The 60,948-nt window shown below is 36.5% G+C and overlaps 2 protein-coding genes across 4 annotated transcripts in view; both read left to right on the forward strand.

Annotated features, from left to right (window-relative positions):
• cd2ap (CD2-associated protein) overlaps positions 1–16,190 on the forward strand; it is a 56,273-nt gene extending 40,083 nt beyond the window's left edge. For all 3 annotated transcript variants that reach the window (XM_067384142.1, XM_067384143.1, XM_067384144.1), the window contains 7 exons: positions 3,068–3,221; positions 4,138–4,244; positions 7,428–7,540; positions 8,234–8,320; positions 11,123–11,301; positions 11,792–11,855; positions 14,619–16,190. In XM_067384142.1, the coding sequence (XP_067240243.1) occupies positions 3,068–3,221; positions 4,138–4,244; positions 7,428–7,540; positions 8,234–8,320; positions 11,123–11,301; positions 11,792–11,855; positions 14,619–14,660 (746 nt within the window). In that variant the 3' untranslated portion in view covers positions 14,661–16,190. The remainder of the gene's footprint in view (positions 1–3,067; positions 3,222–4,137; positions 4,245–7,427; positions 7,541–8,233; positions 8,321–11,122; positions 11,302–11,791; positions 11,856–14,618) is intronic.
• A 20,587-nt stretch (positions 16,191–36,777) lies between these two features.
• On the forward strand, positions 36,778–48,141 carry opn5 (opsin 5). The gene is made up of 6 exons (XM_067383131.1): positions 36,778–36,901; positions 41,950–42,069; positions 44,971–45,141; positions 46,571–46,905; positions 46,985–47,211; positions 47,627–48,141. Exons 1-6 carry the CDS (start codon positions 36,778–36,780, stop codon positions 47,688–47,690), a joined length of 1,041 nt encoding a protein of 346 aa, XP_067239232.1. The 3' UTR covers positions 47,691–48,141.
• The last annotated feature ends 12,807 nt before the right edge of the window (positions 48,142–60,948 follow it).

Below are 60,948 nucleotides of genomic sequence, written 5' to 3' on the forward strand. Positions count from 1 at the left end.
TGCAGGATTCTGATTGGCGGTCAATGTTTTTATCTTTCATCAGCTGGAAAAAATCATTCTGAAGTGATTCCAACAATATCGTTTCTCTGTGCGGTTGTTGTTAGTCTTATATTTAGATTTTTTTATTTTTTTTCATTATATCAGTATCGTTATGGTTATCATCCTTGGTGTGACCGGGCCTTAAAGGGTTAGTTCACCCAATAATGACATTTCTGTCATTAAGTACTTGCCCTCATGTCATTTTACACCGTAAGACCTTCCTTCAGCTTTGGAACACAAATTAAGATATTTTTGATGAAATCCGATAGCTGTATGATCCCTCAATAGACAGCAATTTAACAGCCAATTTCAAGGTCCAGAAAGATACTAAAGACATCGTTAAAATGGTCGATGTGACTACAATGGTTCAACCTTAATTTTATGAAGCGACGAGAACACTTTTTGTGTGTAAAATATCTTCTGTTCTGCGTCATTCTGCTATGCTGTTTACGTCCAGCACTCCCAGGTTCTTTGTCTGAACACTGGCTCAGTATTGGCCATAGCTGATCACATGAGCAGCACGACGCATGCATGTGATGCTGACGCAGGAGCCGGCCAATAATTCTGACTTAGAACCTGGAAGTGCTGAATGTAATCAACAAAGCAGAATGACACAGAACAGAAGATATTGTTGAATAAAGTCATTATTTTTGTTTTGTTTTGTTGCGCAGAAAAAATATTCTCATCACTTCATAAAATTTAGGGTTGAACTACTGCAGTCACATCGACCATTTTAACAATGCCTTTAGTTCCTTTCTAGACCTTTTAAAGTGGTTGTTATATTGCTGTCTATTGAGGAGTCAGATTTCATCAAAAAATATCTTAATTTGTGTTACGAAGATGAACAAAGGTTTTGCAGGTTTGGAACGACATGAGTAAATGATGACAAAGTTTTTAATTTTGGATTAACTATACCTTTTTATTGACTTCTTTCAGAAACTTTAAAAAATCGGTTACTTATTTGTTAAGTTTAGTTAATATATTAACTAACATGAACTAACAATGAGCAATACGTTTGTTACAGTATTTATTAATATTTGTTAAAGTTAGTTTAAAATCCAGCCGTTCATCGTTTTTTCATGTTAGTTCTCGGTGCATTAAGTAATGTTAACAAATACGTTTGATTCTAGTAATATATTGGTTAATGTTGAAATGAACATTAACTAAGATTAATAAATGTATTGTTAATTGTTAGTTCATGTTAACTAATGAAACCTTATTGTAAAGTGTTACCAAAAATATCTTACCGAGCTCAGACTTTTGAATAGCAGTGTAATAATTGTTATAACAGTTGTACACATGAAATGCAAGTTAAAGTTTACTTCACTTTACTGGTATCAACAGAGCAGCTTTTGGTTGTATTGATTATTAATGTGTATTAAGAAGCAGTTGAACTACATAGTCTAGGTCCTGTTGTTAATTTTCAAAATTAATATTTACATAATGCATTCTTTCATATTAGAGCTGCACGATTCTGGATAAATTAAGAATCCCAATATTTTTTGTTGTCAGAGGTGAATATATGCAGGTTATAAAGCGTTTTAGGTTTCCTCTCATCTAAGGGCGTGTTATCACTTCGAGAAATCCATTGTAGAAAAAAAAAATTACAGATGACTACTTTATACCAAATATAATGCTGAAAATAATGCTAAATGAAACTATTGTGTTAAATATGGTCTGAAAAATCTACAGAGAGATTTGGAGATTTAAGTCTGGAAAAGTATGGAACCCTGGCTTATGAAATGGAGTAAAATTGATGCAGGAAGTCTGTATTGATGCTATCCCTATTTACATAGTTAATAATATAGCTCGAGGTAGGTGGGTGTCATCCTCTAGCGTGTGCACTCTGAATACTGTTAATTAAGTATTAAGTAAGAAAACTGTCATGCACTCTGACCATCAGGATGTCTGAGGATCTGCTGTTGTGTTTGACTCAAGGACTTCCTGCCAATTATTTTCTATTCATATGAATGTCACTCTAGTGGAACATATATCTGATAATCTCTGTGATGTTTTTCAGATAAACCTCTCTTCTTTTGAGCAAGTGTCACGTATTTAATGCTGATTGTCGGAAAATGTGATTACATGAAAAAATTCATTGATTTGAAGAGATAGAAGCAGATCATTGTGTCGAAAACATCCTGCCGAAATCTCTCTTGACCTAATTTCAGACATGTATGTCAGTGTGCGCACTCAGTTCAGTACATTATACCACTACATAAAGTTCAGTACATTTATGTGCATTATATCACTACAAAATTGGCTTCTGTTCTCATGGGTTTCTGCTGATTTTTTTTTTTTAAGAATTAACATGTTTCAAACAATTGAGAGTTATGTGAAATGCTAAAACTAATAATATTGTTGTATTCACCTTATTGCAATATCCTGCATCTAGATAATTAAAGGGACAGTTCACACAAAAATAAAAAATCTGTCAATAATTAATTATTCTCATGTCATTTCAAGACTTTGGACTCTTCGGAACACAAATGAAGGTCTTTTTGATGAAATCTGAGAGCTTTCTGTCCCTCTATAGACAGCTACGCAACTGTAACACACAAGAATGAACCACAATGGTTCACGCACGTGTCAAGCAAACATGTTTGAGCTTCTGTTTACCACAACTGATGTGTGAGTTGGTGAATGTTTATATGTGAATAGAAGCCTAAATTCATTCTGCTCAGTGTATAATGTGATCATGCCTCTTCAGAAAATACATATGGATTTGATTTACGATCCCTTTATGAATTTTTTTAAAGCGTCAAAGTGGTAGTCACGTAGATGTCTATGAAGGGACAGAAAGCTCACAGATTTCATTAAAAAGATCTGTGTTACAAAAGTATTGTGGGTTTGAAACAACACGAGGGTGAATAATTAATGAAAGAATTTTAATATTTGGGTGATCTATCCCTTTAACTCTCTTAGCTATCAGAACCTTATAAGAGACAAAATAATCAAAATTAGAACAATGTTAGGGTAGACCTTTATTGTCTCTAAACATATATTTTTGTCCTTTGTCTCTCTAAAGTTGTCAAGCCCTTGCCAGAGAAACCCGCCAAACCTGCCGGCCCCATCGTACCTCCGAAAAAACCTGTGCCTCCAAACAAGGGACTGCTGCGTCCTTCCATCCACACAAAACGACCTGACTTGCCTCTCACTCCATCACCAGCCGCCAAGCAAGTGTTAGTGTCACAAGCTTTATCTTAATGCATTTTTAGATTTTAGAAGCAAAATCAGTTTGTTGCAGAATTAAAATATTTGATTTCTAATTCAGTATTTCATGTTAATAATTTTTAATACTTGGGGGAAATGTCTGTCTGTCTGTCTGTCGAGATAGATAGATATTTTTTTCTATATACTGATAGATAGATGCATTCCCAAGTGTTAAAAAATATTAAAATGATTAAAGTACTATTTGTAGTATATCAAATATTAAAAAGCCAAATATTATATAATATTATAATATTTTATAATTATTGTTCGTATTTTTATTAATGTATTTTACATGTATGCATATATTTATATTTATATTTAAAAATAAGTATTTTCCAGTATATCAGTATATTGCTCTCTTTTCTATATTGGAGGAAATATACTGAGGTTGTTGCAATGGATTGTTTTTTTTTTTGTTTTTTTTTGTTTTTTCTGCTAAAGATACTGTATTTGTGATACCTTATGTCCTTATTGTAAAGACGGGTTTCTTATAGACCTTATGTAGCCACGTCCTTTTTCATCGCTTGCACTCGTTGTGTTCTTTCTTTCGTTTGTATTTCCACAGCACGAAGGTAAGATCTTACGAATTTATGACCTAATCACTCGTTTTAAAATCTTCCTGTTTTGTTATGTCATCCGATTAAAACATTACAACGCTCATGATAACTTTTGTTAACTTTACAATAACTAAATCCACTTCACCTGCTACTCTTTGACAGTGATGCCATAGAAATATACAGAGCAACCGCATAAACGGAAGTTCGAAATATAAAAGATAGCTGCACGTTTGTTTCTCCGGCACATAAGGTCTATAAGGCAGCATAATTTTGTCTAGAACAGCCTTTGCATTTAGAGTGTGACTGTGATGCCTTATAAATCCCACAGGCACAATGGTGAAGTTCCCCTCATACGAACAAAACCAGAGACCGAACCTGTACCCATCAAGCCAAAAACCCCTATTGTGGACAGCGGTGAGAAGAATTCAGAAGCGGGTAAGTTGTTCTTTGCTGGTTTTGGTTTACAGTGATCATAATATGGCAAGAAATCTATAACTAAGTAGGTTAGAATTGTTTAGCAGCAAAAAATAGGCTTGCATCACACTGCTTACACACACACAACAACAGAGAAAGGTTATCATTTATTTTGCTATTGTAACTTTGAAGTTCTGATCTGCGACCCTTCAGTTGAGAACTATTGGTATAGAGGCCGTAATGTTAGTATTTGGAATCGTTTTGGTTCTTGTATGCAAAATTTGCTGTGGTGTGGGTGAATCTGTTTGTGGATTAGCACCATGGATCCCTTGCTAGGAGCAGGATTATTCCTCCTGCATAGGAGATGATGGTCCAGATCTGTAGAGCAGGTGGCTCAGCCTCAGAGGAGCATGGGAAGAGCCCTTCTGTCATGTACTAAAGCCTCAGTCATCCCCACGATTCCATGGCTTACTTCAATCCATTTGTCGCTCCATCTTCTGCTTAATACCACACCAGTCACCTTTTCAAAGATGTTATAAAAAAATATATTTTTCATGTTAAAAATTCCTGTGAAAGATAATGGAAGAGACTTGTTTATTATGTATGTTCAGTTGCCTTGGGTGCCATCTTTACATTGATATTTTTTTGGGGGGGGTTTAAGGATATCTTTAGCAAGTTATTTCTCAAGGTTCACCTCGTTTTGTGCTTTGCGAAAATTGCAAATTAATGAACTCTGAATAATTTCCTTAGCTCGAGATGATTTTTTGGCTGTTTAAAGATAACTGCTGTAAAAGAATACTTCATATCATTAAATTTCTTATTTTTTGATGATATAATTTAGGAGTTATTTTGATTTACATATTTGAGACATTTGATAAACCATTTTAATCACTGCAGAGTAATACAAATTTGTTAAATTGGCTGTTTAGTGCAGCTAATCTCTCGGCTCAAGCTTATTCTGATAAGTTTCAATTAAGTCTGGCTGTGTTAAATTAGTTTTTTGACATAACTTATTAATACTGTGAATAAGACAGATAAAAAAAAATCTTTTTAAATGCAGGATCACACTGGAAGATGTTTAACTTTAAGGCACCATATTTTGCTTGTAAAAAATTGCTTCAAAGTAGGCACTTGATGATAAGGAAACAATAAGAAAGATGATTGCTTCAAAAAGAAATGATGGTTGAGAAGATTCACTGTTTTTGGACAAAAGCTGCTTCATTCTGAGAGGTTAACCAAAGACGCACCAAAGTTTATATAATCGCAATATCACGAAAGGTCATGAGCAAGGTCATGTCAATGCAGCAGGGTTCTGGGTTTTTTCGCCACCTTTAGAAAGAGAAAATCGTTAACTCAGGTTATGCCACTTCATGGAAATACTTTTTCAGTATTTACAAGAACAAGTGGTTTGTATCATCTGTCTCTGAGATATCATTAAGAGGCTGGCTGATGAGATAAAATTGTTAGGTAGGTATATTAAAATTCATCAGATGAATTTTAAGTGCCAGATTTTAAGATATCAAACTGACAGCTGTACCAAGATGATTGATTGGAATTTTTTCAAACACTGTGACACTGTATTATATACCCATCACTCAGTCATGATTGTAATTTCCTGCTCCGTTGGGTTTTGATCTAGACATGGTATAAACTCAGTTTATTACCTCATATGACTTTTAAAGTTTTAGTTCACCCAAAAATGAAAATTATGTCATTTATTACTTACCCTCATGTCATTCTACCCCTGTAAGACCTTTATCTTCAGAACACAAATTAAAGGAACACTTCACTTTTTTTGAAAATAGGCTCATTTTTAGTTCATTGAACCGATCTGATTTTTCCTATTTAAAACTTGACTCTTCTGTAGTTACATCGTGTACTAAGACCGACGGAAAATTAAAAGTTGCGATTTTCTAGGCTGATATGGCTTGGAACTATACTCTCATTCCGGCGTAATAATCAAGGAACTTTGTTGCCGTACCATGGGTGCAGCAGGCGCAATGATATTACGCAGGGCCTATGACCCCCTGCTTGCACAGGAAGCGTGCCTTGCAACCATGGAGACATTTGTGAGAGGTGGTGTGTAATATCATAGTTCCTAGCCATATCGGCCTAGAAAATCGCAACTTTTCATTTTCCGTCAGTCTTAGTACACGATGGAACTACAGAAGAGTCAAATTTTAAATAGGAAAAATATTGAAACTCTTTGGTCATTTTTAAGCGAGATGCTAACGGTCTAATCAGATTCAATAAACTATGCTAAGCTATGCTAAAAGTGGTACCGCCAGACCTGGAGATCGGCTGTATGCATTCAAAAATGGTAAAACTCAACTGTTTAACTCCAGGGGAGTTGGAAAATGATTCAATTTTCAAAAAAAGTGGAGTGTTCCTTTAAGATATTTTTGATTGAATCCGATGGCTCAATGAGGCCTCTAGTGCCAGCAAGTTAATTTACACTTTCAGTACCCAGAAAGGTACTAAAATATATTTAAATCAGTTCATGTGACTACAGTGGTTCTACCTTAATATTATAAAGTGACAAGAATACTTTTTTTAGGGCTTTTTTTTAGACTTTTATTTTGCAAACGATTAATCTCAAAATAACGACTTTTCAACAAAATCTAATTATGGCCGATTTCAAAAACATTACTTCAAATCTTTTTTTCGAATCAGTGGTTCAGAACGCTTGTTAAACTGACAAACTGCTAAAGTCACGTGACTTTGGCACTCCGAAACGCTGATTTGAAGCAAAAGATTCAAAGGAGTGTTTTGAAATCGCCCTTTCACTAGATATTGTGGAAAAGTCGTTATTTTGGGTTTTTTTTGGCGCACAAAAATTATACTCGTTGCTTTATTATATTACGGTTGAACCACTGTGCTCACATGAACTGTTTTAAATATGTTTTTAGTACCTTTCTGGGCACTGAAAGGCCTCACTGAGCCATCAGATTTCATCAAAAATATCTTAATTTGTGTTCCAAAAATGAACAAAGGTCTTACAGGTGTAGAACGACATGAGGGTGAGTAATAAATGTCATAATTTTCATTTTTGGGTGAACAAACCCTTTAAATTGGCTTGTGTAACTCCATTTGGCTCATATATAACTTCTAAATTATAATTAATCTTAGATGGATCGTGTTTGACTTTGTGACTAAAGACTGTTCCCATGTTCATTCTAAATATTTTATGTCTTATTCCCATAGTTAATCTCATGAGTTTTGACGATGTCTCCTCTACCTCGGAGAAGTTAACCCACCCTACCGCACAGCGACCAAAGATGCCTGGGAGAAGACCGCCTGGTCACAGAAGCCACTCTGTGAGTAGATGTACTTTTGCTTAGCTTGAGCTCTGATGTCTCAGTTTGATTCTAATATACTAATGCAAAGTCATGGATAATGACACAAAATGTTTGTTTTTTTGTTTTTTTTTTAAGCAAAACTTTTTTTAATTATAACATTTCATCAAGACATTATTTTATTTAGCACATTCATTAAGTGATATGCTTCCACTTGGAGATAAAATTTTAATGAAAATTGGTGTGATGTTTTATTTCATTAAGAAAATGCATTAAATGCCATTTTTAATAGAAGAAAAACATAATAATTATCTATATCAACCAATCAACATCCATAATAACAGTTATTATAATTTTCAATAAAACATTTTCACATTCTTGGTTCACAGAATTGTTGTGCTAGTTTGTGTTAGTATTTTTTTAAAGTTCCCAAAATGTCATGGGTGAAATCACAGACGTGGTTTAAACCATAGACTTGCAGGCTGAGCAAACCAGTATCTGCTAAATCTCTTTATGCTACCATAAGCACTAACTTTTGTTTTTAGATTTATACATCTAATTTGAGTGAGAAAGAATCATGCAAAAGGAATCAGGCAGTTCTCCAGTCGGGATCAAAAAAGGCTTTACCGGTGAATCCCCAGATGGGACGCGTGTCAAGTATAGTGCTATTTGCACTTCACATGTTTTTCTAACTTGCTCTGTAATGTCTCACAGCCAAGCAAGGAGATTGGCGAGAAAGCTGAGAAAATCGAGGAAGTGGATGAAGTTGACCCTGTGCCTTCTGCACAGAGTTCGTTTAAGGTAAATTAGGTTTTTACCTCAAATATAGTAGTACACAATACACAACAAAAAAATGTAAAATTTAGAATGACCTGAGAATTTTCATTTTTGGGTGAACTATCCCTTTAATGCAAGAATCTTATGTGCCTTACTGTAATATCTGAATCGAATAATTTAATAGCTTGCCAAAGATCTGTGGCTCCTTGAGAATAAATTCCATGAAATTATGTTCTCAAGGGTTTGTGAGCAAACAACAACTCTGATACGATCTCGACTGAATGTCTGGCTTTTCATTTTCAATGAGGTTTCAGCCCTGAGGACTTTGTATTTAAGTATGTAGTGTTCTTTACATTAAGCTTATGTAAAGTAGACTGGAACACTCTCTCATATTCTCATAGTTGGACTTGAACAAGGTCACGGTATCATTGGGGACGTCATTGGGTGTTTGGTAGTTTTTGGAGTGAAACAAAAAAAAAAAAAACACTTTGGACAAAAAATTATATATTATATTATATATATACCAAAAAAAAAAAATCCAATTAATTAATGAAATGTATTTAATAATCAACTCTCAAATACAAACTGAGTTATATAAACATCTAAATTGCACACCAGGTATTTTAATCACAATTACATTAATACTCCAATTTAACCATTTAAATGGTTGCTGTAATAACTTTTCATGACAGATTTTTTTAAACATTAAAGCAGAACTAAGTAACTTTTTTTACCTTCATAAATAGTTTTCTAAGTCCTTACGATCGTTAATTGATTTGTAGTGGTGTGTTTGAGGCGAGCACTAACCCCCTCTGGCACGTCTACGCCAGAATACAGTACTTGCAACTTGAGCAGCACCGACCCGAAACAATCTCGCCTCATGTTCATGTTCACGCGAGAGTGACAAAATGCTTTAAGGTAATTCAAAAACAATGTATATATTATGTCTTTATAAGACAATTTCGAAAATTACCCACCTCCATCGAGTGTACTGTATTTGCAAATTACCCACCTCCTCTTTCTTGTACTGTATTTGCAAAACTACTGCGCTGGCGAGTGTTGTAGTCGTTGTAGTCCAGAGCTGCGCTTGGAGTATTTATGACAGTGTCATTCACTGAAGAAAACTGTAGGGGGAGCTTCACGAATCTTGCTTAGTTCTGCTTTAAATACTGAAGAAAACAGGTTTTAAAACAGTCAGGTTAAATTTATTTTATAGCACACTTTATTCTAAAGCAGCTTTACAGATAATCATTATGTTTCTGTTTATAATATCTTAATATCTTCATGCCTTATATTCTGATTTACCAGATTATAGCTGGGTGATTTAAATATAATTTACATTTTGCAATGATACAAGTAATCGAGCAGTCGAGAGATGCTATATATTCACATTCACATTGTATCCAGACTTGAAAGTGGACACTTTTTTTTTATTATAATTAGTAATTATAAACTTGATATTTTTTTCGAATTCTAATAATTATTCTAAATAATAATATGAATAATGGGGTAGTTCACCCAAAAATTTACTAATTTATTTACTCACCTTCATGTCATTCCAAGCCCATAAGACTTTTGTTCATCTTCAGAATGCAAATTAAGATATTTTTAATGAAATTTTCTGTCCCTCCATTGACATTCCACGCAACTATCATTTTGACTTTTCAAAACGTTCATAAAGAGATCTTTTTGACACAAAAGAGAACTATCTGTGAATCTCCTGTCTGTGTGACACACACAACTCGTGCGCACAGAAAGCCGCTTCAGACAGCGCGCCGGTACCGCACGGTGTTCTCTTTAGTGCTTGAATGGACAAAAACACAAAAATATGCCAATTTGGTCAAGTATCCTCATAAATGAGTTAAATAAATTCTTAAATGAATGTAAAGTGTTATGAGAAAATGGGATGTTTGTCAGATCTGCGTCATGTGCGTCAGGTCTAAAAGTGACAGCAGCCTAAGAAACCTCCTGCTGTCTATATCATTAATGTTAATCATAGAACAAAAGTCAAGAGAAAAGATTTTAGCATTGAGCCCTGATATATTAGAGCTAAATGTTAAAATTGGTAGCTTTCAGTTATACTGTAATGTTGAATGGCTATAATTAATGACAAAAAAAAATAAACAACAACATTCAATTGACATAACATGGTGATACTGGCCTTCATTCATAAAAAGATATATACAAACTTTGTTGTTTCTACATTAATTTGGATATTAAATGTGAAATTACAATATAAAAATATATTAAAAATTTTAATGTTAGGTGCGATTAATCACGATAAATAACAGAAAAATATCCAATTAGTTTTTTTTTTTAATTGATTGACAACACTACTTTGAATATATTCACAGAAATCAAAAATGTTTTGATTAATGGGAATGTGAAAAAGTTCACTAAGAACATTATAAGCGAATCAGACTTTGGACAAATTAACTCAGACCACCTTCTGTGTGACCTTTTTCTTGTGGCTTTTTAAGATCTAATTTTTAGCAATGCATTTCATTACATTTAAAGTGGAGTGATTAATCTGCCAGCAATTACGAATATATGATGTCAGCCTCTCAGCTGGAAACACCTCAGCTTCAAGGTCACCTGCCATTGCATAAAATTCTCAAATCAAGTGAAATCATCCTTGTACATCAGACTAACAGGGAACTAGTTCAGAAATTTATAACAGATTGAAGATAAGGGTATAAGGGTGTAACAGTTGTATTGTTTGAAAAGGAAATGCGTGTACCGCTAAACACTTATGAGCATTAAAAAACCCAAATTGGATTATTTTGCGATTCTATAATATTGATAAAATTATTGCTTTTCTTGCAGACGCCCGTCTTATCGCCCCTACCATCTACAGCACCTAAAGCAATTTCAGCCTCTCATATCACGCCCGAGCCCAAACCAAAACCTGACAAGGAAGAGGAGAAAAGATCTGAACTGGAGGACCTGAAGGCTCAGATGAAGGAGCTAGTGCTGTCTATAGAGTTACTAAAGACACAACAGTCGTAAGTAGCAACGCTGCGTATTAGTTTTGTTTCATGCTGCTCGTTTTCTGGTATTCTCTACTGGTCTAGTTATGTCTATTATGCACAAAAGCGGTTCATTCACATTTAAAATTTCATCTACGTTTACATTTATTCATTTAGCAGATGCTTTTACCCAAAGCAACTTACAAATGAGAAATACAAAAAGTGATTCATCTTAAGGAGGCAATAATAAGTATCAAACATTGTCCAGAACAGTACCAGCAGGCAGGGATATAAGAAATAGTGAAAACAGAAGAAGATTTTTCTTTAAGTCAGCAGATAAGCTCTTACAGAAGAGATGAGTTTTTTTCAGCTGTTTGAATATTGTCAGGGATTCATCTGTACGCATAGGACTTGGAAGACCATTTCATCTCAGTGTAGATAAAGTACATAAAAATCTCCTGCGACCTTAATCTTTAGAACCTCTGCTGTCTTTTATAATTCTTTAACCTCTTTCATAACTTTGCAGGAGAGAGCTTGGTGAACTCCGAAAAGAGCTGGATGATGAACGGCTCAAACGGGTGGCCCTGCAGGTAAGCCAATCTTTTTGGCTTGTCAGAGTCTGTTAGTTTGATGTGAACGGATGTCAGATTGCTGTTTCTGAGGGCAGTGATATGCAGGCAGAATACCTTGAGTTTACTTCCACACTCAGCAGGGTGAACACAAGGGGTCTGACCCAGCTCTGAATCTCATGCTGTGCGTTTCTCCCACTTACTGACCACAGAACTATCAATACTGTTTCTAAAATCCACCTCTACTAGCCACCAAGAGGCACAGCATCAAATGAGAACAAGGTATCGAATCAATTGTGGCAAGAGGTGATTGAGATTATCTAAAATGTTATATACCTCTTGTAACGTGTTTTTTATACTTGAAATTAAATAGCTTTTGACAATAATCAGTGGTATTTTCTAAGGCACCTAATGTATCCCACACAGTTTGTGTGATTACTTTTTTTAAAGGGTTAGTTCACCCAAAAATGAAAATTCTGTCATTTATTATGTATCCTCATGCCGTTCCACACCTGTAAGACCTTTGTTAATCTTCGGAACACAAATGAAGATATTTTAGTTGAAATCCGATGGCTCCGTGAGGCCTCCATAGGGAGCAATGACACTTCCTCTCAAGATCCATTAAGGTACTAAAAACATATTTAAATCGGTTCATGTGAGTACAGCGGTTCAATATTAATATTATAAAGCGACGAGAATATTAAATGAATCAGTGTATCGAATCTGCTGTTCGGAGCGCCAAAGTCACATGATTTCAGCCGTTGGCAGTTTGACACGCGATCCAAATCATAATTTTGAAATCGGCCATCACTAAATAAGTCGTTATTTTGTTTTTTTGGCACACCAAAAATATTCTTGTCACTTTATAATATTAATATTGAACCACTGTACTCACATGAACTGATTTAAATATGTTTTTAGTACCTTAATGGATCTTGAGAGAGTAAATGTCATTGCTCCCTATGGAGGCCTCACGGAGCCATCGGATTTCAACTAAAATATTTTAATTTGTGTTCCGAAGATTAACGAAGGTCTTACGGGTGTGGAACGACATGAGGGTATGTAATACATGACAGAACTAACCCTTTAAGCAATCACACATACTTTTAATTTATTTTCAATTTTAAAAAAAATAATTTGGACGTAACCACAGAAACGGATGAGTTTTTTTATCATTTTCTTTAGAAAATGTAGTTTTTTAATTGACATTCATTGAGCTTTGAGATCATTGTAAGAGGGGCTTTGTAAAATGTTAACTTCTGTAGCAAACTGTTTGCTTAATATGCAGTGTTAGACATTTTATAAAATTACACAAATTTCTGATAAAGTTATCTTCTATAGAAGTATGACACTTTATCCAAAATACTTTCACTGAAACAGTCTTTGAACAAGCTAACAAATGAAGCCTACTTTGTTTTACACATCAGCCAACAATATGGTTCAGCAAAAGAAGGAATCTATACTTCATTTCTGCTGGTAAACTCCATTTTTTTTATAGATATTTTCGTGTTGGACTTGGTTACATTCATGTTCACCTTGCTATGAAACTTTAACTCTTTCCCCTACCATTGATGGAATTTTCCATCATTTATTACACAGCGCTTCCCCACTATTGAGGGACTTTTTTAGCAATCCATGTTTTCAGTTTTATATGGTAGGCAGCACTATAATGCATCTCCTGAAATAGTGTAAAAATTTCCAGATCAAAACACAGGCGAAAGCTAACACGATCATCAAAAATTAACAGCATTTAAATCAAAACGGCCTAATGTTATTTAATAAAATCTCCAACCCACAGAGAGATATTAGATTGTGAAACTTTGGAGGTGTTGATGGACTCGAACGACTTCATCTACGTTTTGATCATTGTTCTGAATCCGATCCAGATCAAGTCTTTAGCCACATTCACACAGCAACAGTTGTCAGTCCTGTATTTGAGTCCTTAATACAGTTAAGTTCACACACAGTACGCTTATTTATGGGAGTGACAACCGCTTTCTAACCAAACTCAAACCAGGACATTTCCAGGACTCGCAACTGCATTTTCGGAAAATGTGCGCTGTGTGAACAGAACAGGACTGGATAACTAGTTGTCTGTCACATCATCACGTCATACAGTGCGAGAGAGCCACTGTGCTAAGGGGTTTTCTGTGTGTGATTTCACTTTTGGTAACTTACAGTGAGGGAGATATGAGCTGTGTGTCATCTAAAGGTTTTAGATCCAGTCACTATTCCTCACCATCAGTTTTGTGTTCTATGCGTGAATCAAATGCCGTGTCGTGCGAGAAACTGCAAAGGACGTGAGACTCGAGTACAACGGAAAATTTCATAGATTAACTTGTGGCTCAATTGGACTCTGTCCTGTCAAAAGTGATGACTTTTTCCAGTTTAATGGATGTCGCCATCTTTGATATTACTTTGGTCGCTGTCACTATGGTTACTAGTGAGGGAATAGGGGCTTGACTCTCATTGCATGTTCATACAGACAGTTGACTTGAGAAGTTGCTGTGTGAATGGGACATTTCAAGACTCACCTGTAAGTAAATGCGGTTGTCAATCCCTAAAACTGACAGTGTGACAAAAACACAATTTTGTAAGGTTTTTTTTTTTCAAAATTCTGCATTTTTTAATGAAACTTAGCCATATTCAAGATTTGAATAAAAAAGAAAGACAAGAATACATGAAGCTAGAATAAAAGGTGCTGGTTGGCATCCTTAAAAAAACACTGGTGAAGAAAGTTAAAATGCAAACAACACTTCACCATGTTTGTGTGCTTATTTCCAGATGGAGATAGAAAAACTGAAGAAGATTGTACAATCAACATGAAATCTGGCACCTTGAACTGGACTGATGGCTCCCCTGTCACGTCAAGAGTGGAAAGCGACCTCCAGATGGAGGGACGGATATCATTCACGTCATCATTACACTCACTGACTTACTCCACAAATTCACATATTTGCACATGAGGTTTTTTCTAGGTTTAAAAAAGTGTAATTATGACATATGTATATGTTTGTTTTCCTCTTTTTTTTAATTTTTTTTTTATTTTTCTTTTTTTTTTTGCCAACAAAAAATGATTGAGGCCTTACCTTACTACTGTGCTGGATATGCATTCTGTGCACTTACTGGGAAGTGCAACAGATTATGCATTTAATACTACTGAGTCTGTATAAATGTCGGGGGATTATGTTTTTTATGACATTGGGTTAGTTTTTAAAGAAAGCTATTATGATCTCAGCAATATTCTGTCTATATTAGCCTCATTAGATGAATATCAAATGTATGGCATACTCTTGTTTCCTTAGTGATGATGTATTCTGTTGTTGTTGTTTCAAAAGGGAGAACATTTCTGTTTGTTTTTCTCTAACATTCCTATCCAGGGTAACACTATTGTGCCTGTTAAGATTTTTACAAGTGTTAATACTGGGAGCTCTCATACTATATAAATATATATATATATATATAAATATATATGTGTATACTTAGATCTACAGCATGATATATTTTTATGGTCTAATGATAGTGACATCATAAAGAAAATGTACTGGGATTATGTACCTGTGTTTTGGTTTAAGATATTCACGCCCCCATAGAAAAGTAAAATTGGCTTCAACAAGCAGTGCCATTTCACCATACGAATGGCAGAAATCCATTTTGCAATTTATTCATTTTAATAGCGTAGAGTACCGGTTGTTTTGTTCTGCGGTTACATCCCCTTGCAAAAATCACACTGAAATCTGAAAGATCCATTTGGCTTTTTTGGCATAACCCTCTCTGACTGCTGTTTCTACATGGCTGGTTGGCTAGTTAAAACAGTATGGATGTTGATCAATGAACACCTCAGGTTATAGACTGGCGGTTGGTACAGAGGGAAGCAGTGGCTCTTTGAGGAGTAATTTTAGTACCACATTGTTATCAACGGCTATGCTGTAGAAGTAAGGTCTGCTGACCAAAATGGATCTTTTAGTCAATTGGTTCTGATCCTAGAAACATACAGTGAATGAAACACTCTCAGGTACACTGAAGTGTCCCTCAGGCCTCTTAACCCTTAAGCTGAAAATCCATTTTTAAAAGCATTCCTGAGCTGGAATTGTTGGTCTGTCTCTGTGAGAGAGCGTGTATGGGAGTTGTTGATGCAGTAGGATGACGGGTTGATCCCTTAAGCAATAAACCGGCAAATCTTTTTGGTTTCCATTTCTATGTCATCTGAAATTGGGTAGAACACATTCCATTTTATTATTTTATTTCTTAAGATCTGTTGTGCACATACAACATCTATCAAAATGATCTTGTTTACATGAATTACTGAATTGCATGAGCTGAGATTTTTTTTCCAAACTAAATAAATGTTTATTTACAGAGATTGTTGTGATTATTTAGGTGTTCAATATTCGTATATTTTTTTACTTTTTTCCCCACAGAATAATCTGAATAGTTTTTTTTTTTTTAAGATTTCAAAAGAAGTCTCTTATGCTTACCAAAGCATATTTATTTGATTAAAAATAATAAAATAGTAATATCATGAAATATTATTACAATTTAAAATAACTTTTCTAATTGAATACCTTGTAAAATGTCATTTATTCATGATGGTAAAGCTGAATTTTCAATATCAATATTCCAGTCTTCAGTGTCACATGATCTTTCAGAAATCATTCTTTTATGCTGATTTGATGCTCAAGCAAACATTGCTTAATATTTTTTGTGGAAATCGTGAAAATTTCTTTTTCAGGATTCTTTCAAGAATAGAAAGTTTTTTTGTTTGTTAGTTTGTAAGAATGTAAAAATTTACCTTCACTTTTGATGAGTTTAATGCATCCTTGCTGAATTAATACACAGATGATTTTAGAAATCAACATGAAATTAAAGCATATTTCAATTTCTAGCAATAAAAGTGTAATTTTGTTCTATATAATTCTATATAGCCCTCACTGATTGTAATGGTGGTAAATAATGACATGCAAATTGGATGAGATTTCTCTTGAGAAATTGAAATGCTTCTAAATATGTCTAAAAGAAAGATTATCAAAATCTCAGTCGATGCCAATTAATCTTTCCCCTTAGTAGAGCTACAAATCCGTTTTTAATTTCTGGAAGTCATATTGACAAGTGTTAATTTGATCAGAGAATGAGCATTTTAAGATGTTTCATAATTATACACACTATCAGGTTACAAAGGGCAGGAAACTTGAAAACTCTCCAATCAGCAGAGCTGGATTCTGACAGATCCATACACAGAGCCATGCTGTGAGAGACGCACGTTGCCATCTGCTGAGCTGGTCAGAGCCAGTTTACATCTTCACTGCAGCACCATGACAGAGAGCAATGCTTGTGTCCTACCAGAAAACCAGTCTGTGTTTTCACCTCAGATCCATCCATCCATCACTGATCTTACATAAAGCCAGACAGATGTCAGGTAAGGTGTCTTTGTCAGGTCTACAATATGCCTGTGACGAGCAGGGCGGGCGAGAGCCGTGAGGGAACGGCGCGAGGCCGGTGGCGCGAGTGTTAATGAGCTTCAACTGGGAGGCACACCGGCCTTGAGTCCCTCACGGAGGAGCTCCGGGAGCATAAAAGGAGGAGCGACTACCGTGAAGGACGAGAGAGGACCAGGCCTGGACTTTATTTTATGTTATATTATGTTTGTGTGGCCGGCACACGTCCGCGAGGGTCTGCCGGCATTACTTTCGTTTTGTTTGTTTATTTTGAGATTAAAGTTTTGTTGAATGTTCGCTGGTTCTCGCCTCCTTCTTACCACGTCTACTGACCTCGTTACAATGCCCCTTTCTGAACTCTGTTGCAACCATTCAAACCCTTGTACTTGCACTAATATGAGACTAGGCTTTGCATTTACTCTATGAAAAAAGTAATAAAACTACTGCCACCTCAGTAATGCACAACATTTTAATAGAGCTCTTCATACTTTGTACTTTTAGCAACTTTAATCTAATTATTACCCTAAAGACATAACTTTATTATTTTTATTTTTATTTTTTTTTTTTGATGTAGCCCTTGGATCAGTGAAGCTACAGGAGTTGCTGTAATTTGATTGAGAAAATTAACTTAACTGATAGAACTTGAGTATTAAAATATATTAGTATATGTAGAAATTAACATAATAAATTAATAATATGATGATATAATCTGATATAAGAATATAAGCTACCAGAAGTTTGGAGTCAATAAGTGTTTCATTATTATTATTATTATTATTAATGCATATAGATGCATTAAATTGTCAAAAAAAAAAAAAAAAAAAATATAAAAAAAAATCAATTATTAAAAAAATGCTGTTTTGAATGTTCTATTCATCAAAGAATCTTGAACATGTATTAACATTTCTACAGAAATATCATATTTAACATTAATAGTAATAATAAATGTTTATTAAGCTGCAAATCCGCATATTAGAATGATTTCTGACGGAACATACAGTATGACACTGAAGACTGGAGTAATGATGCTGAAAATTAAGATTTCCTTTCTTACAGGAATAAATTACATTTTAAAATGTATTTAAATAGAAAAAAAGTTATTTTAAATTGTAACCATATTTCACAAAATTACAGTTTTTACTGATCAAATAAATGCCTTTCAAAAAACTTTTTAAAAATATTACTGACCCCAAACTTTTGAATAGTACAGTGTATGTATAAATCTTTTATAAAAGTTTTCAGAAAAGTGACTGCATGTCATAAAATAAAGATTTGTCTACAGTGGACATAGCCGAACCTCACTAGAAGAAGTTTCTGCATGCATGGTATTGTAGCCTAACCAGCTTTTTACCAGGTCCTGAGAATGACATAAAGAAATGAATTTGCCGCAATGATGCGCCCTCAACATTTAGAAAAAGGGTAGCTTCATTTAGTAAGTCAGCTGACAGCTCCTGAACTTGAGTCTTGTCATCCTCATAGAGTTGTTTTGTGCTCTTTCCTAGAAAGCCTTCTTCAACCAAACTCGTGACTATGAATGGTGTCCATTAATTTGTGTGGTGATGTGTAACCCTTTTTATATGCTATGGTTGTGGCCACATCCATGGTGATGGATTATTTTTGTATTATTTTATTTATTTATTTTTTGTCTAGGATGTGTGGTAATGCAAAATAATGTTCTTATTACACGATCTTAACCAGTATCAGTTTGATACATAAATAATATTAGAACTTCCTTGCATAAGAAACACGTGGGTAACAGATTCCAGTGGAAAGCAATCCATCTGTCAGGCAATTCAGATAAGTTTAGAAAATTGACTCAAAAGAAAATTGAAGCTCTTAATCCACAGCACTAAGAGAAACCACATCAGAAATGGCCCTTATGTATCCTGGTAATGAAATCCAACGTGGCTTGCATTCTAACTCTGCCTGAAAGGTGACTGCAAATCTGCTTACAACAGAGCATCACACTGGTTCTTTTTCATGAGGTATATACTGTATACTCTAGGTCATGCTTTTTAACCTCTCACACATGGGGTTAAAAATGAAATAGCAAGCACAGGTTTTTCATCCACTCTCAAATGTATAGCCAGATGGACTATGATGCTGACCTTGAAAACTATTGTGCTCCATTTCTTTTTTCATCTCTATTCACCTGTCTTTAAATAGTGAAGAAGAAAAAAAAAACGCTACCTTTAAAGCAAGCGCATAGGATGATACAGTATAATCAAAGCATCAACTTATTCTTACCTATTTCCAGGGTAAGATGATTCAACACTGGTCATCATGCCTGGTGATTTGAACAACAATCGGTTATTTGTAATGATGATTTTATAACAAGATGCCAGGTAGTTACAATATGTAATATCTAAAATGCCTTGTTGTTTTTCACGCACAGAGATTTTTGTATGGTTATCTTATTCATTGGCTGGTTGTTTATGTCATACTTTGTCAATTATGTCAATTTATGAAACATAAATTTCATGGACTGTTTCATCCATATCAGTTAATTATTTTGGTGAGGATTCCTTATTACATGCATTTTAAATTGGTAGATAAGGCTATTCAACACAGTCCAAGGTCTGAGACCAAAGACTTTTCTAATTTAATGCAGTTTTCTAATACAAATTATATTATCAGCATAACAATTAAGTGAAATGTTTAATTGAAAATGTCATGTTTTATAATGTTTTAGTATTTGGTTTGACCTACTGTACTTTTACTTTAATGGAAGAAAGAACATCTGTCCGACTGTACAAAAGAATTCACATAACTTATTTTTTCTTCCTGTTACACTATAATTTTACTTTGTTGGGAAAAAAACAGAAACATCTTTACATTTTTTGATTTCTATTTATTTCAAGGTTTAAATGGAAAAAAAGTTCCCAGAATGTCAGAGTAATCTCAGACTTGGATGTCATTGCAAAGAATGTGTTTTTGTGAGTTATTCTGGACACTTGTGGTTTCAAAAATAGGCTAATTTTTAATAGTTACAGAAGGCAAATTGCTAAATAACAGATTATCTTAGTAAATGGACTCATCCTTAATACAGCTGAGTGTATTAGTCCTATCATTTACAGCTTTCAGGCCTACATATGAAATCATATCTCTGTGTATCTCATGTCCCAAGACCATTCAAGCTGGCAGTCATTAAGAAATCACAACTAGATCCAAATGAATTGGCAAATTAGACACCTAATTGAAATCTTCTTCAAATGATATCTGTACGTTTCAGTCCAGACTTACCATCATAGCACAGAAACGGCGCTTGTTAAAAATACAAATGACTTACTTCTAGCTTCTGACCAAGGCTGCATCTTAATGCTAGTTTTATTCAATCTTAGTGTTGCGTTTGACATTATAGATCATGGCATACTCTTAGATTGACTACAAAATTACACTGGTATTTAGGGACAGGCATTGAGATGGTTTAGATCGTACCAATCAGACTGTTACCATTTTGTCTTTAAACAGATCCAATTTATCCAAATTAATGTCAGTTAATTATGGAGTGCCACAAGGGTCTGTGTTAGGCCCTCTGCTATTTTCAATACATGCTGCTTCTTGGTAATATTATTAGAAAATAGTTTCCACAATCATGCTATTGATACTCAGTTATATTTCATCATGACCAGCTCTCTAAATTATCCAAGTTGACAGAGTGTGTTAAAGATAGAAAATACTAGATGACTAATACTTTTCTTCTATTAAAGGTGCCTTAGAATCAGAATTTGAATTTTCCTCGGCATAGTTGAATAACAAGAGTTCAGTACATGGAAAAGACATACATTGAGTTTCAAACCCCATTGTTTCCTCCTTCTTATGTAAATCTCATTTGTTTAAAAGACTTCCGAAAAACACTCGGAACTCAACAAAACGTAACAGTCGGGATCATAATCATTAATATGTAAGACCCCAATATTTGCATAATGCCAGCCCATTCGACGCATTAGACAAGGAAAGGCAGAATTAACGTCTGGATCTGTGTACAGACAAGGTAAGCAAACAAGAACAACAGCGAAAAATGGCAGATGGAGCAATAAAAACTGACATGATCCATGATATCATGATATTTTTAGTCATATTTGTAAATTGTCTTTCTAAATGTTTTGTTAGCATGTTGCTAATATACTGTTAAATGTGGTTAAAGTTACCATCGTTTCTTACTGTATTCACGGAGATGAGAGCCCTCGCTATTTTCATTTTTAAACACGTGCAGTCTTTATTATTCATAAACACAACTTCATTCTTTATAAATCTCTCCAACAGTGTGTAATGTTAGCTTTAGCCCATTAGCCACAGAGCATAGCCTCAAACTCACACAGAATCAAACGTAACCATCTAAATAAATACTTTACTCACATAATTCGAAGCATGCATGCTATGAGGATCCATTTGAGGGTTATATTAGATGTGTGAACTGTGTTTATGCGATGTATAGTTGAGAGCTCGTGTGGCAGAGGAAGCGCATCTCTTAAAGGGGCCGTGCTGAAAAAAATCAGTGCATAGTTAATGATGCCCCAAAATAGGCAGTTAAAAAAAATAATTAAAAAAAATCTATGGGGTATTTTGAGCTGAAACTTCACAGACACATTCAGGGGACACCTAGGACTTATATTACATCTTGTAAAAAAACAATATAGGGCACCTTGAAATTAGGATAAGACAGAGGTATTACGTATTGGACCAAAAACCTGTACACAGAATCTCCTAGAATACAGTTTGCATCTAGAAGGATCTACTATTACTTCATCCTCTACATTTAAAGACTTGGCTGTTATATTTTAGACGGCAACTTGTCTTTCTCTCCTTTTGTGGAGAAACGCTACAGATCCTATAAACTTAGCCTGCATGTATGGCTGTCTTTATTCTGTCTTTTCATGTGTCATAACATATCACATCCTACAAATACTTCTATAAGGGTGGATTCGCTACAGTGGTTCAGGATGCAGGATTGCCGAATGACTACAGAAACATTATCAGCAAGATGGTATAAAACTGTACATTTCTTGTATATTACCACCCGCTGCTGCTACTTATACCAATGACAGACATAAGCAAAGTTACAATAGCAAAATATGTGGGAGAGCATTGCTAAAGTGTGATGATGTTGTATTGCAATAGGTAGCGCATTAATGTTAATACTGAGTCAAAACTAGTTAGCACATAATAATTGAGAAACTTTAATAACAGTATTCGGTTATGGTTTGAATTGGTTACAAATAATGTGTATAAAACACAGATAATTGTACCCAGCCAGCATGTACAATACATGTAGAATGAAGATAGAAGATAGAGATAGAAATAGAGAGAGTGAGCGAGAGAGAGAGAAAGAAAGAAAGAAAGATAGAAGGCAGAGCTCAGGTAGAAAGGCAGAGCAAAGCCCCCAAGAAGAAGAGACAAAGAAAAGAGGAAGCAAGGAAAACATGCCCAAAGAAAGTGAACCAGAGGAAAAGAAAAGAGAGAGCAACAGTTGCGGTCTTGTTTTATCCTTTCTTTGACAAAACAGAGGAAAAGAGAGGCTTGGAACAAAGTCTTTGCTGATTTTCAAGCCTACACTTCCAAATACTGTAAATATATGTGTGAATCTGCTAATGCATTTCTCTGATGTGCTGCCAACGCTTTTTTGGCTTTATACACAAGCTACTATTAAAGGTGCAAATGGACCTTGTACCACACAAAACACTCTGTCCTCTGGCTCTGACATTTTAAAATCAGGTGCACCAAATTATAAATTGCATTTCACTAACAAACAATGGGGTTGGATAAATGAACATGAACTGTGAAGCGAATGCATGCTTTTAAATAATAAAGTAAAGAAGCTAGGGGTACTTGTCCAAGTTTAACTCCAGTGAATATTTCTCATTAAAGATTGCTTTAATGTGCATGCTACAAAAATGCAATTAAACATGGTGAGACTGATTTGGATAGATGCTGATTTCAGATGTTCAGGTATCAGCTGTAGATTTTTTTGTATTTCCTGTCATCTAAGCTTTTCAATTTAATACGCCAGATGTGGCTAGCACCACAAGCAGGAAGCAGAGTTTGTGTAAATTCACACATTTCAAAGGTGAGATATCAAGCATCTAAGTTTGACTTGATGACCAGGTCTGAGTTGATGTATTTGTATAAAGGACAGAGTGGAAGGGAGAGATCACAAATCTTTGAGATATACTGTATCTATATTTGCATTTGAACTCACATTTGCAGTACACTGTGTTCCTCCTTGGATACCTTTAGTTTTAAAGGTGCCCTAGAATTGAAAATTGAATTTACCTTGGTATAGTTAAATAATTAGAGTTCTGTACATGTAAATGACATACAGTAAGTCTCAAACACCATTGTTTCCTCCTTATGTAAATTTGATTTTTGCAAAAGACAGGCGAATTTCAACATAACAGATGGAGCAATAATAACTGACATGATCCATGATATCATGATATTTTTAGTGATATTTGTGAATTGTCTTTCTAAATGTTTCGTTAGCATGTTGCTAATGTACTGTTAAATGTGGTTAAAGTTACCATTGTTTCTTACTGTATTCACGGAGACCAAAGCCATGTCGTTATTTTCATTATTAAACACGTGCAGTCTGTATAAATCGTAAACACCGCTTCGTTTTTTATAAATCTCTCCAACAATGTGTAATGTTAGCTTTAGCCCCGTTAGCCACAGCAGCATACTATCAAACTCATTCAGAATCAAATGCAAACATCCAAATAAATACTATACTCACATGATCTGATATGCTGCATGACGAACACTTTGTAAAGATCCATTTTGAGGGTTATATTTTATATATTATGTTTATGCAGTGTATTATAGAGTTGCAAGCTTGGGGGCGGGGAGCGCGAGCATTTAAAGGGGACACGCACTGAATCGGCACATTTTTAATTATTCCCCAAAATAGGCCGTTAAAAAATTTTTATAATAAAAAACCTATGGTTTATTTTGAGCTGAAACTTCACAGACACATTCAGGGGACACCTTAGACTTATATTACATCTTTTGAAAAAGGGTTCTAGGGTTAAAGTGCCCCTGTTATGGAGTTTTGAAAAATTACCTTTCATGTAGTGTGTAACATAGCTCTATGTGAATGAAAACATCCTGCAAAGTTTTAAAACTGAAAGTGCGCCGTATATAAAATGATTGTCTCTCAAAAGTAAGAGTCGACTCTGAGTCAGTTAAACGAGTCGTTTGTAAAAACGAATCCCAAGGTGTTTCGTTGTGACGTCACAACGAACATTAGCATATTGCCCACCCACATATTGCACATGCAAATCCCAGAGAAAATTCATTTTTTCAACAATTTCAACAATAAAAAATGTTGTATGTTGTGTTGTGTAACATATACCCTGGTCTGTGTCTCTCCTGCTAACCGGCTAACTAACGTGGGAGTTTACAACATACGAACTGTGGGTTTTTTTTCCTCTGCGTTTTTTTTTTATTACAATAGAGTGGAGCTTATTAGTTCAGATCTAACCAATCATTATCTAAAACTTGGATGTAAAAGATTGGTACTTACACTTTTGAGTTCGTAGATGCTGACGCCAACCTTCACCTCCATCTTCCCCACCACCACCAGAATGGTCCCTGTCCATACTTCCCGTGGGTCGGCTACGCCCCTGCCTTCATCTTCAGACAGGAAACGCAAAGTCCGCAACCCTCAGGATGTGAGCTACGGACGGGGCCTACAACAAAGAACCTTATCTTGTGATGTTTTGCTTGCTGATTGGTAATAAATATCATTGTTTCATTGTCTTACCTCTCGAGTCTTTCTTGTAGAACTGCTTCAGATGAGTTGTTAAACTGAATGAGAAATTAAATGTATTTAACGAGTTCGTTTGCCCATATAATCTTTAGGGTATTAGGTTAGCTAATTTGGCTTGCTGTCCACTGAGGAGGGGCTCGATGAAGCATCTTCAACTCGAGCTCTGATACACCCCCCAGTGAATAAATATAGGATGTGATTACATAGGGCAAGGTACCTGAAATGAAGGTGGAGTTTGGGGAGGTGGAGGGATGCTGAAACAGCTGAGACTGAAGAGAGGTAAGCAGCTGCTTATATACTCTGGCTGTTGATTGGAAGATTAGATGGGCTCACTCCTCCCTAAATTACATTTAGGAACTTCACTTTATGAGATACGAAAGTGTTTTTTGACCTTGCATGCATTTAAAAACTTCTTGTAGGAGACTCACCAAACAATATTATGAACCTTAAAAATGGCATTATTGGGGCACTTGAAACTTGCATGCGAGGTAAAAAGTTAATCATCTTCCTTTAAACTATAGCTTCTACATTGTGTCTTTACATGGTTGTGCCTGCTGACAGCTAAAGGTTGTTTCTCTAAAGTTACATTTTGGCCCATCCAAGTGAAGGAAAATATCTCAGTAAGCTGCTTTTACATTCCAGCTGTGAAGGAATTTTCATCCAGATCATCAAAACAGTCATTCATCTGATCATCAGACCTCTGAAGTGGGGAATATCAACATCTTTCTCTGATAATGCATGTATGTATGTATGCATGCATGCATCCTGTTTTTCTAATCTCCTTTTACATTGCTATTCATATAATACTGTCTTCCTGCCATCAGCCAATTATAATGCAAATTAACTTATATAATGACATATTGCTTTCATTTATATATGCATGTAAGTCAGACACCGACACAAAAACACTTTTTGTTTACCAAATCCTCTTAAATCCACTCAGCCTGTGGCCACTGAATCAACTTACATAACTGTATGTGAGGCCATTATTACCTTAATCCTATATGAAATTATATTAACTGATTTATTTTTTTATTTATTTTTTTGAGTATGAGTATGAAAGAACATTAGAAGGGTGAATATGTTGGGAATTCGAGTAGGATGAGTGGAGTTTTTTCTTTTATATATATATATATATATATATATATATAAAATTATTTATTATAAAATATGCATATGCGTTAGCATTAATTTGCATTTTTAGATTTTAATTTATTTAAATACTCTGAAAAGCTCTCCTTAAAAAAAATTCAGTCCATTTCAACAGAGAAAAACATGTTTTTATTGGTTGAACAAGGAAAAAGAGCAAAGGTTGTGTGAATTTGTAAGTCTATATAAAAAAAGGAAAGGCAGAAACTGACCAGTGCTTGCGTAAATGACAGGACTCTGCATCTGTGACCTTCATCCCCTGAGTATGTGCAGAAATATGCATAATTTCAGTGTGCAGTCAAGTGTTGTTTCCGTTTCTTCAGCAGCTGGATGGACATCAGTTTCAGTGATGAAGAATATGATTAAAGGGATACTCAGCAAAAAAAACGTCCTCTCAAGTTTTTTTCCAGCAAATTTCTTAACATGTAAATACTTCTATGAACATAAAAAGATTGAACAACTGAGACAACTTGACAAACAGAAATGCAATAATGAGAGGAGAGTGGGTGTCAGTATTAAAAGTAGAAGTCAGTAAGTAGCGGTCAGTATCTGGTGTGACACCAGCTAATCACAGTGCATCTCATCTTCATGAACTGCAGCAGATTCGCCAGTTCTTGCTGTGAGAAAACCAAACAATGAAATTAATTAAATGAAATGAGTTTGTTTCACTCAAATAATAATGAAATTTCATTGTACTTAATAGAAAAAAGTTGCATGAACTCAAAAATGCATTGTAGTAAGCTGAACTTAATATGAGTGAGTTGAAGCAGATAATCTGATTCCAAGCATGCTTTTCCTCAGACTGCATTTTTTTTTTAAAATTAAGTGTTATATTGTGTGTTTTTGCACAAGATTAACAGGGAGACATAAGTTAGTGTTTGATGTTGTGTTATGTTGGGATTTACAGGGGGTTCTGTTATGTTAGTTTTGTAGGTTAACCATTGTGGTGAAGAGAAGAGCCTGTGGTGAGGTTGAGGATGGGCTGCAAACCTTTTAAGACCACATATACTGTATGTTGTTTGATTATATACATGTAAGTATATAATGACATTCTCTTTGATAATCACAATAGCATTATTTTCTATCTAACATTTAACCAAGATCTGAATGCAATGTTTAAATGAACTGTATGTAATTAACATTATGATGAGTTGGGCGAGTCTGAGAACTGTAGGAGCGAAGGGACTGGCCTTGCTCCACTTCCACGGCTCTTGGCCCCGCCTGAATTGTCACAAACATTTTAGGTTACACTAACTTACTTTTTTTTTTTTTTACTTAATTTGTTTTGAAGTTATAAGTACAAATAAATGTACTTAAATGTTTTGAGTATTCTTAACTTATTGAGTTTTACAGTGCACTCTTCCACTATGGTACTTGCAAGTTCTCGTCACATTTGGAAGGACATGGTTACATGTGGTTTGGCACTGCAAGGACGATCACTGCCTGTAGCACTGTCTTAAGCATCTTACATTAAGGACATTGCAGTTTATTGCTCTGTTCACATCTGCAGTCCTCGTGCCTCCCTGCAGCAGGTCTATGGCATGTTCACGCAGGTGATCAGGGACTGTGGGCATCTTTCTGGTGTTTTTCAAAGTCAGTAGAAATGTCTCTTTAGTGTTATTGGAACTGTGACTTTAGATGTCATCTGCATGTTAACTGTTAGTCTTAAGGAATGTTCCACAGGTGCATGTGCAATAGCTGCTTATGGTTCATTGAACAGGCATGAAAACATTGTTTAAACCCTTTCCAATTATGTAAAGCTTATTTGGATTTTACATAATTATCTTTAAAATACAGCTTACTGAAAAAGGGATGTTCCCTTTCGTGGGAACTATCGACGCTACGTCAATGACGTGATGGGAACCCTCTGTATTTTGTGTTCGTGAAGCACCTCTGTATCTAACCAATGAGATAACGTGACGTCAGAGGCGGGTGACGTCACGGACCAGGAAGCTATAAAGCATATCCGGAAACAGAGAACGCTAGCTTCTGTTGTCTTCAGCAAGCGCTATCTGTTATCTTGTATGTCTTATTTGGTGTTGTCTGTCTGTTTATATATACACACAGTGATCTCTTCGTCCGAGGACAAGAGTTTCTAAGCACTATTAAGACACATTATTCACAGAAAATGGCGGAAAGTGAAGTAGCGGCCAAGCAGCAATTTGTCAAGTGTGTGCATCCCTGCACTCGTTTTATATCTGGTGGGGACACACATGAGATGTGCGTTATTTGTATGGGAGTTGAGCATGCACAGGCAGCTCTCGAGGGGGCTGTCTGTGTACACTGTGACAGGCTCACTCTCAGAGTGCTGAGGTCGCGCCGCGCGCTCTTCGAGGAGAGTGCCGCGGCAGCGAGTGTTCCCCGCGGATCGGGTCCCGCTGCAGCCGAGGCTCAGCGGAAGCTCCATTCGTGGGGTTCACAGATGGATCTGGTGGAGAGGGTTGAGACGGGCTCTGCCTTATCTCTTCCCTTACCTGCCAGACCCAGTGTCTCTCCTTTGGTGGCGGAAGCACGCGCTGCGGTTTCTTCCCCCCGAAGAGAGACACCGGCACTCAATATATCTTCCTCCGAGGAGGTTGATGTAGAGAGTGTCGAAGCTAGGGTTGAGGAACCGCCATCCTCTTCCCCTGCACATGAGGAGCTGCTGGAGGTTGTGACCAGGGCAGTCGCTAAGTTAAAAATAGACTGGCCCGCGGAGAGAAGCGACAGTAAGCAAAAAGAGTAAACTTGATGAGCGCTTTCTCCCCGCACGGTCACAACCACAGCGTCGGGGTCTGCCGTTTTTCTCCGACCTCCACACCGAGGTGTCGAGGTCGTGGGAGAAACCAGTACAATATCGTGTTTTCAGCCCCCAAACATCAGTTTATAGCAATATACTGGGGCTGAAACACAACGGCTATGGGGCGATGCCTCAGGTTGAAGAGACGCTTGCGGGCTATCTCTCGCCTGAGTCTGCATCGTCCCTCAAGACACCGACATTACCCACTAAGCCTCTCAGAACAACATCGGGTTTGGTGGGTAAGGCTTATTCGGCAGCAGGTCAGGCTGCAGCTTGCCTCCATACTATGGCTATATTGCAAGCTTACCAGGCTGATGTGCTGGGGGAGATTGATGATAGCGGGGAAGCTACGTTTGAGTCGATTCAAGAGCTAAGGAAAGCAACTGATTTAGCTCTCCGGGCCACCAAGGAAACGGCCAAGTCAATCGGCCGTTCCATGGCAGCATTGGTGGCCACGGAGAGGCATTTATGGCTCAATCTATCAGATATCAAAGAGAAAGATAAAAACATCCTCATGGATGCGCCGCTGTCTCCTGAGGGCCTCTTCGGCGACGCAGTATCATCTGTCGTTGAGAGGTTCCAGGAGACAAGAAAACAATCTGCGGCCTTCCAGAGGTTTCTTCCCCGCCGAACTCCCCCCGAGGCTGCTGGGCGGGGGCAGCCTCGGCTGATAGCCAGCTCCTCAGCTCATAGAGAGCAACAGAAGACCAGTGTGGCCGCCCGGGCTCCCCCGCAGAAAGCTTGGGGACCGGGGCGGTCAGCACAGGTGAGACCTCCCGGGGGCAGGGCGGATCTGAGGACCGTCATTGTGTCCCGGAAGGTCTCGAAAAAGAAGTCCTGACGCCAGGTGCTCAGGACCGACGAGGGCAGTCCCCTCCGGCGGGTTTCGGTTGACGAGAGATCTATCAGCCACTCCTCTTCGGTGCCCTCAGGGGGCCATTCTGCCAACCCTGCCACCCAGTGTGCTTCAGGGCGCAGAGGTTCCCACCGATCCTCCGAGGAGGGTCGGTTCGCACTTGATTTCTCTATCTGCCGGTGCGCCGCTTCAGATAGACGAGCCAAGTGCTCAAAAAACACCAGAGACCGGTCTCGAGAGGCTGGTACCCTTAGTAGAATATTTGGAAGAATGGAAACGTCTCCCGAACATTTCAAATTGGGTGCTGCTCATGATAGAACAGGGTTACAAAATTCAATTCAATTATCATCCGCCCGGGTTCAACGGGGTTCTTCCCACAGTGGTGACCCCAGAGCAGTCTCTGGTTATGGAACAAGAGGTTATGACGCTTTTGCGAAAAGGAGCTATAGAGAGGGTTCCTCCTCCCAGCAAAATGTCAGGGTTTTACAGCCGTTATTTCATTGTTCCAAAGAAGGATGGAGGGTTGCGACCGATCATAGATTTACGTGTGCTAAATCGATCTGTAAAAAAGCTGAAGTTCAAGATGCTTACACTCAGACAGATTATCCCACAGATCAGATCCGAGGACTGGTTTGTGGCGATAGATCTGAAAGATGCTTATTTTCATGTATCCATTCATCCTTCACACAGGAAGTTCCTCAGATTTGCTTTCGGGGGCGAAGCATATCAATACAGGGTACTTCCGTTCGGCCTATCTCTATCACCCCGCACGTTCACAAAGTGCGTGGATGCAGCTCTGGCTCCGCTGAGACTTCAGGGCATCCGCGTGCTGAACTATATAGACGACTGGTTGATAATAGCTCAAACAGAACATCTGGCAGTCCAACATCGAGATGTTGTTCTGTCACACATGGAAAAGCTTGGGCTGAGGCTCAACGCCAAAAAGAGTGTGCTGATTCCGAGTCAAGTTGCCAATTATCTGGGGGTAATTTGGGATTCTACCAAAATGAGGGCACGTCTATCTCATGCCCGTGTGGATTCCAAGTTAGGCCAGTCACTCACTGTGAAACAACTTCAGAGGTTGTTGGGTCTGATGGCAGCTGCGTCCAACGTGATAACTTTTGGCCTGCTGCACATGAGGCCCTTACAGTGGTGGCTCAGGACCAAGGGGTTTTCTCCGAGGGGAAATCCTTTTCGCATGATCAAAGTCACGCGGCGATGCCTTCGTGCTCTGTTCATGTGGAAAAAGCCTTGGTTCCTGTCCCAGGGACCCGTGCTGGGAGCTTCTTGTCGTCGCGTAATCGCGAGCTTCGAGCTTCTGTCCATGCTCCATTGAATTCTGTACTTCAATTTCTCCAAGGAAAGTTTTCCGAAGGTTTAACACATTCTACACTAAAGGTGTATATTGCAGCTATCTCAGCATACCATGCTCCTATTGGGGGTGTCTCGGTGGGTCGAGACCCCTTGGTAATTCGCTTCCTCCGTGGTGCATTGAGGATGAGGCCAGTAGTACGTCCTAGGACTCCAGCATGGGATCTTACTATAGTGTTGCAAGGGTTAGCTGAGGCACCCTTTGAACCCATAGAAGAAGTGCCGGACAAGTTCCTAACACTAAAGACCATATTTCTTCTTGCAATTTCATCTCTAAAAAGAATAGGAGATTTACAAGCACTTTCAGTGGCTCCTTCATGTCTGGAATTTGCCCCTGGCATGGTTAAAGCGTTTCTGCATACTCGACCTGGCTACGTGCCTAAGGTCCCTACTAATATATCAGGTCCTATCGTACTCCAGGCCTACTGTCCTCCTCCATTCGAAAATATGGATCAGGAAAACGGAATCTGCTATGTCCAGTTAGGGCATTGGATGCTTATGTCCACAGAGCTGCCCTGTGGCGTAAAACTGATCAGTTATTTGTTTGTTACGGATCCTCTAAAAGGGGCCTCTGCGTCCAAGCAGAGAATGAGCAAGTGGGTAGTCGAGGCTATCTCACTGGCATATAAAGCAGCTGGACATGCGTGTCCACTCTTTGTCCGTGCTCACTCCACTAGGGGGATGGCCGCTTCCAAAGCGTTAGTCTCTGGTGTATCACTGAATAATATTTGCAATGCAGCTGGATGGTCTTCCCAGCATACGTTTATAAGGTTTTATAACCTAGATGTAGTCTCTGCTCCAGGTGCTGTAGCTCTACAAGACAATAGACAGGTACCTGGAGATACGGCGTAGTTGGGATAGCGTTCCCATCACGTCATTGACGTAGCGTCGATAGTTCCCACGAAAGGGAACGTCTCGGGTTAAAGATGTAACCCTGGTTCCCTGAGTAAGGGAACGAGACGCTACGTCACGTCGCCGTCCCCCCAGCATACCTGTGAGCGTTTGCTTCAGACTATTCCAGAAGCTAGCGTTCTCTGTTTCTGGATATGCTTTATAGCTTCCTGGTCCGTGATGTCACCCGCCTCTGACGTCACGTTATCTCATTGGTTAGATACAGAGGTGCTTCACGAACACAAAATACAGAGGGTTCCCATCACGTCATTGACGTAGCGTCTCGTTCCCTTACTCAGGGAACCAGGGTTACATCTGTAACCCGAGACGTTTCCTTTTTGCTGAATTTAGTTTACTCAAAAAGGTGCATATGGGTTTGTCATGACTTTAAAATTAAAGAATGTTTGATTTACATTAAAATTATTTCTTGTTGGTTTAACTTAAACCACTTGCTACAAAATGCAATTTCATTTCTGTCCAGGCCTAAAATTGGGCAGGGGATTTCCAGTTGCCAACATGTTTCCATGAGACTGAACTGGTAGAGTAAATGTCAGAATTGTTTCATTTAGGCTATTTTGAGAAAAGTGAAAATGTTAGGAGACTTGTTAAGGTTTATTATTCTGTTGTGTTGGGGTTAGATGAGTTTCTGTTGTTGGAGTTTGCAGGTTACCATTGGAGCTTGTGTTTAGGTTGTGGCTATAGCATTAAAAATAAACTGTGGTATATTTTGCTATTAAACAACTATGTTTTCTATAGTTTGTGCGCTACATTATGTGTTACAAATGGTTGCTTTTGCTGTTAAAAATGTAAGTGTATTTATCATGCTGGTTTTTTGCTGTTTCTAACTAGCAGAGATATTCAGGTGTTTTTGTTCAAGTGTGTATTCTCAAAATCTAGTGATGTTTCCTTATGTCCTCTATGTAGATGTTTCCTTAAAATAATAATTTCACTCAAAACACTGTGGCAAGTACAATTTATTTACAATGATAAGTGAACTCAAACTTTCAAAGTTGTTTATATATATATATATATATATATATATATATATATATATATATATATATATATATATATATATATATATATATATATATATAGCTATATATATATATATTTTTTTTTAATATATATTTAATATTTAATTTGATAAAAAAACTACCCAATTACTTGTAACAAGTTACACTATTTTAATCCAATGTCATTATTTTAATTCATCCATATGATTTATCTACATGTGTTATTACCACATGATTGCTTGATTGACAGATCTATCACATAAAGAGGGCGGAGCTTTACCGAATCTTCGGCTACACAGCCAATAGTGAAGAATTGTATGGATTTCTGAGCCGCCACACATTGACCAGTCACTCTATATCTTAATAATCTGAGGGCTATTCTTGTAAATTATCGCTCGTTAAGTTTAAAAGCACTCTGGAAGACCGTGCTGAAATAATCATCATCATCATCAGAGGGAGGGAGGGAGAGAGAGAGAGAGAGAGAGAGCGCGAGCGCAGAAGAAGCCCGACCGACAGCCCCTCAACTGAAGCGTTTAATAACAGACGGAAACATCACCGGCACAGTAAAGTGTGGTTAACAAACGTGGATTATGGAGAAGTTGCCAACTCAATTTTAAGATAATTTCCAGACTGGAGAAAAGTGCTCAAATCCCTCGGGATGGTTAAAGAGCCATAGCAAGGTAAGCGTTTGTTTTTCAGTAAACATTAGTTGCACAATTTCATTAGTGGCGTTTGTTATTGTATTGCGTGCACATGTTTAACTGATTTTGTGTGAGGACTAAATAATGTTGTGACACAAAATGCCTAAAAATTGTCAAAAGTTGCACATGAATCCTTAGCATTGTTGTTTAAACTTTAATAATGGTTTGATTTTTTAAAATTATTATTATTATTTTTAAATTAGCTCATAGTCTCCTCTACAATTCCATGTTTAATAACAGTATTCTTCGTTGTAATTTCAGCTGAACTGGCCAATAAATAGTGCATGTTTATTACTGAAGGAGAATAATACAAAACTGATTGGATGACTGACAGCTTTGGTTTGGTAATAGATGGATCCCCAGACACTCTGATTAAAGATGTCAGTACAATACATTGCATTACAATCTGTTTGAAATAGATTTAGCAGAAATACATTGTTATTAAATCAATGAACATCATCTGTTAACAATGTCTCAATGTTCTTGAAATGTTCTCTATTTCAACTTTGACAAAAGCATTAAACGTTTGACGTGCAGCCAGACTAGCCATTACATCAGTCAGATGTGCACTATACCAAAACACTCTGATTCCTGCAACAAAGGAATGGTTATCCTTCTCTGCTTTTATAGCAAGTCACACTTCTCTTGTTAAGAGGTCTAAGAGGCTCCTCATTGCACAATGGACTCTTTTTTTATGAATGGATCTCAAAAACTAACTGCAGCTTTGAAATGATTATTGCACGCATCAAGATATATCTCTTAGAACTTAAGTCTGTTTTAAGAAATGTCATTGTTTCATAAAACCTATCTGGGGGAGGAGATTCATGGTTTAGTAACTCACACATTTTCACAATTCTGAAGTGGCAGGATGCAGCATCATCTCTGATCTCCCGGGAGATGATTTCAAAAGCTGCGTCACCAGAGAGTATAGTGAATGCTCATTAAGTTGAGCCTACTGTTTGTTATCCATAAATCCACTAGAAGCGTTAAAGTGACTAACAGTGTGTTGATAGGAACTCAGTTCTTTACTGTGTCCTTTTGAGCTCGTTTTCAATTGGATTTAGATTAGTGATTCATTGTCTTCAGCTGTATAAAGGTTTGAAGGCTTTGACAGGTATTATTTGCCACTCTGTCAAGTAATAGCATTCTTTTGATGTGATTTCACCCTTTTGGAAAACAATCTATATATTGGAGGCAAGTACTAGACTCAATAATATGTGACAAGGCTACAAAATCAAGTGCATGTTTACTGCACTGGGAAGCAGTTATTGTTTGTTATGTCACTTGTACTAGTAATCTGTTCTAAAATGCCTGGTGGGAAATGCCTTCTCCACAAAAGCGATTGTATAAATCTTGACGTAGCAGATTTTTCAATGATGAAAGGGAACCGAGGTTACATCAGAAACCAGATGTACTTTACATCTTCAAAACTCCCTTTTGAACAAAATGTAAGTGTTCTGACACTTGTCTTTGATTTATTTCCAAAATTAAGATTTTTACAATGTTAAATAAAATTTTAAAAAATTCAACATCTCAACCCAGGTGAAAAAGGTGAAAACTTCTATAATGTACTTAAAGTGCTCTATTTTCGCTCACTATTTTTGTACTTAATATACTAAAAATTCTTAAGAACATCTAAGTGTACTTAACTGCTATTTTGAGACAGCATGAAATATGAACTAAAATATGCTTTTAATATACTATCTCTGTATTTAAAAAATAAATTTAGTTACCACTTGTAGTACACTATGGGTTCAAATGTATAAGTGGTATCTAAATAAATTTTTTAAATACAGAGATAGTATATAAAAGCACATTTTAGTTGCCTCAAAAAAGCACAGTTGAGTACACATAGATGTTCTTAAAATGATCTTAAGAAGTACTAAAGAAGAATTTTTAGTATATTAAGTACAAAAATTAGTGCACGAAAATATAGCACTTTAAGTATATTATAGAAATGTACATTTTTTTCACCTGGGAAGGACAGCCCTGAAGCAGTCTTTAGTAGTCTAAATAAAAGTAATAAAAGTAAAACCTCTAAATGCCAAACCAAATAATATATCTGTAAAATTACATCTTTTGCTGGACAATTATGGTCACCCTCCACCATCCAGATCAATCTGGCTTTCTTGATTTCTGCAGTGTTTCTTTTGTTCTGTGAAGAAAACACTTGCTGTTTCTACATTCTGACGTGATTTACAGTGAAAACATTTTGAAAATAAGTAAGTAGTAAGTAGTAGTAGAAGTAGTAAGTGTAAGTAGGACAGATGGATCACACACACAAAAACTCTTATTTATCCCAGAACTATGTCCAATTAAATGACTTGAAATATGGAAAGAGAAGCTTTCGCTAAATTGTTAAAGGTAATCATTTGGACAGGCATCAGTTATAGCATTGCCCAATAATATCTCTATAAATGTATGTAGAACTCATCTATGGTAGTGAGACGTGTCTGATGTGGCGCTAAATTGCAGATTGTTAGAGGACCTGTCGTTAACCCTTGGAAATGGCTCTAGTTCCTGCTGAGGACCTGCTGACAAAATGACATGCTAGCAGGTCTGAGTCATGTCTTATTTCTATGCCATTATTTCACCACTGTCTCAAAGGCATCCAATTTGTCAAAGATAATCATTTATGTGATTAATTTGAATCTTCATGCTCCGTTGTCTTTCATTCTTTTCCTTACACAAGAACATTTTGCATGGGAGTGCGCTATGACTCAATGTATTGATTTCTGATATGAAGGGAGTGTCTTCACGTCCAGTAGCCGATAAGAGATGACAGGGTTTTTTAGAGATTAACTTGGAGAGTCAGAACATTGGCAGGAGGTTTTTGAACCGTAAAGCTGTTGGAGATGGCTGCCCTCGAGCTTATGTCACAAACTGAGTTCAAAGACTCTGTTTAAGCTTTTAATTTGAATATTTTTTTTTTTTATTATTCTGCAGGAAATTAATCACACTCCTCAGTAAGGCCCTAATGGAGAATGACACCTCCATCCCCTCGGGCTACGTCCCGCATTACCTTCTTCTAGGGGATCCCTTTGCCTCCAAGCTGTCCAAGGAGGCAGACATAGTGGCGGCGTTCTACATCCTCATCATTGGTAAGTGTACAATGCGGATGTTCATGTGGAAGAGTTTTTTTGCAAGCATCATGTGAATTGTGATTGATATGATCAGTGATGAATTCAAATTTTTAAATTAGGTTATAGCAGAATGTCTGGGATTTTTAGAGGGTATGATTGTACTTATTTCTTGTTTATTTGAAGAAGTTTCACTTTTTGACCTTGACTTTTGTCTTCAAATAACAAGATATGATAATGACAATAATGTCTGAGAATGAGATTTTACAATCAGATTTACTGACTTAATCTTGCCTGAACATATGCGTTGTAAAGGCTACACATAGCTAATGAACAGTCTTGGGAGTGGACACACTGACTTAATAATCTTTAAAGCAATGGTCCAAACCCTGATGGTTGATTATGAATGATGCACAAAGACTGTAACATAACTGAACATGGAGCCTGTTTTTATAAATATGTGTGCACTGTTGCCAAAAAGAAAAGATTCTGCTTTATGAATTGATGGATTTCATTTGACCATTCACAGAGAAACCCAGACATTTTTTCTTTCTCATTATTGCATAATTTAATAAGAACCTTTAAGTTTTTGCACCTTTGGCTCTCAAATATTCATTATTGCCTCATTGTTGTCCAGCAAGTCCAGTGTATTGGAAGAATCCACACCTAGCATACATATTTATTTCACTGATAATATGTTTTTTTAAAAATGCCTTTTTATTTAAAACTCCATATATTACCATATCATATTTTTTTATTTGTTTGTGGTGTGTTAAAGGGTTAGTTCACCCAAAAATGAAAATAATGTCATACTCCCCCTCATGTCGTTCCACACCCGTAAGACCTTCATTCATCTTCAGAACACAAATTAAGATATTTTTGTTGAAATCTGTTGGCTTAGTGAGGCCTTTATAGCCAGCAATGACATTTCCTTTCTCAAGATGCATTAATGTACTAAAAATTAATTTAAATCAGTTCATGTGAGTACAGTGGTTCAATATTAATATTATAAAGCCATGAGAATATTTTTGGTGCGCCAAAAAAAACCAAAATAACGACTACTATAGTGATGGCCGATTTCAAAACACTGCTTCATTAAGCTTTGGAGCGTTATGAATCAGTGTGTCGAATCAGCAGTTCAGAGCGCCAAAGTCACGTGATTTCAGCAGTTTGGCACGCGATCCGAATCATGATTCGACATGCTGATTCATAACGTTCTAAAAGCTTAATGAAGCAGTGTTTTGAAATCGGCCATCACTATATAAGTCGTTATATTGTTGTTTTGGTGCACCAAAAATATACAATATTAGAAAATGTCATGGATGGCTATGCAGGCCTCACTGTGCCATCATATTTAATCAAAAATACTGTAATCTGCATTCTGAAGATTAACGAAGGTCTTACCGGTGTGGAACCGCATGAGGGCGAGTTATAAATGACATTATTTTCATTTTTGGGTGAACTAACCCTTTAATGTGCTCTGAGACTATCAATATTCAAAGCATATGTCTAGTGTTTGACCTGAGAATGTTTTGTACTGATTAACAATAGTAGCCTATATGTACATATAAAATATATAAGCACATGATAGAGCTATTTCACTTAAGGTTACTAGAGCCTCGTTCAGGCTGTCAGCCCAAATATGATTTTTGTGCATATCCGATTGAAATCCAATCAGATTTAGCAAGTGCGAACGGCAAAAAAAAAATCACATAAAATGTGCCAGTCCATTTCAAACTACGTTCACATGTGGTTTAAAATCCTATTCAAATCGCATTTGTGGAAATCTGTTTCAATCTGACTGCTCTGATTGCATTTCGAGTGATTTATGTGAATTTTTCCATGCCACGTAAAACATAAACATCAGACGTTGTTATAGGAAACATGCTGAAAGTCGCTGCAGAAACAAAGTTGTGTTGTTGCAAAGTGCTGGATGAGCAGAAAATGACAAAATAACGGAGATATGTTCTGAAACCGACGGAGACGACAGCACGGAATAAAGCCGCACATACAAGCCTCCTATGTTTCTGCCGCTGCCTCACGCCAAGTTCACACATTTTCTGTTTTAAGCGGTGCAGAAGCATCATGGGCTCATGTGCTTTCACATATGATGCGTTTGCAGTGCGCAACTTATCCGTGACTGTATACCACAAACACTACATTTGTTCATTATTTTTATTTAAAATCCAGAATTTGCTACTGAAAATGATTTTTTTCTGTTTGTACACAGTACAGTTATACAATATTTCATAGACATATTCATGTTTAAATGCACTAAATTTAAACAACCTAAGCCTATTCAATGAATTACTTAAAGATCGTAATATTGTAATAAGATTGTAATTATGTTGCTCAAGCAAGTGACAAAACATTTAAACATATACATGTTAAAATCACAAATATTTTAAATTAAAACTTACAGTTGACAAAATGTTAAGGTGTAGTTTTACTATGGGCAAAAAGCCATGTGTTGACTGAAACAGTAGAGTTTAAATTATATGCATTTATGGTGAAATTACTACATTTTCGTGTCAAATCATGTTTTATTATAGTTCAGGGGTAACATGTTCAATGATTTAACTAATAATCATGTCATTCCAACCAGCAGTCTGCAATCAGCAATCAACATGTCTACCTAATCAGCTGCTTGAGTGGACACCTATATATATATATATATGTTTCTCAACAGTTTTCAGCATCCCTCCACCACCCTGTCCCCTCACTCTCACCTAGTTACTTTCCTAACCAGAAATACAGGGGGAGTACTCTGGGTTCGAGCCAAAATACCGAGCTCAGAGGACAGGGCTCCAAATATGCATACTTCTTTTATTCTGATTTGGACTGACAGTGTGAACGTAACCGAAGTGTTATGATCAGGGCCGTAGCTAGGGTATCCGGGGTCCTGGTGGAGGTTGTTGTCGTGGATCCCCCTTGGTTGACAGCTGGGGACCCTAAGAATCATTACCACCTTTCTACCCTCTAGCAACAGCCCTGGTTATGAATGTTTCATTTGCCTCCATGTATTTAACTCCTTCTAAATGAAATGTTAATGATGCAGAAGACTAAACATGTTCAATTTATAAGCAAGAACCAAAAAATGACTTGCGTAAAAACCTGTTTTCCCTTTTATTTGTTAAAACCTGACAGATACCGTATTGCCTTGCTGTTGTCACTGAGGATGACATGTTCAATCCACTCATGGTGTCATTGAAATGTCATCCTCTGTCTGTCATGTAGGGGAGTTTGTGTTGAGTGGTGTCGTCTAGTGCAGTTTAGAACAAATATATATTGGGGATACTGTGGCACTCCTGAATGCTTTTGAGGTCAGTTTCTCTGTAGGCACATATAGAAGTATTGGTTACCAGAAAAAATCTATTAAACATTTGCACCATTATTGCAGCAGAAAAAAAAATAGAGTTTTAGTTTATTAAAAGCATTTTGACATATTCCAAGCAGGCACATTGTCATAGGGTTTTCAGGAAAATACAAATCATAAAACAGCAAAAAATGTAAAAGGCAACATATTATTTTGGACTTTTGATTCAAAACCGGTAACACTTTACAATAAGGTTTCATCTTTAGTTAACATGAACTAAGAATTAACAATATTTCAGCATTTATTAATCTTAGTTAATACATTATTAAAATCAAATGTTGTATTTGTTAACATTAGTTAATGCACTGTGAACTAACTTTTATTAACTAACATTAACAAAGATTAATAAATACTTTAACAAATGTATTGCTCATTGTTAGTTCATGTTAACAAATGAGACCTTATTGTAAAGTGTTACCATTTTTGCTGAACTAATTTTTGCATTTTGCCTTTATGAATTGCAAATGCATTATTGAGTCTAGTTTTTTTTTTTTTTTTTTTCCTCTTTTTACAAATTTCCCTCCAAACCTGAATAAACATTTTGGCCAGTTTTTAATTTTTTATAACACTGACATTACCTCTCCAAGAGAATGTTAGCTATGTCCAATCTGCATAGTGTTTTATTTTTTTTTTAAATAATTCAGGTTTTGCCAACTCCATGTCTGTCTTTTGTGCAATACGCTTTTAAAACACATAAAACAATAAATATTATTTATTCCACAGTTCTCCATCAGTGACCATGGTGTCAAGGAGATGCTCAAAAGGATGTTGCATCCCTCTTTTATTGTGACACTGTGTCTCATTTGACCTGAAAGATGTGTGTTTCAATCAAAAGACTGAATCAATAGTTCACTGTATTTCACACAGTCTGTTCTCCTCCACTCATGTTAAGGGAACAGTCAGAAGGTGTTTCATGGACATTTAGTCCGAAACACATACAAATCAACAAATGTCAGTTACAGTATGTTCCGTTCAGTTTTTAGTTCACATTTGGTGGACGACTTTTGGGCAACAACAGTGTTTTCATTTATGGATGGACTGTCTGTTTAAGAACACAAACTGTACAAAAAACAGTGTTTTCTGTTAGTAATATTAATGTGTGTGATCCATTCACATTGATTCATGATCATATGAGGAAAGTGAAAGAGTTCATTGAATAGTCACATGAAATAAACTGTCTTCTCTGATATGGTGCATCAGTCAGCTGACATAACAGGCCAAAATGTGAAATTATGTGGAGCACACAATATTCTCTGTATTGGAAATCTGATCTGTTCATGGACATTATGAATTGCACACAAGATTTAGGAGTAATTCACGTTTTATTGAATTCAATATTATGACACTTTCAAAGCCCTTTCTGGTTTAATGAAAATAGAAGGCACATACTTGCAGCATATAATCCAGGTCATAAAGGGAGAAAATACCATGAGTGGAATCATTGTGTTGTTTGAAAAAAAAAAAAAATAGTAATTGTCACACTGCTCTTTCATTATGCTGACCTTTTTTCACCCTTTCCCTGAGAAATGGAAAAAACAGTAACCTTTGACTATTATTAGTTCTCTATGTTACAGCAGGAGTCTTACTGTGCTGTCTTTGTATTTCAAGAAATACACAACCCTCAAACAACTTGGCGGTAAAAACAGCATCCGATCAAACATGCAGTATTACATTTTGTCTTATGTTTTTACAGGTATCTTGTCAGCCACTGGAAATGGTTATGTCATATACACGACCACCAAACGCAAGACCAAGTTAAAGCCGCCAGAATTCATGACACTGAATCTAGCTGTATTCGACTTTGGCATATCAGGTGAGTTTAAATGTCTTGATATCATGCTGCTAATGATGTCTTAGTCTGTCAGATGTGCTTTTTCAAAAATTGAAATCATGTATTATATATCTGAAAGGGTTGTATATAAGATTTTATTTGGTTGTGTGTTGAAAATATACAGCTTTCAGTATATGGTTTGTATAGCATTATGATTGGAGTCAACAATGTGGCAGTAAATCAATGTTATTCAGCGATTTATGATTGGCTGATTTATTTGCTGTCATTGAAAAGCACTTGCATCAATCATACACAGGATTTCAAGTCCTGAAGTTACAAAAAGTTAACTAAATAACAAATTCCTGCCTTGATTGACTACTGTAAAGACTATCTTTTCCTTCAACTTCCTTTGGACGTGATCTTTTTCTTACTTTAGTGTTCAGTCACTCACATAACATGAACACAATCAAGTACATGTATTGAAATTTGTGTAAAATATCATTTTCACACAATAAATTTGTACAGTAAATCAATTATGATTACTCTGTTTAGATCATAGTTTTCAAAATGCAATGATTAAAAATGATTTAGAAAGGACAAAATGATGACTGGGAGTTTAATGTGACCTTCATTTAACAAGAAAAAGTTGTTAGTTTGAATAAAAATCAACTCTGGGACATAAAAATGCTTGTAGAGAGCGAATAATTCACGATTTTGGCATTGCTAGTTTAATTTTTAGCAGGGAAAATTATTCTCAGGACAGTATACAGTAATCCCCAACTTAAACAAGGATTTATCAGTAATATTTTAGGCCTACCTGGGCGTAGCGGTATTTCACTGGGACTCGTGATTTCTTAGATTTCCAGCAAACATTTACTCTCCTTCAACAAATTTGTATTCGCACTTGTACTTTAGCCCCACCTAGTGCATGTTTAGTGTGGCTGCCTCAGAACAGCAGTGACCATTGAGACCCTTGATAATTATTACATATCTTAAAGAATTATCTGCTGCCAACAGCCCAGTTTTTATTTAATTAGATTTTATAAAAATCTGTTAAATCATCATCATCTTTATATCTTACGTTCGGAAATAGCTCACTTTCCGAGATTTACAGAACAAATGACCTTCTATGTAGCTCACGTTCAAGTTCATTCCAGTTAATTAAATGTGGAGTGTGTAATTTTTGAGTTACTGCCAGAAATAAAGCAATTTAACGTCGAACAACAGGGACAGGAGAATTTATCAAATATGATTTATCAGGGACAAGAGAATTTATCAAATATGATTTATATTTTTAAATGCTTGAGAATCACCCTTGTCAGTTGAGCTGTTTACAGTAATTTCAGCATATCCATTGAATTTTTTTCACTTTTCAGTGTACCATCAGGAGATCAAATCGATTTTGTTCCTTCAAAAATGCCTTTGGATCAGACTGCCTTTCTGCCTTTCCTGTCTTGTCGCCTGTTAGCCAGGATGGCGTCGCTGTATTTCAAAATAATGAGGCTTTTGTTTTATCAGGAGTCATGCACATGGCAGACTGCTTTAGTGCGTCACATTTACGCAGACTTGGGGTCAGAGTATGCTTTCCACCTCTGGCTTCTCTTCCTCTGCGTTTGTTCATATGTAGATCACATATAGGCCTACAGAGAGTCTTAATGGGAATCTGCATCCCTACAGATCTATTTTAGGTCATTTTGGGTACTATTAAATATAAACAGTTATCAAAATCTATTAATTAATTACAAAAAAAAGACTTTTTGGAGTGATTTCATTTTGTTTATGCTAATTACATGTGAACATGAATGATTATTGAATATGAATAAACATAGTCAATGAATATTCATAGTGTTTCATATGCAGTTAGCAGACAGGCTTTCAGGAATCTCTAGTAGATCTGACATTTTGTTGGCCCTCTGTTAGTATTAGCATGCAAAGTTTAGTTAAAGGATTAGTCCACTACTTTTAAATAAATTTTTCCTGATAATTTACTCACCCCCATGTCATCCAAGATGTTCATGTCTTTCTTTCATCAGTCGAAATGAAATGGAGGTTTTTGATGAAAACATTCCAGGATTATTCTCCTTATAGTGGACTTCAATGGCCTCCAAACGGTTGAAGGTCAAAATTACAGTTTCAGTGCAGCTTCAAAGGGCTTTAAATGATACCAGACAAGGAATAAGGGTCTTATCTAGCGAAACGATCATCATTTTCGAAAAAAATACAACTGTTTATGCTTTATAAACACAAAATATCACCTTGAACCTACTTCCGGTTTCCGCATTCTTCAAAACAATGTCCTACACCTTTCCTATTCTACTTACTGAAAGAACGCGCCGCCAGTTTAGTTTTTTTCCGTAAGTAGAATAGGAAAGGCGTAGGACATACAGGAGGCCATTGAAGTCCACTATAAGGAGAATAATCCTGGAATGTTTTCATCAAAAACCTTCATTTCTTTTCGACTGATGAAAGAAAGACATGAAGATGTTGGATGACATGGGGGTGAGTAAATTATCAGGAAAAGTTTATTTAAAAGTGGACTAATCCTTTAAGATCATAGTCCTCTAAAATGGATATTGCCGATTCTCAGGGAGTTTTGGGTTGTTTCCTGTTTCTCCATATAAAAGCCGTACTAACAAAAAAATATGTTGTAATGATGTTTTGCTAACATTCCCATTATGTTATAAAAAAATTATTTCTGAATGTTCTCAGAATATTCAAAATGTCCAGTTTTTTAAATGATTTAAAAGCTTTTTCCTTGGTTATGTGAATGCTAGAAAAAACATTGGGTTATTCTTTCTCTATTTATCCTTTATTAATAGAACATTACTTTTGAATTTCTGAGAACATTTCTGGGAATGCCATCTGAGAGCTCACTGTAAAATAAACATGTTCTTTCATCTAAAGGCTTGTTTGACACACGGTTCTTTTTATTTGTTTCATCAGTCTCTGGAAAGCCATTCTTCATAGTGTCTAGTTTTGCCCATCGCTGGCTGTTTGGCTGGCAGGGCTGCCGCTACTACGGGTGGGCTGGATTTTTCTTTGGATGCGGAAGTCTCATTACCATGACGATTGTCAGCTTAGACCGCTACTTGAAAATCTGTCATTTAAGATATGGTAATTAAAAATCTATCTATCTATCTATCTATCTATCTATCTATCTATCTATCTATCTATCTATCTATCTATCTATCTATCTATCTATCTATCTATCTATCTATCTATCTATCTATCTATCTATCTATCTATCTATCTGTCTGTCTGTCTGTCTGTCTGTCAATCCGTCTACTTGGCATTCTCTCTGTTGTTCTATCTATCCATCTGTCTGGCGTTCTTTCTCTGTTGTTCTGTCTGTCTGCCGTTTTATCTATCCGTCTGTCGTTCTATCATCTGTCTGTCGTTCTGTGTCTATTGTTTTGTCTATTTATCTGTCTGTCTGTGTCTATCTATCCGTCTACCTGGCATTCTCTCTGTCGTTCTATCTATCCGTCTGTCTGTCTGTCGTTCTGTGTCTGTTGTTTTGTCTGTCTATCTATCTATCTATTTGGCATTCTCTCTGTCATTCTATCTATCCATCTGTCTGTTGTTCTATCTGTCTGTCTGCCATTTTATCTATCCGTCTGTCATTCTATCATCTGTCTGTCGTTCTGTCAGTTGTTTTATCTATCCATCTGGCTGTCTGTCGTTCTGTGTCTATTGTTTTGTCTATCTATCTGTCTGTCTGTGTCTATCTATCCGTCTACCTGGAATTCTCTCTGTCGTTCTATCTATCAGTCTGTTATTCTGTGTCTGTTGTTTTGTCTATCTATCTATCTATCTATCTATCTATCTATCTATCTATCTATCTATCTATCTATCTATCTATCTATCTATCTATCTATCTATCTATCTATCTATCTGTCTGTCTGTCTTTCTGTCTGTCAATCCGTCTACTTGGCATTCTCTCTGTCGTTCTATCTATCCATCTGTCTGGCGTTCTGTCTGTCTGTTATTCTATCTATCCATCTGTCTGCCATTTTATCTATCCGTCTGTCTGTCGTTCTATCATCTGTCTGTCATTCTGTCTGTTGTTCTGTGTCTGTAGTTTTGTCTATCTATCTATCATCTGTCTGTCTGTCTATCCATCTACTTGGCATTATCTCTGTTGTTCTATCTATCCATCTGTCTGTTGTTGTATCTGTCTGACTGCCGTTTTATCTATCCGTCTGTCGTTCTGTCATCTGGCTGTCTGTCGTTCTGTGTCTATTGTTTTGTCTATTTATCTGTCTGTCTGTCTATCTATCCGTCTGTCTGAGTCTATCTATCCATCTACCTGGCATTCTCTCTGTCGTCTATCTATCTGTCTGTCTGTCTGTTGTTTTTTCTATCTATCTATCTATCTATCTATCTATCTATCTATCTATCTATCTATCTATCTATCTATCTATCTATCTATCTATCTATCTATCTATCTATCTATCTATCTATCTATCTATCTATCTATCATTGTCTGTCTGTCTCTGGTTCTACCATCGTTCTGACTAACATGAATTTACTTGGCCATCAGGTACATGGTTCAAACGGCGTCATGCCTTTCTCGCTTTGGTTTTCACGTGGATCTATGCTGCCTTCTGGGCCACCATGCCAGTGGTAGGCTGGGGCAACTATGCACCTGAGCCATTTGGTACCTCCTGCACGTTGGACTGGTGGCTGGCTCAGGCCTCTGTGTCAGGCCAGAGCTTTGTTATGTGCATGCTCTTCTTCTGCCTCATCCTCCCCACCGGCATTATCGTCTTCTCCTATGTCATGATCATCTTCAAGGTAAAATCCTCAGCCAAAGAGGTCTCTCATTTCGACACACAGAATAAGAACAAGCACAACCTGGAGATGAAGTTGACTAAGGTTTGTGTGTTTCATTTATCGGAAATGCTATGTGGAAATGCCATGTCATATTTCATGCTGTTCTGTTTGCATTCTCCAGGTGGCGATGTTGATCTGCGCAGGGTTTTTAATAGCTTGGATCCCTTATGCTGTGGTATCAGTGGTGTCTGCTTTTGGAGATCCTGATTCAGTGCCTATCCCAGTCTCTGTTGTGCCAACTTTGCTGGCCAAGTCCTCTGCCATGTACAATCCAATCATATATCAAGTCATTGACTGTAAGAAGAACTGTGCTTCTTGGAGTAAAAAGAAACATTACAAGACTTCAAGGTATGTGCACCCTTCTGGAGGAATAAGGGATTAACTGGCTTCTGATCTCTCTTTCTCACACACACGCACACACACGTGTTCCGTTTACTATATACTTTGGTACATTGTCTATAAATACTCACAAATTCTTCCTCTGCGCTATATCATCATATTATGGATCAAATGCAGTATGCAAATGCGTGTCTCACTGTGGGTGGATGTTTTTTTTGCTGCTGTGCTACATCTTGCTGCCTCTCTTGTTCCATTAGAGTTAAGACACCTATTTTTAAGTCAGTTAAAAAATGCTTTTAAAACATGTGTCGAGACGCATGCGTTTTGCTGTTCAAGTGGTTAGGTTTTAGCTGGTTAGCATATTCTGCAGGAAAACAACTGATTGACTGAAGACTATTAAATGCAGCTGTCTTGTTTTTCCCAGGTTCTACTCCATCTCTGCCACCCTGAAAAAGAGACCAGCCAATGAAGTTCCAATTGAGATATGAGCAAATGACAGGAACTCACAATGGGCCTGTGACAGGACACCGGGCAATTTATTATTGTGCAATTTAGACATCAACAATTCACCGACTAACTTTGCTGTTGTATATTACTGCCATCAACTTCACAAACCCTGCAAACACAGTTCCTTTTAATTTGTTCTTTCTGTGTATAAAAGAATTGGTAAGAAGTGGTAAATATGATGTATTTTTATATATATATATATATATATATTTTGGTTATTTGTTTGTTTTATATTCCAGCATTCACAGTACCACAACGTTTAAAACAACCTGCTTAAACACTAATATGCCAATATACTACTCTGTGTTCAGTCTATCATTTCTCATTTAGTTTTTGAACAGTAAGTAAACATATCTCATTGAAACAGCATGGTCACAGTCACAGAAAAACTAGGATATATAGATAAATATACACAACATGAGTGCATCTATATTGTTATTTTTTATTAAATTGAATAGACACTGATGCACTAATTGAGACTATTGAATTTCTTTACATTATTATAAAATACCATTTTGGGCCATGTGCAATGATTATATATTAGACATTACATTGAAGGTGTCTCCCAAAGTTTCAGTCTACAGTCTTCTTTTTTTTGTACTCATTTGATGTTTAATGACATTTTAAATTTATGTATTTAATATAGTAGCCTTTTGCATGTTATCAGCCTGCAGACATTCCCTGAACTCTTAAAGGTTAATGAAGAAAGTGCGCAGTTGGTAAGGATAACTTGATTATTGTGTGCATACAAGCTTTCAAAAAATATTAGCTGTTTTGTGGAAGTTGGAAAATAATGGAAGTTCTAAAAAATAATGCTGTAAGTAAGCTGGGTTTATAAAATGTAAGATGTTTCTTTTTAAATAACTGAGAATACTAGCTTACAGTATGTCAAAAATAAATAAAATAAAAATTAGCTATCCGATGACCTAGAATAAAAAATATACTGTACAATGCTGTTTCCCCCCCTGAAAGAAGCATGTTAATACTCAAAACATAAAGCTGGCACAATGAAAAGCTAAATATTATTGAATATATTGAATAATTTACACTTATTTTGATGGAGATCACAATTTTCCCTGAATGGCAACCAGTCAGATTGTTGTAACTGGATGTTTGGTTATACTGTACAATAGACACATTATCACTATAGTAATAAAAACCAAATAAACAAAATTGAATAGTTCTTGTAAGTCCAAACATTTAGCAGAATGATGATTTAATCTGGTTTAAAGCATGTGTTGTTCTTCTTGGGTGGAACAACACATGCTTTAAACCACAATTTGGTGTGTAGGCTAACTGAAGACAGAAATGTTTTTGAATGAAAGACACTATCTTCAGCTTTGGCGTGAATGAATGGCGTTGTGGTGTTCTCAACAAAAGCTTAAAGTTCCAAATGGATCTCCATGGGTTCAGGGTTAGGTTCCGAATGAATGACCAGAGATTCCCCATGATCTCCTGAGTCTCTAACAACTGGTCCAAAGGTACTTAAAATCCTTGCAATCTGTTGCTAGCTGATCCTCATGGCGTTGGACTTCACTCAGCAGTTTATCCCTTTTTTCAGCGGTTTGATATAATGCCCACGTCTTTTCTCTGATGCTTTGATGCCTTTCTGACAGAAAGGTGACGTCCCCTGCAAATCAATGCCCCAGTTGCAGGAAGTGGAGAATGCACTGGATGGCTCACTGCCTGCCTTCTGTTGTCCTTGTCATAATGCAGTTTACAGCACGCAGGAGCCAGAATAACAACCTTGTCTCTCACCAGACAATACACTAAACGACCTTTCATTTTCCAATGATAGCACACCTCTCACGGTCTGTTTAAATTTATACTTGAAATGAATGCCTTTTCATATGCTTTAATCAGCTTGATGAATGATGTAATAATGTACAGAATATGGTATGAACGATCAGCACATTGAACCTGAAGTGAAAAGTAATGAAACCAAAGGTAAACCAATCATGTTTTGTTTAGGCAGAATGGGTACACTATAATTCTTAATCATATCCGACAGGCTTGTCAATGAATAGGATTGATGAAACCTAACAAAAACCTACCTTCATTTAATGATGAAATCATCATTGAATGAAGGAATACACTATTCTGCTATAAATAACTTTTTGCTTTACTTATCAAACCTAAGAAAATGCTTTTCACTAATGGTCCCAGAGAGCACTTAGAAACAACCAGAAAATGCCTTGCCAAGTGAACTGATGTAAAATGGGGCGGCTGAAGTGTTGTAAATCTAAATGGTGATCTGAAAGGCAAGCTGGCAGACTGAGGGATACTAACCAAAGACAAACAAATTTCACAAACGTGAGACACAATATGTACATATATCTTCTATACTACTTTTAGGACTTCGTTATTATTGTTCTGATGCATTCACCTTAAAAATGCCATTGCATTAGTCAGCTGATAAAACGCATTCATTCAGACTCTGAGGATATCAGCATTTTTGTTGCAGATGTCTTTGTGTTAAATTAGTAAGACTGCACTTTGATTACATAAAACAACTAAATATATTCTGCAGAAAATTCATTCATTTTGTTCTCTTCCATATTATTTTAACCTCATCAGAAAATTATTTTTACTCTAAAGATCATTAGCAATATGGTAAACAGTTTTTTTTTTTTCCATTTCCATGGGCTGGAGTGTTACTCTATTACTACGGTGATTGCGCATTTTACTTGTAAACCTACAATGGATGTCATCTATTGATTATTTCATGTCAACCAAATTAAATTGGTTAGAATTTCGCATATCGTGCTCATCAAATGTTCTCATTGTGTTGACACTATAATTTTTTATATATAACTTAAAGCCAATATAACCAAAAATCATGTCATTATTTACTCACCCTCTTGAAATTCTAAACCTCAAGACACAAAGTCGTATAGGTTTGGAACGATATGAAGGTGAGTAAATGTTTAAAGAATTTTAATTTTTAGCCACGCTTTAAGTTTACAACTGCCATAAAATTAACAGTTTACAAAGTAGTAATTATTGGCTGCATTTACTGTATGAATTAATTTGTGTATTCTCTGTATCAGTGTAAAAATGTAATGTCAATATGTCATCTACAATAAAAACACTGAATAAAGTTGTGAAGCAAACAGTGAAAAAGGCTGATGTGTTCTACATACTGATTCTGGTGAACCCAGGTCTCAGTTATTCACAGTTTTCATGTGCTGTCACATCCTTACAGGAATGACCACCCACAAGGGCAGAAGCAATGGAGGCTTTTCTTTTATTGCCTACCAGCTATGGCCATTTCTACCAGGTTTGTAAAAAGTACTAATGTAGTAAGTGATATTAAAAGACCAAATTCACCATACACCATGTTGATGATACATAGGCTACTATGTACAGGTAAGCAGTTTTCCACATAAACCATTATGAAGGAGACCACTAAGTGCATTATGTTCATATTTTGTGCCAATCTGGGCCCATTCATGATAAATCCAATCTTTAATCCAATCTTCAAGCAAAAGGAACTGGATGAAATATTTGAATGCTACCGATCCACAATCTGATTTCGGACAGAAGGAGTAGGAAAACATTAAACATAGGGGGTATTTTGTGCTGCTCGACCACATTCGACCACATTAACGTCTATACTACGAAAGCAATCCAGTCGAATACGTTTTCGACCACCTCTGGAAGTGATCGAAAGTGGACAAGCTCAAAGCTTTTTAGCTGTATTTAGTGTTGTCCACTTGTGCACCGGTCAAATAAAATGCATCTTAATACCAAGTTTTAAACAGGGCCTTATTCAGTTACTCATTGATCATGGATCAGGTGTGATGTTCATGCAAGTTATTTAACATTTCACCTGTCCCTCTGTTCCAACTGTACCCAGTCTACCATACTTTACATTTTGCCCCAGTTTCACAGACAAGGCTTAAGCCTATAGTCCCAAAATAAAATGTATGTTTGAACTGTTTTAACTGAAAGCAACTTGCACTGACATATCTTAAAATATGTCAATGCCATTGTTTTGTCTCAAGATGCACACCAGTAATGTTTATTTTCTAAGGTGTTTAAAGCTACTTAAATATCCTAACTGAGCTAAAGCCTAATCCTTAATCTAAGCCCTGTCTGTGAAACTAGACTATGTTTTTCACGTTGAGCGTTTCAGAATGTTGGTTGTTGTAATTGGTAGCTGACTACCAATGTTAGCTGGTTGACTAACATTAAGCCAGTATTTCAAGCAATGCTAAGAAGAAATTAAAAAGGTCTTCACCAACTGAGATAATATTAAACAGCCTTTTTTTTTAATTAGCTCATTGGTTAATTTAAAATTTAAATCTAGAAATCTATGATGTAAGTGATTGCAAACAACATCAAGAAGCTTATAGGACTAATGCAATGCATAGGCTACATTTTAGGGCACTGATGTTTTCAGTTGTGCGCAACAAACAACACATTCATCATTCAATTCTTTTTATCTAAGAAATCTTTGACTGTGGAGTCTGCCCTTGGTAGGACCCTGCTCTTGAAATAAACAGTATGATCTCAGCGGGGGCGGCAATATGATGTGCGTGAGATAAACTCCACACACACAGTGAATTTTTGATTCCAGAGCGGGCAGAGAATGGGTTCAGAACAGGGAGATTCAGCTCAATACAATAGACATGCTGAGCTGATGAGATCACAGCTGCTTACCCACGCGTGAGTACGTTCCCACCTCCCTGCGACAATCAAATGGACCGTTCTCACGACCTGATGGGAATCACAATTAGCAATTTAGCATAAAACTCTTTTTTACAGTTGCAATCATTTCCTATTCACTCTTAGAATAAAGGCATGTTCATAAATAATAGATATTGAACGTATTGCATAACAGCTTATATACAGTGCAATGATGGATTCAAGGTATAGCGAAACTTATAGGCTACTAAATTTCACAGCGGTAGTGTCACTGTTTTATAAAAAAAAATATTGCTGTGTAGCGAACCTATTGATCAAGTGGGGTAGCTTTGTAAAACGCTATATTTTTCTTGACAAAATCTCAGCAATAAAAGTGTGTGTTTAACAAATTTGGCTGTATATGATTCATTTGAATCAGTTCTTTTCAACCTATCTGAATCATCACTGTGAGTTTGAATCATTTGGAGCGGTAACAGGGTAAATGACTCACTCAAATGAATATTTTGGGATGTTCCAAACTGGACATAGATTTCTTCTTTTCTGAGGTGATGTGACATATATATATATATATATATATATATATGAAATATAATTCTTTTGTGAATCTTTTTAAATGAACGCATTTGATCAAGTATATCTTTCCATTTTGAAAATATATAGCTTGAAACTTTGCTAGCTAATTTTTTTGAGTAGCTTGCCCAAAAATACAGTGTACTTTAAAGCTGCAGTCTGTAAGTTTTCCCTCTTTGTCGCCATCTCTGTTTGAAACCTGCAATTGCAGTTATTTGTGGAATTATCATCTTTACGTGGGTTGTGCATCGACACGGCTCCTCAGCGCAGATGAATCTAATGTTTGCTGTCAGTCACCAGATCAGTGTGGATACTGTACTTCAGAATCACAAATTGTACGTCTTGAAAGTAAGACCAAAATAAAAATTTTCGGAAAATTTAATTTGAACAAGTAAGTAACATGTCTGCCACTTTTGTTCAGACCAACTGAGAAAAAAAGCATTACAATAAATCGTGCTGCCAATGGTGATTACATCTAATGATCGCTTAGCTCGGATCATGTAAAATCGTGCAAATTATTATTATACTTTGTTCTCAAATTGTTAATGTTAACAACATCAGCATTGTGTGACTGTGTATATTTAGTGTGTTTAGCCACTCCGTTGTCCGACGTCTTTTGCTTTTGACTATGGGTGAATCTTGAGTTGTCACTGATGATTGTCATTTGGACCTTTCTGGATTACAATCCACCATCAAAATGATAAGTTTAAATATTGCAGATGATAATTTTTAACCAAAAAAATTTACAGACTGCAGCTTTAACTTTCCAAATCCTAGTTTAGAAATAAACGCTAAATACACCTCCCTAAAGCAAGGCTTGTACAAAGTCCATGAACATAGAAGAAAGGTTTGGAGACATGTCTCTGTGGACAAGTCCCCCAGGGATGGAGAGAGAAGATCAAACTGTACTTTCATGTCTCTTAGCACGTGTTATACTTTATCCCTGGATTTACCCTATCAATCAAACCCACATCATACAGGGGAGCTGCAGGCAAGGCAGCTCTGATGGGACCCCCAGGAAAATTATGTTTTCTACTGGTACGGACTACTGTTAATCTCATCCTTATCGGTGTCTGTCAAATGCAATGCAGTTGTTTAAAATGTAGAAAATCAACAGGCATTGTGAATACAACACTTATAGGATTAGTCCACTTTCAAATAAAATTTTCCTGATAATTTATGCACGTCCTGATTTTGCTGAGTTAGATGCGTTCCTGGGTCAACATATTTTGTTGATCCTGGAACAACATTCCAGTCTGAAAATTTAGTCTTAACCCTATTCCTCCCCCTAAACCAGGGGTAGGCAAGTTCGGTCCTAGAGAGCCGCTGTCCTGCAGAGTTTAGTTCCAACCCTGAAAAAAAACCTTCAGCTACCTATAGCCTCAGCTACGTTTACACGTGGGCGGCTATTTTCATAAACGGACATTTCAACCTCTCCGGTTTCAAAAATAACATTGTGCACACGTCAGTTTTCAGAAAAGTGTTAATTTACACTTACCCGTGTATATATGCCATCAAGAGCATGCCAAACCTGTAGGTGGCGGTGTAACGAGAAGCTCAAGCCCACGTAAGCCAATCAGAATCCCGAAAATTGCAACGAATCAAGTTGTTGCAAAATTGCTGACCTCCGAGCACTCATTCGTCTCTGCTCCTCGACATAATGGAGCAGCTGTATTTGCAAATGCAAACACACGAGAAGAGTTTGCACCAACATAAATGTGACTGCTACTCTGAACGCTTCCATGATCACATGTAAACATAGGTCGCACTTTTGACGTAGGAGCGAGCTCTGGCGCATACTGTGACGTTGGCTGCCTAAACACCCGTTTGTCTCAGTTTACATACAAACGTGCAAATGAAGATTTTCAAAATCTCCACTCTGGCCGGAGTTTTTAGAAAGACTCGTTTTCAGAGGCGAATTCTCCGTTTGAGTGTAAACAAAGGCCGCAAACGAAGGGAAATGTCTCAGTTTTTCAAAATAACCATGTATGTGTAAAAGGGGCCTTAGTAATCCTGAAGAGCTTGATTAGCTTGTTCAGGTGTGTTTGATTAAGGTTGGAGCTAAACTCAGCAGGACAGCAGCTCTCTAGGACCCAACTTGCCTACCCCTGCCCTAAACCTAACCCTACCCATAAGTTATTCATAAAATCAGAGGGAAATGATAGATGAATAACACTGATGTAGAAGCACCAATTCATGATTTTAAGCCTAAACTTGACATAATCTGTAAACTTGTCTCTCAAACCTGATTGGTTGATTTGAATGTTGTTCCAGGATCAACAAAAATGTTGACCCAGGAACATGTTGAACTCAGCAAAATCAGGTTATGCAATAATTTACTCACCCCCATTTCATCCAAGATGTCCATGTCCTTTTTTCCTTAGTCAAAAAGAAATTAAGGTTTTTGATGAAAATCAATTGATTATTCTCCTTATGTTCAATGACTCCACTGTTGGTGAATAGGGAAGGTGTAGGACATCTTGGATGACATGGGGGTGAGGAAATTATCAGGAAAACTTTATTTGAAAGTGACCTAATCCTTTAAAGATGAATAGTAATGTCCACATGTCAAAGAAAAGTATAGATAAAGAATTAACGTTTTTGGTATTTAGAGTAAAATCAATAGGTTAAAGTTTGGCTGTTTAGCATAAGCCAACAACACCAGTGCCCAAAAATCTTTCTCTATTGACAGCCCTCCAAAAAATAGCCATGTTTTATGATGAAATATATTTGCAAGCAACATGCACATTTCAAATATTTCATTATATCAAATATTTCATAATACCAGTGTCAAAGAAGAATTTCTGTTCAGGAAATCTGTACAGACAATAAAGTTAAACTAAACTTAAACTAAACTAACTAGATGTTTAATCATATGTATATACTACAGTTCAAAAGTTTGTGGTCAGTAAAAATTTTTGTAGAATACTTTCTAAAATGTACAGATAAGGACATACCATAATATGTGAAGTTATGCTCTGAGGAAAACACGTGTCAGAGGCAGTCAAAGCGCAACAGGCAAATACGCTGTAATGCTTGCTTTCCTGCAGCAGCCACTCTGTATCCTCCGCTATTTTCCGTACCGTTTTTGACATAGAAATGGGTCATTCCCTACTGTAAAGCTCCGTGACTGGCTGATGGTTTCCCGGGCACAGCGCAGGCATGACTAATCGATTATCAAATTGTCAATTATTTTTATTATCAATAATAATCGTTTTTTTTATCGATTATTTGTTGCAACCGAATTACAAAATAAAAAGTAGGCTATACATAAACAGTAATAATGTGAAACATTACTACAATTTAAAATAACTGTTTTCTTTTTAAACAGTCTATATTTTAAAGTGTAATGGCAAAGTTGAATTTTCAGCATCAAAGTCTTCGGTGTCACATGATTCTTCAGAAATCATTTTAATATGCTGATTTGCTGCTCAAGAAATTCAATAAGTCAGTATGACTATATAGAGTAAAGAAATTAGGCTCAAAAAACGTTTAATAAAGCAATAAGCCCCAAGAAGCCATGGTTTACAGTAAATTTACAACAGCTAAGGGGCATTGTTAGGCACGACACGGAGCATTATACTAACCCTCTTAGCTGATGTAAATTCACTGTAAACCAGGGCTTCACGGGGCTTATTTCTTTAATAAAACCGTTACCACACAATACAAATATTAAAGCCAAAAAATATGTATCAATGCAATTTTCATGAAGTAAAATCACAAAAAGCAGTCCTTCCGCTGGAAAAAATAGTCCCTGACAGTGAACAGCAACAGAAGTTACATTTATTACGCCATTAGATGGCGGCAAAGATTGTCTTTGTTGTGAACCAGTCTATGTTGTGAACATAGAACAATCAGAATGACAAATGCTTTGACTAGCGCTGTCAATGTCAGCAGGGCACGGGAAACCCCATTAAATGAGGACAAGATCGCAGTGGACATTCAAACAGATTTTTTATTATGAACATAGGACTGACCTGAAGGAAAATGCTAAATCTGAATTAAGGTAATACTCTCGGTCACTGCTTGGTCACTTGCTAAATCGCCTGAAATAAGGTCTGTGGTTAACAAAGCCTCTAAATACTTTCACGTTTTGATCTATGACATAAAACACACCAGTTATAACCCACTTGTGATTTTTTAAAACTTTTACTGTGTCTTAAAATCGGCGGTTGCTAACAAATTGCCAAAAGGGACTAACTTAGCTACTTCCTTTGGGGGGACTTTAGACGTCATCATTAAAATCGGGACATTTGGACAGCATTTCTCATGAAAAAGTGGATATTAAGTATTCATACACAGCGCAGATCATAATCAGCAATCCTGTTTTTAAATAGAGTTGTTTTCTAAATAAAGTTTGAGGACGCTTGGTGGTGACGAAGTTGATCCGCGACCATGGTGTGTTGTAGTCCGTTTATAGCCTACTGTTAGCCTTTTATATCTGACGACTTTATTTAGGCTTCAAAATCTATAAATGTTGTGTTAACTTGTAAAGATTATCTTGATAGACAAAACGTGTAAGTGTCATAACCCTTTGTTAAACACAGAGCTTAATTTCTGCGATTTTCCAAAAGTCTATGGGAAAAATGCATAGGCTTTCAACCGAGGGAACCCGTGTGCCGCTAACTTCCGGGTTGGCCTACAAAAACGCGTCATCCCTGGGGCACTTGAACGCGGCTCAATCAGAATCAAGGCCGGAAGTATCCATTTTATAAAATAAATTTTACATCATGTCCTTCCAGCTGAGGAAATTAGATGAATGGGAATGCTAACAGAAATCTTTCTCCATGAAGAAATGGTCTCATAGACCTACTTGTGTAAAATACTAGGTGACATGCATGCAAACGGATAGAGCGGCATCACCCTCTATAATATAAAACTTATTAGAGGATATGTACTTATTAATAGAATCTTTAAAGATAGAACCTGTTACATTATGGATGACACTAACAAAGTTAGTTTGATTCACACTAATGGTAAATAGTACTAGGATTCTCATTCATCATTCTGTGTCACCACCAGAGAAGAAAGATGCTAATTTTGTGTCAGAGAGAAAGATGCCCCATCCACCCACCTGGTAAACATTAGGTTCCCAGTCATAATGCCAAGAAGTTTCATAGACAAAGGCTTTAATGAAAAAATCCATATTTCCATGTTTCCATATAAAAATGTACATCAGCATAATATTTATAGCTTCAACATAGCAGGCAGTAAAAAATAGCTTACAATGAAAATATTCAGAGCATTCAAATGCATACCTCTTATAAATTCAGACTTAAAGACATTCCTTTAAATGATCGCTTTACTATGGTTTCTATTTTTGGCTGATCGATTCAGTTCATGTTACTCGCTACTTTGAATTGTGACCAAACTCAAATGAAAGTGTTCTGGTGCATGTCACAAACTGAACACCATATTAATGGAAGACTTATTAATTTAATGCTATGCTCACTTGTTGTGTTCTCTGTAACGCAATAAAACAAACTCATTGCATCAGAATGGAATCTAAAACGTCATGTTTTTAAGTCTGACATATCCACTTCACAGTGAACTCAAAACATTTCAAGACACCCAACAAGTGTACAACTGCACAAACAGACTCATATGTGACATCAATCTTGTGGTTCACTCACTCACTCTTCTTTCTTTCTTTCTTTCTTTCTTTCTTTCTTTCTTTTGCCCGTTTGAAAAGATTGAACAATTGATCTGCATTCTTGCAAGAGAGGCTTACACTTTGGGCCTGTTTTCAGGGCTAGTCACACTCTTTGAACAAAGCACAGAAGTAATCAAGTAAGAAATAGTACAGAATCACTGCAGATAGGTTATGTATGCGGCAGTTCATCGAATTAAGCACTGGAGCTGCTGAGAGCAAAGCAGTGAGAAATAAGAAAGGAGAAAATGGGGCACAAATTTAGATTCACACAAGTAAACACAGACTAGAAATTACATAACAAGGGTTTTCGGCCACACAACCATGACATTGTCTCGCCTTAAGCCATTGTAAGCATCACAGTTTCATTACTGATGTGTTGTTCTTTAGAAATGGGTTCGCCACTATCATCGGGTTCAGAATCGAACCGTCCCGTTTACATTACACCAATGGCTTCACTCCAGTTCCAATGCAAGCATGTCCACAAAAGTAAACTTTGTATGAGCATCACAGTGTTATACACAAGCATAGGAACTAAACCTTCATGCTTTAGAACTAATGTGTTAATAAAAAAGACATAGAGAGCATCTTTGCATACATAGTATCTTAACTGTAATTTCCCATGTGATAAAGCAGATGTTGCTCATCTTAGCGCCCTTTTGAAAATGCTCACCGTACACAGCTATTTATCCTAAATATCTCACTTAGTTTTTTAGTTTTTGAGACGACCCTAAGGAATCAAATGCAGTAGACTACTATGTTTACTACTACTGTAATACCACTGCACGTCCCTATTTTATTTCACATATTTGGGCTCATAAATGGATTTGACTATTTGCATTAACTCATTGTCAATAGATTTGTTCTAAGGATTTACTGCTTTGTGTTGCGGATGACATAATTTGTCTTTTTTTCCATTTTCTTTAAGAGCTCACAACAGAGATGCTAAACAGACAACAATGAACTAAGCCTCCTAGATTACTTTGTTTAAAAACACTGCCTTAAATTATTATTTACGAAATATTAGGTAGTCTCGTTATTGTAATTTACTGTTTAGGTATGTACTAATTGCATTAGATGAACCACTGAAATTTGACATTACCTTTTATGTTGTGTAAGCTGCTTATAAAGATTTACTGCTGGCAGTACATACCACAAATGGTCACAAGTGGACACATTAAAATATATTTAGCACTTTGAAATAACTCTCATATTTTATGAACCTGTGGGCCTCGGATTGTAAAAGCTAACATTTTATAAGCTTTGATATGACGTACAATTCATGGCAGTCTAATTCTTGTCTAATTTTGTTGCAACAAAGCTGATGAGCACTTGCATAACAATCTCACAGTCTTCAATGAGTGCTTATTAGCTTAAACACAAGCAATAAATGCCAACAAAATGACCAAACATAAAGAACAGAATGTAATTTTAAACACAGTTACTCTGCATTGTCAAGTATCATTTCCTAGTAGTAAACGCCAAATCAGATCACTGACAATAAGCCTTTTTTTGTTTCACATCTTTTACAATGTGCCTTCCCACTTATTATTATTATTATGGTTTTACTGTAAAAACAACACTGTAGAGTTAATACAGATACAGCAGTGAACAACTAGGAGCTCACTATAAAAAGAGAAAGAAATCCACAGAAACTGCCTTCTCATTGTCGGCTTATACAACATAAGACATGAACGTTTTGGGCTCGTTTTGTGAATTGAGGTCACAAACTATGTAGCAACTGTGAAGAGCTTGTTATACCGGGACAAACTGATGTCTAAGATGTCAGATTTATATATTCAGTCAGGTGATTTTAAGTGATTTTAATATAGCCTGGCTAAAAATGAACCAGAGATGGGTACTGTAAGTGCAGTAAATGTCATTGCTATGACCAGGATCCAAAGTTAACTTCTTTATTCACTTGCCAATGCATTGAGAAAATTTACCAGGCATAAATATGTCATGAAACCATATTTCAAATTATTTTTACAAAAAAAAAAAAAAAAAAAAAAAATGAAATTTTTGCCCCAACAACAAAAGAATTAGCATTATTTTATTCTAAATGTGTTTCAATCAGTGCAGGTCACTGTACAGTGAATGTGATTTCACCAAGTACAACATGTTCCTGGATCAACATCTTTGTCGATCCTGGAACAACATTCCAATCAACCAATTAGATTTGAGGGACAACCTCAAGTTTAGGGTTACAACCTGGGTTAGGTGCTTCCACAACAGTGTTATTCAACTATCATTTCCATCTCATTTTAGGGATAAGTTATGGATAGGGATAGGTTTAGGGGTTGGGAAAAGGTTAGGACTACATTTTTGGGATTGGAAACGTTGTTCCAGGATCAACAAAATATGTTGAT

Source organism: Chanodichthys erythropterus, chromosome 4, assembly GCF_024489055.1.
Source record: "Chanodichthys erythropterus isolate Z2021 chromosome 4, ASM2448905v1, whole genome shotgun sequence".
NCBI lineage: Eukaryota > Metazoa > Chordata > Actinopteri > Cypriniformes > Xenocyprididae > Chanodichthys > Chanodichthys erythropterus.

Excerpts from the sequence above, each read along its gene's own strand:
- opn5 (XM_067383131.1), top strand. The coding sequence starts at position 36,778 with ATGGAGAATGACACCTCCATCCCCTCGGGCTACGTCCCGCATTACCTT. Across the intron at positions 45,142-46,570 it reads AATCTGTCATTTAAGATATG|GTACATGGTTCAAACGGCGT; the intron begins GTAATTAAAAAT and ends CTTGGCCATCAG. Across the intron at positions 47,212-47,626 it reads AAACATTACAAGACTTCAAG|GTTCTACTCCATCTCTGCCA; the intron begins GTATGTGCACCC and ends TGTTTTTCCCAG.